Genomic DNA, 71203 nt, shown 5'->3' on the forward strand with positions numbered 1-71203 from the left:
GGGCTTAGCGGAGCACTTGCTCCACTAGCCTAGTCTAAGGGGAGGCCTCCGTCAGCGGGTTACCCGCTTTGAGGACACTGGGCTCGCCTGGTGGTTCTCATGCTCGCCAAAAGTTGGGCTAGGCTCCCTTAGCCCACTTTTTGGCAATTGTAAGAATCGCCTCATTTTCTTAGAAGTAGAGGGTTAATCACTGGAGGTTGTGTGTTAGGTTCCTACACACCAAAAAAGACTAATAATGGAGGGGGGGGCGTAAATAAGAGAAATAAAGTACTCTACCTTGCTCTCCAGGTCTCCTGCAATGCCCACCCAAACCCCCCATTTCCACACACAAAATGGCTCTGCCCTGTAAAATAGTGGCCGGAAATGCCATCGGAAGCAATTTCTGGGTCATTTCTGGCCCCTCAAAACAACAAATTGGTGAATTTTAGTCTATTTTTGTCCTGCGGTTAAAGAAACCTTGTCTCTAAGACCCGTTCGCAGATATGTGGATACAGGGTTGTTGAAACCGCAGATAATGAGGACCATCTGGGAACTCTTTTGTTTCAGTCCTATGTGAAACTGTGCTGAGTTCTTAGGTCTTATCATTGTGAGGTATTCTGCAGCTGCAGTTCACAAAATGAGAGTTTAAAAGATTTTGAAGTTATTTGGGGGGTACTGAAACTAGTGGTTGACTTTCTTTTGCTATCCATGCCCCAAGTACTTCCTCAGTACTTCCTCAGCAGGGACACAAGCTACTTTGTGTTGGTGTTTGGGGTGAAAATCAGGGATTGGGTGGTTGAGCACCTTCCTTTAGGTTTAGGAGATCCCCAGCTTTATTCCTCACCTACAGTCAACCCCACAGAGGTCTGCAGACCTTATCTCAACCAATTTCTAGCTGGATTGTTCAGACTATGAAGTTAGGTTTGAGGATTTGTTCTGAGCCATTGCTTACAACGCAGAATTCTGCTAACCAGCAGAATTGACATTTTTAAATGGGAAGCTTGCATCATGGATGAAGATCGGACCTGGTGTTGCCACAGGTCTTTAGGTGTTAACATGAGCCAAGGTTGGTTTGCAAGTTTGATTGCAAGTTCAAACAATTATTGGGGTTAGAAGTTGCCTATTCTGGAAGGACGGGGAAAATTCCCCTTCAGATTCAAATGCCTGCCTCAGATTCAAATGATTGAAGTGAGCATTAGGAGCTCCCAGGGCCCATATTTCTGAAGGAAATATGAATTGCAGCAACACCTCTAGATGAAAAGCATCTTTTGTTTGTGACAACTCTGCTTTGACTGAACTCCCATATTTTGTTTGCATCTTGATGACAGTTTGAAGCAGCAGACAATCTGAATGGAATCTGTTAAATCTTTCAGACGCACAGATAATCCAGGTACTTGCTTAATTTTTATTCAATGCATAGCTTTTATTTTTATAGACAAAATCCACATACTTTTCTCCAGCAAACATTGATTGAGAAAATCTCTCTCTCTCTCTCTCTCTGGATAGGTATGTTGCTTTTAATTGTAATGGAATGTACAAACTAACAACATTTCTTAACTGACATTTTCTTCAACCTATAAAAGAATGGATTTATTGTATAAGTTGAAATTAGGTCATATGGTACATCACAAGTGCTGTTTTCCTGTTTTTCTTGCTTTTAAAATTTTATTGGCTTTTGCAATATCTTAACTATTGACTTCCCGCTCACCAGTCTGTGCGATTCATTCACTATACAAGTCAACCATTGCTATAATAATTCAAAACAGCATATATCCTACACATTACAAACTCGATTTTACTCTACCCGACCTGCTATTATTACTAAATTGCAAACCCTGCTGAAAAATCGATATTAGAGAAATAGTTCTTTAAGTATAGTAAGAATGGTTTCCAATCTTCTTTCAAACATGCCAGGTTTTCATCCCTTATCAGTACTGTAAGTTTTGCCATCTCAGCATATTCCAAAATTTTTATCAGCCAATCTTCTTTGGAGGGCATTTCATTGTTCTTCCATTTCTGCCCATATACTATTCTAGCTGCCATGGTTGCATACATAAAAATTGTTAAATTTCTTCTGGAAAACTCTCCTTGCATTATTCCCAGCAGGAAGGATTTTGGTTTCTTAGGAAATGTCATTTTAAAATTTTTCTTCAGCTCATTATATATCATATCCCAGAAAGCCTTTGCCTTCGCACAAGACCACCACATATGAAAAAAAGTTCCTTCACAGTGTCCACATTTCCAGCATTTGTTTGGAACATTTTTATACATTAATGCTAATTTTGGGGGTGTCAAATACCACCTGTACATCATCTTATAATCATTTTCTTTTAAAGTATAACATGTGGCAAACTTTAAATCCATTTCCCATCGTTTTCCCCAAGCTGCCATATCTATATTATGACCCACATCTTGAGCCCATTTTATCATAGTCGTTTTAACCACTTCATCTCTTGTCTCCTCCAGAAGCAGCAGCTTGTACATCTTAGAAACTAATTTTTCCGCATTTTCACACAGCTCCTTCTCAAATCTCGACATTTGATCCTCAAATCCAACTTTAAGATCCTTCTTATCGATTTCATTGAACTGATGGTACTGAAACCAGTTACTAACCAGATTTTGTACTTCAGTTAGGTTTTTTTGCTTACAGCCCTTTTCTTGGAAACATAACAAATCCCTATAGGTACCCCATTCAGGTTGCATATTGATCTCTTTACATGCTAAAGCTTCAATTGGAGATAGCCATCATGGAGTTTTAAATTCCAACCATTTTTTATATTTTACCCACACTCTCATTAGACTCCTTCTCACATAGTGATTAAGAAAATCTTTATGCACTTTACTTTTATCATACCACAGATATGAATGCCATCCAAACCTTCTATCAAATCCTTTGATTGAGAAAATCTCATTCATCTCATTCATATACCAGTCATTTGGAACACGGTCTTGAACACTGACATGGATAACATGGAATAAATAGTTAGTAGCTCAAGTTTCTCTTCTTTGGAGTAAAGACTTGGCAAACTTCTCCAAAAACATGCTAGTTATACTTTCGTTTATGCTCATGTTCCACGACATCTGTGCTTTGCTTCCTGTTTTTAAAAAGAGAAAAAACTCATTTTCTCAAAGAAAATGTTTAATTTTTCCTCCTTTATTTCTCATACTGATAGCCTGCTCTTCCTCTAAGGACTTCAGTGCAGAATACAGGGTTATTCCACTTTATCCTCACAACAATGCTGCAAGAAAAATTAGACTGAGAGGAAGAGAAATTGACCAGGGTGCTTTCCAGATGACACACTACAAGAGTGTCACTACTGTCTGTTAAGTGTGCTTCCGTACTGCCTGTGTTTCAACACTGCAAACCCTGTGCTGTCAGAAAGGTGCCATTCACATTTCCCATGACTTCTTTAGGATTTTATCCTTCTGTTTTAGTCCTACAACGTTGCATGTGCATCACAAATAAATAGCTGTATTTTCCCGTTGTAGGAGGGTTGCGCAAGCTATTTTCATTTTTAAAATGATCCTGAAGCCGAAGCATTTTACTGCTGAACAGAGTGTCATCTGGAAAGCTCCCAGGGCATTTTCCAGATCACCCGCTGAACAGCGGTAGTTGACTTTAGGGATGTGCACAAAACCGGTTCATCCAGTTCAGTTCGGATCCGAACCGGGTCCGAACCAGGAGGGGGTGGTTCGGTTTTGGTTTTGTCCGAACCACCCTCTGGTTCGGTTCGGATCCGAACCGGTTCGGATCTGAACCGAACTGGTTCAGATCTCACAAATTAGCTAGGATGGTAGCTGGCGCCCAGGGGTACCTGTCACCCAAACCCCAAAGCAATCGGACACTCGTACGATTTTTTATGAATTTTTGAATTTTATTTTTATTTTTTTCTCATAGGATATAATGGGACTCGAACCAGGCCATTATTCCTTATTGTGTAGCACCCATGGGTTCCAACAACCTTGCAAACACTGAAGCAATCAGATACCCCTATGATTTTTTATGAATATTTTAAATATTTTTAATTATTTTTCTCATAGACTATAATGGGACACGAACCAGTCCATATCCCCTATTGTGGAGCACCTAGTGGCACAAAAGCAGGGTGGGTGGTAGACAGATAGGGGTGCCTACCACCCAAAAAATCCCAAGGCAATTGGACACTCCTCTGATTATTGGTGAATTGTTAAATTATTTTTGAATTCCTCATAGAGAATAATTAGGATTGCAGCAAATGTATAGATTCACATCAGGGGGAAAGGGGTGTCGTAGAGTGGAGTGTGGTGGGTGGTAGTTCCTAGGGTGGGCAAGGAAGATACCTGAATTATTTGAAAGGAATTGGGGAGAAGGGTGATTTTTTGGTAAATTGTTGAAGTTTACGCGTCTTTAAGGTTTTTCCTCATAATGCTGCTTTCAGCAGCCCCATAAGTGCACTTGGGGGGTGCTGGGGTGGCCCAGAGCGAGTGGTGGTGTAGTGCACATAGGGTGCCAACCACCCCTATGGGTTTCTAACCCATGGGGTACGGGGTTCTCTTGTTTCTGAGGTATTGAGTGTGGATTCTATGATAACATATTAGAGTGGATTCATGGTGTCTCATTTAAAATCTCATTTGCTATCATAGAATCCACACGCAACAGCGGTAGTTGACTTCAGCTTGGCAATATTGTTTTGAACTCGTAAATAGCGGTTGTTGCACAAAACCAACACCAGGGGAGCAGTCTTTTCTAGCTTGCATGAAACTTTTGCATTGGGAAAATACAGCTTTCTATTTACAAGGTGGTAGCGCTGTATTGCAAAGAGAACACCTGAAAGAAGGCTTTGGAAATGTGGACGGCACCTTGCTGACAGTGCAGTGACTGCGATGCAGAAACCCAGGCAGTGCGGAAGGACAATTAATGGACATGGAGTGACCCTGTTGTAGCGTCCAGTCTGGAAAGCATCCGGGAGGCTTTTTAGACAGCAGGCCTTACCACGAGGCTTTACTGCAAGTTGGGGGCATAACGGATATGCCGATGTAAGAAGAGGAGTTTTTAACCCTGGACATAAACCGGGCTAGGTTCCAATATGGAGGAAAACCCCTGAATGGTGTGTGAAGTGCTCTCTGAAATTGTTCAGGCACTTTGGGTTAATTGGGCCGATATGTGGCCGCACACTAACCCTCCCAAAGTGAAGATGCTCCCTGAAAAAGCTCTTGCTGAAGGTGACTCAGCAAGCAACTTGATAGAGCAGCAACTTAAACCAGGTCGATTTGATCCAGGTTAACCACTCTTTCCACTATACCTGACACCAACCCGATGGCATACATTCCATTAATATATATTTTAGGGGCATAATTGGATTGTCTGTGGATCATTGCTTCATTTTCTGAATCTAGCTAACTCCGTTTGTGCTGTTTGTAAATATAGGGCAATGCCAGGAGTATTTCCTGCATTCCCAAGAGTAGAATGCAGTCGTTCAGGAATGTCAGCCCAGTAATGCAATGAAATGAAGATGCAGAGACAGTCACAAGCTTTGCAGGCTCCCATGCATAGCTGGCTCAAAATTCACCAAATACTTTAAAATTGCTTCCCTTGTAAACACAAAACAATCTTATGTAGATTTAACTAAGTCTTTATTCAGAAACAACTCCATTTTCTCCTTCTCCTTTCCCTCCTTTTTGTTCCTGCCCCCCCCCCCCGCCCAACACTCCCGCAGGATCGCCACATGGACAAACGTCTAATTAACAAAACATAACCATGACTAGATAGAATCCAAAAGATAGTGAGCGTTCTTATTCCACTAGATTCTAAACATCAAGTATTGGGCCATTAGGATTAACTGGGAAGAAAACAAGAGGTACAGATTAGTTTTCTTTTGTTTGTGACAGCTAGGAGTTTAGGAGCTCAATGCTGGAAACAAAAAGCAACTCCAATTATTAAATAATGGGAAAAATAATAGCTAGGGTATTATTAACTTCTTGAAATTTACCTCTTATGTAGAAGGGTGGATAAGAAGGAATAACAATAATCTCAATGTGTTGAATAGATTTCTGAATTATAGATAAAAAGAAAGGATGACATATTAAGTGGGGTAGTCATATATTTCTGGTAGTAGAATATTGAGACCTATATTGTTTCAATTGTGTAATGTTTTCTATTCTTTTCTATTTCACAATAATGTAACACATGAAATTAATCAAGCTGACATACGCAGCAAGGAATCACCAGTGCTGTTGGGAATTCCCTCTGGAAGGAGAAACCCTTATTCATGAGAGCAGAGTGCACAGAGGCACAACACAGCGGAATTTGCTTAGGCATGCGTGTATGCTGAGAGTAAAATAACTTGGAGCCAGTTCATAGTTTCAAACCAATATCAGGAGTATTGATTAGAGAACTCCATTCTAGATAGGAAAGTGAAGAGATAGGATCTCTATCTCTCTAGCTGGATGCAGATGGATTCTGCATCTCTGCACACATGGTGCAGGGAGAGAGGAGTTTGCATGTTGCAAGGGAGAAGGAAGGGAGAGAGGAAGTGACAAGGCAGGCAGGTAGGAAGTGTCCCTGAGAGTAGCAATCTCAGTTTCAAAGAGATAGAGCAGTAGAGAACGGATGACCAATGTCTTGACCCTCTAGTCCTCTGACTCACTAGTCTGTCCTCCACTGTCTTTGAGGCAAGAGACAGCGCAAAGCCCTTCACTTCCAACAAGTGCAGCGAGAGGTAACAGCACTTCTCAGCTAACTATCAGTGCAGTTGGGAAGTGGTAGTTGGATCAGGGGCAGAGCCACCATTGAGCGAACGGATATGAAGAACCCGGACCACCACCAATCAGGGGCCACACCTAGTGTCCCAGCCACACACCCTGAGTGACATCAGACGTGGCCCTGTTTGCGAGCTAGGGAAGGGGAGGGTGTCAAAAGAGCCAAGTGCCTTCTTTTCTCCCTCCAAGTAGGAGGTCACGGCTCACAAAGGGTTAACTTCCACTCCTTGCTCCTGATAGACAGGAAATCTCAGGTGATTTTCAAGTAGCTCAAGTCCGTCCCCCTTCTCCCAGCATGCTCAGGTGTGATTTCCCAGTTCCAACTGTTGCATCTCATGATTGGGCTGCAGAACTCCACAGTGTTGTGGAACTAGAGATTAGCACTCAAAGGGAGTAGGATAGAGGACGGAAGCCCTGAGATATTCTAAAACATAGGTATCATTAGGATTTCCCCCCAATTTAAAAAAAACAACAACCAGTTTTAATCTCTTTTAAGAGACTGGTATAATCAAGTGTATATCAATCAACATGGCTGGTGTACATTCAGCGGTCAAATGGATGAAATCGATATTTGTCAAGTTTTGAAGGGGAAAGCAAACATTGTGATGCTACAAGTAGCACACATCAAAAATATGTAGAAAGACTTCCGAGAAAACAAAAAGCTAGAACAAATATCGATGGGTTTTCTGCCATTTCCACGGATATACACTATCCTAGTCTGTATTCCAGGCAAACAGATATATTATTTTGAGAAGCAGAATAATTCAATCAAAGGTAGCCTGAAACATTAGGTATGCTTAAGATTGTTTTCAATCAAAGTCCCCCCCCCAATTATTTATAAATATTTTCATATTTTCATATTATTTTAAATATTGTATTTTACAGTCTGCAGACAGATATGTATTTCTGAAATAAATATCTGAGTCAGGGAAAATTATGGTGGGAGCACTTTATGCCTAAACACGGAACTAACAATCCAGTTAAAAGACAGAACTGGTTCAGATGAACCTCAGTCCAGCAGCACCCCTTCTACATGTGATAAGACTGGAGCCTTGTCACGAAGCCTTGTCACGAAAGTACCCATCTCTAGGTCATTCAAGGATATGCAGACATGTCAGGTGTAAATGGTGATCATCTGAATGTTTAAACAGGGTTTTGCAGCGTGTGTGGAGGGGTGATATGGAAGAGTACGTGCTTTAGAATCCAAGGGAAAGTGTGGTATGCAAGGACAAGGCAGTCAAGTGGAATCAGGAATATTGAATGAACGAGAGATGATTAGCTTATCCCACGCACAGCATTTGCACCCTAGGATTTTATTGTCCCAGAGTGCAGAGGGGTAGTTAGGATGAGGGATGCGCACGGAACCGTGGCGGGGCAGTTCAAAGGCGGCAGGGGTGCCGCTTTAAGAGTGGGGGAGGGTGCCCTTACCCTTCCTGCCACTTCCCTCCGCCGGCGTCCTTTGTTTAGAAAGCTAATCGAGGTGGCCGCATACTTCCCTGCCACCCCGTTGGCCGGATATGGCTGGAAGTCCCTGACCCTCCTGCACACGTGGGCGTGTGTGCATGCTGGTGCGCGCAGGCACATCAGGGACGTCCGGCCAATGGGGGCAATGGGGTGGCAGGGAGATGCGCTGCTGCCCCAATGAGCTTTCTAAGCAAACTACCCCGGCAGGAGGAAGTGGTGGGAGGGGTAAGTGTACCCTTCCCCACTCTTAAAGCGGCACCCCTGCAGCCTTTGAACCTGTGAATCTAAGCATTTCATATTGATCTCTATGTATTGATCCTAGGGTATGTCGTTAATGGAGAACTGAGCTCTTGCTACACCATTTGGATGGTAGCTGAAGAGAGTCCCCTCCATCTTGTATTCCTGAACGTATGTCAGTGGGAAAGAACCTGCTTAGTATGCTTTGGTTCTCATACTAAGCAGACCTTGCAACCTGCAACATAATATGCATTCTCTATGCCTTGCTTTGTTCTGGCCTGCTGGTCAGGAGAGGTGATGATGCTGGTATCTGAACTGCCTCCTAGAGGCTGCATAAGCACTCCTTTAACAATGGTAGTATTGTAAGCCTGATGGCCTAATATGGAGTTGTACTGCCGGACTACCTGGCTGGCTTGTTGTGAATGATGATGTATTCAGATGGATCAAGCTTTGGACAGACACCATCTTGGGTCCGTCTTGTCTTTGGGAGCTATCCCCTAGATAATCAGTTTCCTTCAAGACTGCCTGGAGCTGGCCGGCCACCACCTTCTCAATCACCTTGCCCAATCAAGGGAGATTGGCCTGTAACTATCTATCACTAAGGGGTTCAGGGAAGGCTTCTTAAGTGGTCTAACCATTGCCTCCTTCAGACAAGGAGGCACCCTACCCTCCTTCAGTGATGCATTTATATTAACTAGGTCACCTCCAACAATCTCCCTGCTAGATAGAAGCAGCCAAGTTGGGCAAGGATCCAGAGAACAGGTGGTAGGCCACCCCACCCCAAGCAGCTTGTCCATATCCTCAGGAGTCCGATTGAAACTGATCCAATCTAATACTGCAAGAGGGATCACTGGACACCTCCTCCATAGACCCTGAAGAAATAGTGGAGTCCAAGTCGGCCCAAATACAGGAGATCTTGTTCACAAAGAACCCATTAAAAGCATCACAGCAGAACGACCCCGGGGATGGATTTGAGGTAGAAGGAGCAGAAACCAAACTCCTCACAATCCGGGATAGCTCCGCTGAGCGCGAACCTGCAGTCGTGATGCACGCAGACCAAAATCTTTTTCACTCCCTGCACCGCCACCGCATAAGTCTTCAAATGGGTCACATGCTGCATCCTGTGTGATACAAACCGAGTTCTCCACCACTTGTGCTCTTCTCGCCTACCCAACTGCTTCAGCCCCCACAACTCCTCAGTGTACTCAGGGGCCATTTTTGAAGCAGTTGGGAAGGGATGCTTAGGAGCAATCGTGTCTACTCCCCTGATGAGTTCTCTGTTCCAGGTTCCCACCAGGGCATCAACAGAATCACTGATCGCACCAACATCAAAATCCTCCAAGGCCTTTGGAAATCCTACTGGGTCCAGCAGCCTTTTTGGACGGACCATCCGAATAGGTCCACCACCCCTGCACGGTGGATTGTGGCTGTGAGACCAACCTTTACCAGAAAGTGGACCATCCATGACAATGGGGAAGCCACAGGATATCCCACCCACGGAACACCCCCCTGATCCGAACAAAAGACCAAATCGAGTGCGTGGCTGGCAACATGAGCTGGTTCTGAAACTAATTGGGATAGGCCCATAGTTGTCATGGCTGCTGACAACTATGACAAGCCAGCCTCAATGAGGATATTGGCCTCCCCGAGGCCTGAGAGTTGACAAAGCAGTTGGAAGTGGAAACAGTTACTCAATTACTGATTTCTCTTCCCCTGTAATGGCCAGCTGCTCTGCCAGTGCCAGTTCTTCTACCCCCCCCACCACAGTAATAGCTGCTCTAGAACCGCTGGGTGCACCCCCAGCACCATCCCACTCAAGAGAGCCCAAACACATACCTGCAAAAGGCCTGGCACAGCCCAACCCTCCAGCCCTCAGTCCCACCCTCAAAGGCCCAGCCCCAAAGGCTGACCCCCATTGGCGGCCGCCTATAAGCGGCCCGATGGCTACACCTTTGGCGGGCCTCCTTGCTTTTAAACCAACAATCCCCAACAGCCACTCCTCCCACAAGCAGCTCCCAGGGCAGGCGACAGGTGGTAATATTCAGCAATCTGGGGGCTGGCAACCAGCCAGCTAGAACTTGGCAGCAAACAAGCAGGCTGCTCCTCATCTAGGCTGGAAGCTCCACAGGAGGCAGAGGGGCCAGTTGGTGAGCCCTGGCAAGGCAGATGGAATGGCCTTGGACTTCCTGTTACCTCCCATGACCCTAGTTTGGTTACCCTGGTGTGGGTTTGCCTCTTAACTGGCTTGAGACTGGGGCAGGCTGGAGTGCCGGCTTGACCTGCTGTCAAGGCCTTCCGGCTTCTGTCTGGCAGAGCTGTACACCCACCCCACCCATCTGCCAGAGTGGCTACTTAATATGTAAAAGTCTCCAACTTGATGTGCCCAGCTTGCATCTGATCAAGAGATTGGCTTCCAGGAGAGGCTTTGGGCCCCACTATTGGCATCCTGCTCAACATTCCTGACCCACTGACTAGATAGGTCAATTAGATTTCAACTATCTTCTGTTTTGTTAGTCCACTTAACTGAGTTTCAAAATTGTCCCATATGTTATCATGTGTGTCTCAGACTTTGTCTTTAGAGAATGAACTTCATCTGCCAAGAGGTTTAGCCTACTTGACTCTTGGTCCCCTACAGTCACATACATATACATAGACATGTATGTACAGTGAAATTCCATAGATCTGAGGAGTCCCATGAATTATGAAATGGAACACACACCCCTCCTGCTGTCATATGCTGGGCAGTGTACGGGTGACATTGTGTGCTCTTGACCCTTGTCCTTCATGGCTAATAAAGCTGCCAGGGAGGGGGCAGGTAGATGGTTGGAGGTGATTATCAATGCCTCATTAAGGGAGGGCAAGATGCCATCATGCCTCAAGGAGACAATGGTGAGACCATTATTAAAAAAGCCCTCCCTTGATTCCTCCAACCTGAACAACTATAGACTGGTCTCTAATCTGCCCTTTTTGGGCAAGGTGATAGAGCGTGTGGTGGTGTCCCAGCTGCAGAGGGTCTTGGATGATACGGATTATCTGGACCCTTTTCAATCTGGCTTTCGCTCCGGATATGGGACTGAGACTGCCTTGGTTGCTCTAGTGGATGACCTATGCCGGGAACTAGACAGGGGGAGTGTGTCCCTGTTGGTTCTGCTGGACCTCTCGGCGGCGTTCGATACCATCTACCATGGTATCCTTCTGGGCCGCCTCTCGAGTATGGGAATCGGAGGTACTGTGTTGCAGTGGTTCTGGTCCTTTCTTGGAGGGAGGGTCCAGAAGGTGGTACTGGGGGACTACTGCTCGGCTCCGTGGCCATTGGCCTGTGGGGTCCCGCTGGGTTCAGTCTTATCCCCCATGCTGTTTAACATCTACATGAAACCGCTGGGAGAGGTTATCCGGGGACTTGGACGGAGTTGTCAGCAATATGCGGATGACATTCAGCTCTATCTCTCCTTGTCACCTGATCCTAGGGAGGCAGTGGATGTCCTGAATCAGGGTCTGGAGGCCGTGATGGGTTGGATGTGGGCTAATAAACTGAAATTGAATCCAGACAAGACGGAGGTAATGTTGGTCAGTAGGAGAGCCAATCGGGATGAGGAGATTTTACCGGTTCTGGATGGAGTTGTCCTCCCCTTGAATGGAACGAGTACGCAGCTTGGGGGTATTACTGGACCTGGCTCTGCTTTTGGAAGCTCAGGTGGAGGCGGTGGACAGGGGTGCCTTTGCACGGCTTCGGCTGGTGCACCAGCTGCGTCCCTTTCTCAAGAAGGCAGATCTGGCCACAGTTACCCATGCCTTAGTCACGTCAAGGCTGGATTACTGTAACATGCTCTACGTGGGGCTGCCTTGAAGAACATCTGGAAACTGCAGCTAGTGCAAAATGCGGCAGCTAGGATTTTATCCGGAGCTGCCCGGTGGGAGCACATCACACCCATTTTGAAAGAGCTGCCCTGGCTACCAGTTTGTTTCCGGGTCCAATTCAAGGTGCTGGTTTTGACCTTTAAAGCCCTAAATGGTTTGGGCCCGGGATACCTGAGGGACCGCCTGCTCCCAAGGGTTGCTGCCCGCTTGACGAGATCATCTGAGGGGGCTCTGCTCCGGGTGGCGACAATGAGGGAGACACTGTTGTCATGCACGCTGGACAGGGCCTTTTCTGTTGCTGCCCCCAGACTCTGGAATGCTCTCCCGGTGGCTTTTCGCTCCTCAGTTTCGATCACAGCTTTTAGAAAAAAACGTCAAATCTTGCCTTTTTGCCCAGGCATTTATTTGATTCTCTGCTGCTGCTCCTTAAGAGAGACAGCAGCAACAGTCACTGGAAGTACTGTGCTGGAGGGTGGATAGGGCCAGTTACTCTCCCCCTGCTAAATAAAGAGAATCACCATGTTAAAAGGTGCTTCTTTGCCAAGTAAGCAGGGGTAACAAGTGGGGCAAGTGGTTTCTGTAGAGATCTGTGTGGGCTTTTTAGCCAGGCTGAAATAATCCCCTTCCACAAGGTTTTTCCTACAAGGAAAATGACATTGCTCAGAGGCTCCCCAGAATGCTCAGGAGCCCCAGTCATCACCCTTGTAATAACACAGGATCAAAAAATGTTACATTCCCTTACAACAACGTAGGAATAATACTAATACTACTACTACTAATAATAATAATAATAATAATTCTTCAATTTCTATAGTGCCCTTCCAAAAATGGCTCAGGGCGGTTTACAAAGAGAAATAGGGATATGCAGAATGGATCATTCTGACTGGGAACCAGCCATTTCAAGTGTTCCGAGCTCAGAGCAGAGTGCCTTCAAATGAGCTCAGAACAGAATAACTCGAGCTCAAAACATTCAAGCAAAATGGCACTCTTCTGGCCTCTGCACACACATGGCAGCCATTTTTGTGGTCAGCACCACCATTTTGGAGTCGAAAATGGTGCTCGGAGCGTTCTGACTCAAAACAGGGTCATTCCGTCGGAACAACTGACACGACTGGTTGTTCGGACAGAACTTTCCAGGAATTTTGCATTCCATTCCGAGCTTGGAATGCAAAATCCATTTCATGCAAATCTCTACAACAAAGCTTTCCTGTTGTATACAGATCTTAAAGCCTGTTCTGTCAGAGCAGAACTGCTCAAGCCTCTAACTACTATGCTCAGTGGCTGACATGGTGCGCAGCTTACCACCTCCATAAGGAGGATCCACTGTGGGGCTCTGCAGCCCTGAGAGGAAGTGCCAACTGGGGAAACCTGGGGAAACATAGCTTCCGCAGATGCTGCCTCAGGGCAACCTTGGAGCTTCCTTTGAAGTCTGCGACTGCAAGAGCCCCACAACGCATCCTTACAGAGGCTGGTGGGCTGCACATCATGTCAGCCAATGTCTTCTGTATTGGTAGGTAGCAACACGGTAGGGATGACCAATTTTTCTATGCTCTACTGAAACCTTTTCCAGCCTCTCCCTTCACAGCAATATTTTGTCTGAACTCACTTGCTCTTCCTGTTAGGGAATTCTGGGGAACTGGGACTGGAGGAACCATCTGACTTGAGGTCAAAGAAGGGTCCTGGACTCTCCAGTACCTTCTGTATTCTTTCAGCAACGTCTTTGCTAAGGAGAAATGAGAAACAGTTTACTACATAGAGCCAGGAGTCCTTCCAAAAGAGCTAGCAATTTCTATAAGGCTCATCAGCAGACGCTCCTCCAGCCCAGGCTGTGTAGGGACCATTTAGATTCTCCAGAAGCTCAAGGCCAGAGAAATGACTCCCCCTTTCACTAGTTTGACTAGTGATCTCAAGGATTCTTGACCCTTTTCTGTAGCAAACAGCACAATTTTCTATAATTATTCCTTGCACTACAAACATCACAGCAATTTCCAGTTCTCTGCTTGTGAGACACCACAGTATTGATACGGGCTAATCTGTCAGAAGAGCCACATAGTCACATTTCCTCTCTGCAATTATGTGTTTAGTGGTACCATAGAGAGAGGAAACCTGACTGGTAGGGAAGAGGGTTGTTGTTGTTGTTTTGTTTAAAGGTCATTTAAATCTCTCTTGGCTTTGTCCATTTGTTCTTTCCAACTAAGCTGAAGAAGGGCAAATGCACCCTAGTCGTTAGGAGTACGCCAGAAATTGTTACATGTAGCCAGAAATTTGGCTTTGTACTGCTCCCCATCCATTCTCATGGACAGTCAGACAAGACACAAGTTTGACATAATAGAAGGTGGATCCGATTTAGATATTCCAGCCCTCATGACTCTAAGGAGAAGGGATGCACACACACACACACACACACACACACACACACACACACACACACGTACTTTCTTTGCAACTAAAACTGAGCTTTGCAACTAAAACTGAGCATTACTCTTGGAGAGCAAGGCAGGCCAGCTGCAACTTTGGTTTGTAGACTCCACTGTCACAGTGGAGGGTCAAATTAGAAGTGATGCAAGAGAAATCTCTCTTACTTTAATGCTGCCAAGGGGGGAAGCTGGTCTTGTGGTAGCAAGCAAAACTTGTCCCCTTAGCCAAGCAGGGTCTGCCCTGGTTGCATCTGAATGGGAGACTTGATGTGTGAGCACTGTAAGATATTCCCCTCCGGGTATGGAGCCGCTCTGGGAAGAGGAGAAGGTTCCAAGTTCCCTCCCTGGCAGCATCTCCAAGATAGGGCTGAGAGAGATTCCTGCCTGCAACCTTGGAGAAGCCACTGCCAGTCTGTGAAGACAATACTGAGTGAGCTAGATAGACCAATGGTCTGACTCAGTATATGGCAGCTTCCTATGTTCCTAATTTAAATTTGATCAGAGCAGTAGCATTGAGGGAGGGGGTGATTAACGCCTTCCCTATAGGCCCTTTGCTTGATCAAAAACATTCTATCCAGTTGCTTTTCTTCTGACTGGGAAAGATACAGTGGCCGACATCCCCACTAATGAAGTATGCACACTTCAAGAGACTGTGGGGCCATGATGGGAGCCCAATGTTTTGTCCTTAGCCATTCTTGGGTGCTTTTAGCTGTGTGTTTTGGGTCATTATCCTGTTGGAGGATCTATGACCTGCGACTGAGACAGAGCTTTCTGATACTGGGCAATACGTTTCGCTCCAGAATGTCTTGATAGTCTGAAGATTTCATTGTTCCCTGCACAGACTCAAGGCACCCCGTGCCAGACACATCAAAGCAGCACCAAAACATAACTGAGCCTCCTCCATGTTTCACAGTAGGTAGGGTGTTCTTTTCTTTGAAAGCTTCATTTTTTCATCTGTGGACATAGAACTGATGTGACTTGCCAAAAAGCTCCAGTTTTGTCTCATCTGTCCAAAGGACATTCTCCCAGAAGCATTGTAGCTTGTCAATATGCATTTTAGCAAATTCCAGTCTGGCTTTTTATGCTTTTCTTTCAACAGTGGAGTCCTCCTGGCTCTTCTTCCATTGGCCCCACTGTCACACAAAAAGTGATGGATGGTGCGATCAGACACTGATGGACCTTGACCTTGGAGTTCAGCTTGTATCTCTTTGGAAGTTGTCCTTGGCTTTTTGTCTACCATTCTCACTATCCTTCTGCCCATTCTGGGGTCGATTTTCCTTTTGTGGCCGCGTCCAGGGAGCTTGGCTACAATCCCATGGACCTTGAACTTCTTAATAATATTTGCAACTGTTGTCACAGGAACATCAAACTGCTTGGAGATGGTCTTATAGCCTTTGTCTTTAACATGCTTGTCTATAATTTTCTTTCTGATCTCCTCAGACAACTCTCTCCTTTGCTCTCTCTGGTCCATGTTCATTGTGGGACACACAATGATAGCAAACAGCAGAGTGGCTGCTTTTCTCCATTTCAATAGGCGGAATGACTGGAGGCACAATTGGAGACATGTGTGATACTAATTAAAGAAATCAGCTGATTTGAAAAATCACTCTAATTCAATTATTTATGATCTTTTCTATGGGTACCAACAAATGTGTCCAGGCAACTTTAGAATATCTTTGTAGAATAAGCAATACTTTATCTCTTTTCACACTTGCTTTGCTTTGCTCGATGACATACCAAAGGCAGGCAGGTATACATGGGGCAATGTCATGGCCCAGCCCTCTGAGTCAGAAGAGTCAGAGGAGGAGCGGGAGAACCCGGTTGGGAGTACAGGCTCAGAGGCACAGCAGCAGGATTTGGCTGTGAGAACAGACTCTGGAGCTGAGCTGGGGCGGCAGCAGACAGAGCAATCTGAACAGCTGGCAGAGATGAGGGCTGAGGAGACTGATCAGGAGGAAGCTGGAATCTCACCTGTGTTAAGAAGACATCTCAAGAGAAAGGCTCAGTGGGAGACACGCAACCGCAAGATCTCACAGAAGAGGCAATAGAAATGCTGAGTCAGGAAAGCCTGATTGGCTGCTGGTTATCTCGAGCCCTATATCAAGCCGACGCGGTTCCTAAGTTAACACTGTCAGCAACATTGCCTATCGCAGACAGTGTCCGTACTTAAGACTTATTCAACCTTTCATGTTTCAGCCTGTCCTTGTTCTGTTCATTCTTTGTTCCCGTGTTTTCAGTTATTGCTCAGTTATCGTAGAGGGGGGTACCTAGTTTAGTTCAAGGGGCTTTATTTTGTTTATGCTACTTTTCTTTGTGAGTCATTTTTCGCTTTTGTTCGTGCTGATGTGGCAAAATTATGCCACTTTAAACTGCAGGTGGAGGATTGCATTTCTGAATGCGGCCCACCCTGCAGCAAACAAAACAAAACCCAACCATGCATCCACAATATTAGGATATAAGGCAGTCAAGTTCAGCACAACCCTTGCCCTGTGACTCTAGTATACTAGATAGAGGGAGGTGGTTCTGTTTTGTTAAGTGAAAAGTCATTCAAATGTTCACCTGCCACAGAAGTCATGCAGTCCAGAATCTTACCAGCTCTAGAGCCCATTCCTGCTTGTACCCCAGTTCTAAGCACATTTGTGGTTCAGTCTCCTTGCTTTGAATGGAATCTGCTTTCAAGTGAAAATGCCCTTAGGACTGAAACTTTAGCCATGGACTAGTATCATGTACAGCACAAGCAGTAAGCAGAGTCAGTTATTATACATAAGGGCCATCAATAAGCACCAGACCTGAGTGGGACAGATCTTCTACAAAGGAGAGAAGAATTTGGGATGTGTCTATATTGCAAAAAGCCCCAAGACGTAGAGCACTAAGCAGCGGCAGGTTACAGGATGTGCTGTGGACTGCAGCACCTATATCACAAGAGCAGATGTCACAAAGAGCTTGTGGCCAGCCTCCTTGGTTTTTGTCAGCCCTGAGTTTCACTAAACAGGGTGGCCAGCTTGGGAACTAATTTGGTGCCATTGGGAAGAGGTGCCTCTTTCCTCAGATAGACATTTCACATGTTACAGGATCAATAATCTCATGCACTGGAGAGGTTCCATTCTCACTCCAGGGGGGAATCAATTACATTTCTAAGGGTTCCCTGGGAAAATGAATCTAAAACCCATTTAAGTCGGTGGACTTGATATGGTCTGCCACTAGATTCAGTGCCCCCACATTCCCCACACTCCACAGTGGTGCATCCCAACAAATGATACCCTGAATGAGGGTATTGATTATGCTTTTTTTCTCTCCAGATCAGAGGCAGGGAAAGAGTCCATCACAGAAAGAGACCCTTTGCCCTGCTGCTTCCCATCCTCATTTTCTTAGTGAAAAGCCAGTAATGCAGATTGCCTCATTGATTCTTGCCTGATCCCTTTCCCTAGCTAGAGCTAAGCAGAAATATCAGCATCTCCTGCAGAAGTACCACAGGGTCTGATGGAGCTTGTTGAGGGGTTTAAAATGCACTCTCTAGATTAGGGCTGCAGCCTTCCAGCTGTTGGAGTACAACTCTCATGATCATCCCTGACTACTGGCCACTGTGGCTAGGGATGATGGGAATTGTAGTCCAACAGCAGCTGGAGGGCAGGAAGTTGTCTGGCCCTGGTCTAGATATGTGCTATGGAGACGCCTGCAGTAGGAGCGCCACAGTTCTGTGCAAATCCAGACAAGCTGCTGGTATTGGCAGGAATTCAGCATCCTGATCATCTCTGTGAACAGAAAAGCAGGTTTCAGAGCTGGCCAGATCAGTCAAGCAGGCAACGCCTACTCATGAGATACCCAAAGCCAGGCTAGCTAGAGGGAACGGGGGCAGAGGTACAAGTAGAATGCTCGTGGGCTAGGAAAGGGGGCTCCAATGCCTTGCATGGCTCAGTGCTTCTAGCAAAATCAGAACAAAATTGTGCAGAATACGGGAATACATACTGCACTTTTGTAATGTACACATATTGCATAATATGGGTTTCCTTAGGATCGGACATTTTTTGGCTTTTCTATTGCAACGTATCTGCATTCCTTCCTACATCACTGTTTTTGGGATGATTGTAACATTGTGGGAAACATCGCCATTGGGTGACTGGGCTACAAGTCTTGCTGTACGTTTGGTCATCTTGATTACTGTGTATGTGTCTATCCTCATAAGAACAGAAGAACAGCCCTGCTGGATCAAGCCCAAGGCCCCTATCTAGTCCAGCATCCTATTTCACAGAGTGGCCCACCAAATGCCTCTGAGAGGTCCACAGACAAGAGATGAAGGCATGCCCTTTCTCCTTCTGTTGCTCCCCTGCAACTGGTATTTAGGTATTTATTTTGCCTCTTAGGCTAGAGGTGGCTTATAGCCCTCAGATCAGTAGCCGTTGATAGCCCTCTCCTCCCTGGATTTATCTAAGCTAGTGGCCATCACCACATCCCATGGCAGAGGATTCCATAGATTAATTATGTGCTGTGTAAAAAAAAGTACCTCATCTTGTTGGTCCTAAATTGATCAGCATTCAGTTTCATGGATGACCCCTCATTCTAGTGCAGTGAGAGAGGGATAATTATTATTGTGTCTAACCAAGGAGTCAGGGATCTAAACAGCAGAAGGATGTTTAATGTTCCATCTGTAAGTCCCTCTCCAGTCCATGGAATGCAATAGCCATCAGAATTGGAAAGGCAATACCTTCTAACTGTTGGCAGGGCACAGGGAAAACAATTTGGAACCAGTTTATAGTTTGAATCCAGGGCACTTTCCAGATTAGACCCTGCAAAGGGGTCACGGCGTATCTCTGAAGTGTGCTTCCACACTTCCTGCGTCGTGACACCGCAGTCCCTATGCGGACAGCAGGGTGCCTGCCATTCACATTTCCAGTGCCTTGTTTTGAATTTAATCACTGCGATATAGTGCTATGACGTTGTATATCCAGTTTAAGAAAGTTGCTGTTTTTTCAGGTTGTTAGTTTCTGCAAGACTGCTCTCCCTGCTGTTTACGTTCCGAATACAACTTGCTGAACAGAGGCATTTTGCTGCTGTTGAGCAGCTAGTTTGGAAAGCGCCCAGGAGAAACAGAACGATAAATTGGCTGAAGCATCTTTGGGACACACAGGCTCTCTCTGAGGTTCTGACTGAGGGTTACTGGATCTGCTGTTGCTATAAGAACATTCGTTTGCTTTCATAATACACTGCTTGCATATTTGTAAATGAAGCAATTACTACCAAGACAAGAGAAGTCTCCTGTGTTCTTTTCCATCCAAAGGAAATTAAACCCTTTAGTGCTGCCCCTGAAACTCTGCACCTTTTGGAGGAGTGCTAAATGATTGCCAACCATCATGAAAAAGCAGGAGTTGCATGCTTCAGGGCATTACATCATTTCCTGTCCAATATTCTCATTTCTTTCAAGCTCCTGCCTTTTACACTCCAGAAATCATCAAGAATAACAGATATGTGATCCCATCCCCGAGGCAAGGCACTCGGACAGTAGTGGCATCTGACCTCATCATGACTAGCAGGTAGGCTGCTTCCTGCCAAAACAAATGAGCCGAATTCTTCTTCCCCCATGCTGCTATTTAGAAGACTTGGCTGCTATCTCCTCTTAAAGTAAAGTTGTGCCATCGAGTCAGTGTCGACTCCTGGCAACCACAGAGCCCTGCGGTTTTCTTTGGTAGAATACAGGAGGGGTTTACCATTGCCTTCTCCCACACAGTATGAGATGATCCCTTTCAGCATCTTCCTATATCGCTGCTGCCCAGTATAGGTGCTTCCCTAGTCTGGGAAATATACCAGCAGGGATTCAACCCAACAACCTCTTGCTCCCTAGGCATGTTAGTTCCCCACTGGACCATTAGGTTACTCCCTACTTGATTCTTTTCTGGGCTCAATTAGCTCCCTCAGCTCCATCACCCTTGCATTGCAGTCTGGCTCACAGCACTCTCAAGTCCAGGTGGAGCAGAGCTAGCAGGAGATGTAGCGAGAGAAGGAGGAGCAGACCAGAACACGCTCAGAAGAACAGCATCCCTCCTCCCACTGATGCACCCCCCTCCCTCCCTTCAATCTAGATCCGTGCTTCCCAGCCTGGGTTCTTCCCGATGTTGGTGAACTACAACTCCCATCATTCCCGGCTACATTTATTATGGCTGGGGATGCTGGGAGTTTAGTTCAACAACATCTGGAGGAACCCAGGTTGGGAACCACTGACCTAGTTCCTAATTTTGTGTGTTGGTCTTGCAAAACCATTGTGTCCCTTCCTGTGCCAGGGGCAGCTGGGCCCTCCAAAAGGTGGGGGTGCTACAAGCCACTCCCACACCTCCATCCACTTCTCTCTCCCCACTCAAAGCTCCTCCTGCCTGTTCCACCAGCAGTACTGACCACTAGATCAAGCCTCCATGGGCAGAGGCAGTATGCTGCTGAATACCAAATGCTGGGGACAAACAAGAAGGGAGGGCTGTTTCCCCACCTGCCTGTCTGTGTGCAATTGGCTGGTCACTGCCGGTAACAGATGGAGGCTCAGAGTCTTTTTAAAAAAAATCCTAAGGCCAGAGAGAATGAATATTAGGTCCCCCCCACACCCCTTTAAGGTGATGGTTCTGCGGTATTTGGTAGTCAGCAGTTGGTCTTCCGAAGAATACTGTCTCTGCCCATGGAGGCTTGATTTAGCTGCCATTGCTGATGGGTGGAACAGGAGCTTTCTGCAGGAGACGCTGCAACTGCCATGAGGGGCTTGTAAGTATGAAAAAAGCATCTCTCTTCTTCAAGGTTGCTTTTGACTTCCTCTTACCAGGCTTCTCTTTTCGGATGAAAAAGAAGCTTGGAATATAGAGGAATATCTACAACTACCGGGAGGGACTAGAAACCTCTCTTTCTTGCTGAAGTAAAGATTATTCGCAGAGTCTGCCCAGAAGCATCTGGAGAGAAGGAACTCTGTCCCCACAGACCTTTGTCCTCATATCTTCGGCCAGTGGAAGGAAGCCCCACAGGCATTTCTCCAGTCCTGGGCAGGGGCAGCTCCATCAAAGCCTGGGAAAGCAAGATAGGAACTGCTCAGGGGATGTCAAGGAAAGTCAGGTGGTGCCGTCGAGTCAGTGTCGACTCCAGGAGAGCACAGAGCCCTGTGGTTGTCTTGGGTAGACTACAGGAGGGGTTTAGCATTGCCATCTCCCGCACAGTGTGAGATGATGCCTTTCAGCACCTTCCTATTTCTCTGCTGCCCAATACAGGTGTTTCCCATACTAGTCTTGGAAACATACCAGTGGGGATTCGAAACAGCAACCTCGTGCTCCCTAGGCACGTTACTTCCCTGCTGCGCCATTAGGTGGCTGCAAGGTGATGTGACAAGTTACAAACTTGGATGTGCCCAAAGGCTGTGGATGTGCCCAGCTCCAGGACACAACACTTTAGTTGACAACTGCGGCTGATGCAAAGGTTCTTCTTGTGGACTCCCCCAGCATTGTACAAAACAGGGTATGAAATCCTCCAGCCTTGATCCTATTCACACTTGCAACAAGTTCCATGCAAATCCTCCCGCTCACAATGAGGCACTTTGCCTGGGGTTATCATGGCATTTCTGTGTCATGATAGGCAAGGGCTGGGGTCCTGCTTCCCAGACCATGCACCCCAAAAACCTGTTCTGCCTGCTCCTGGACTGTAGTGGGAGACAGCTACCAATGAAACCAGACTAAGTTGCTTACATCATGGCATGTCAGACCTCCCTCACTCTTCATTTCTAATATTATTCGACAGAATAGGCATCCCCTCCATTCATTGTAAATTTTTTATAGTAAGACAGGGAGAGTGCAAGTTGTACAAGTTAGGAGGACTGTAAAGTGTGCAGGCATTGGGGAGCACAACAAAGAGTGAGCTGGAAGGGAAAGGAAGAGACCTCTTGGAGAACTTGCACTGCGACCCCAGAACTTGGTGCAATAGCTTCCCCAGTCTTAACAACTTGCCCGCAAAAAGCAGCTAGACATGTGGAAGTATTTTCTATGGGTAGCCTTCCAAGAGCAGATGTTTGGAAATCAGGTACTGCAAAAGTGTAGCAGAGTGGTGGCTGGAAAGCCTGAACTCTGAGCCAGGGAAATCCTTTGCCTTGGGTAAGCCCCGTCTCTTGGCCTTGGCCTCAACCCTCCTCCCCCTTACACCGACAACTTGGAGGAAGTGTTACAAACCTACCTTGCAGAGGAAATAACCAAGAGGACTTCTGTGAAGTGCTTTCAGTACTCCCAGGTCTGCCGTTGTTACTGTATATATTCTCCAGAACAACAAGAAATGGAGAAACACACCATTACACTAAAAGGAACAAAGTGTCTGTTCTCTCACCTTGAAATTCTCAAAGAAGCCACCACCCCCATTCTCTATCTTGTCATCATCTCCAGAGGCCAAGCCCATCATGCTGCGGCTCCGGATCTGCAGCTCCTCATAAAGACTCTCGAGAAGAGCACTGCGGGTCCGCTCCTGCTCCAGAAAGAGAAGGCCCCCATGTCAGAGAACAAAGAGGACACAAGCACAGACAGACTGACGAGTCAGAAGGACAGAAAACAAGGCAAGTGTGTGTGTGTGTGTATATATATATATATATATATATATATATATATATATATATATATGAGGGCTAGTTTACACAGTCAGTCAATTCACAGAGGAACCTTTTCCCTGGGCTGCAGGTTAGAGGCTACATGCATGTCTGAATGCTCCCCCCACACAAAAACAGCCTCTGCACACAGAAAACGAGGTCCTGCCATGCTAGCAAACTCTGACTCTAAGACTGAGAAGCAAGGTGAAAGCGGAGACAAGGGGCTTTTCCAGAGAGCAGTAAAATGAAGGCTTTTCAAAGCTTCCACACAACTTCCTAATGCCATCTCGCCCACTGTCCAGATGCAAGCATCGGCTTGTGTGGGCTCCATTGACTCTCTGGCTACATGCTGAGCACAGACCTTGCCCCATTTTCACAGCACCACCTCCCAGCCAGCACTTGGCATAGCGTATGTCCCTTCAGCAGAAATGAAAAAGGGACAGATTCTTCTCAGAACCCAAGAGCTGGGTGGCAGGGAGCACTATGAAAAATCACGCAAAGTCAGGGGCGTAACTATAATAGGGCAAGGAGAGACAGTTGTCTGGGGGCCCACTGCCTTGGGGGCCCCCCAGAGGCAAGTCACATGACTGACTCCCCCAGCCCCACACCCACCTGGGCTTCATTCAGTTGTATTCATCCTCCAAAATTGATGTGAATGTTAAGACCTGGAGCTAGCAGAACAGCATGTCTTTCTCTAGGACCATTTAAATGACTTGCATCATCCACAATTTACAAAGCCCTTTAAAAATAGGGTGTGTGTGTGGGTGTGTGTGTGTGTGTGTGTGTATGTGTAGACTTTTACTATGCTTTTTGTTATCACTATTCAGCCTCATTTAAGATTTCTTTACTTCATGAGCTGAGCTTCGCGGGGGGGTGCATTTTAAAATCTTGTCTCTGGGCCCACTCCAACCTTGCTACGCCCGTGCGCAAAGTCCATGCTCAACATGTGGCCAGAGACTCAAACCATGATAGGAAGGAGCATGGGTGCCCACGCAAGGATCTGGACAGTGGGTAAAATGGTGGCTTAGGAAGTTATGCAGAAGCTTAAAAAAATAAAATAAATCACACCTCTGCCATCTAGAAAAGTCCAAGGATGTCCACCTTCAACTGCAAACTCCTACCAAGTTCTATTATAAATACTTCTCTTCTTTGGTCTTTGACCAGTTAGAAACTGTGTGGAGGAGACCCAGAAGTGTGAGGAGATGCAGCTCCTGATGGCATCGGCTCTTAGCCCAGTAACCCTATTGACCCTTAGGGGCACGAGGGGTAGAGATCATGAGCAAGGGAGCCCCATATCTGACTACACTTTTTCTACTCTACTTTCCCTTTCTTAGGCTGATAGTCTCAGGTTTCATTCTCTCACCTGAGAGACAGACTTCCTCTTCCTCCTTTTCCTTCCTAATGTAGCAAGAAGCTAGGAAAGGCCTTGGCATGCAGGCCTTTCCTAGCTCTCTGAGGCATTTCCTAAATAAACTACTTCACTTAGCCCGCTTAAGTTCCCCCCACGTTAGCACTCTGCTAACCCTGTTTTACTGGGCGCAGCAACACATGAGTAGACCCCTGACCGGGAGGCTACATACAAACAGCCTCCCGGCCTCGGGGGTCTCCCCAGAATGCCCCGTGCACTTGTACGGGGCATCCTGGGACTTCCAGGAGCCGGGCAGCCTCCGATCCCCACCGCCCCTCCTGGCTTCGTGACAGAGCCCAGAGTTGTGTGGGCAGCCAATCTGGCCGCCCAGGGTCGGCTCCTGGCTCCTTGCTCAGCCCACTCTCCCCCACAGAGCCCGGTAAGGCTCTCCACACTGCTTGTGTGGAAAGGCTCTTTGTGTAGGGCAGGGTCTGGAGCCTCAGAGCAGCAGGAAATGGATCCATTTTGCATGCAGAGTGACTTTGATGACTCTCTCCATTCCCCTCCAAAATGGCAACTCTCATGCCAAAAAACACCCTGTGCTATTCAGCACTGTGCTATTCAAGAACAACACTGTTGGCTATTTAATTCCAACTTGAAAGTTTTCCTTTGCACATAATCCTTGCCTTTACCAATTCTTTCTCCCACCTCACTGTAATATCTTTGCATTGATTCCCAGCTAACCGGCAAATTTACTACCACCACAACAAATACTTATATACCACTTTTCAACAAAAGTTTCCAAAGCGGTTTACACAGAGAAATAATAAAAATATATAATGGCTTATTTGTGGTTTACTAGGCAGTGCTCTAAAAATGCCTTGATAACTCTAAAGAGATCAGATCAGCTGCATTTCTCTTCACCAGGGAACTCCTTCAGGTCATTCTCACAACCTGTGAGCAGGGCAGGGAGGGTGCGGTCGGGGGGAGGCAGGATCGATCTGACCTTTTCCCCAGATGATCTTTACTGTTTCCGGGACTGCACAACTCACAGGCCCACACATGCCGTGCTGCTCATGGCAGCACAGGCATCTGGAGGAACAGCCTGGGGAACACAGCCTGGCCTCCAGAAACCCCTCAATGCATTGCGCAAGGAGCCAGGCGCATTGGGGGCATTTCCACCCCAGGCAGCCCCAGCAGACACATGACCAGGGTACCAGTCTACCCCGAGAATAGCCCCAGGACAGAAATTCGGCTACCCGGCAGGGCAGCGCCAAGATCGGCTCTGACCGCCGGTGCTCCACACAAGCAGCTCTATCCAGGCTGCTCGTGTGAACAGCCTCCTTAGCTTTTCTGAAGAGATCGCAGACCAGAGTGGCAAAACACCTCGGCAACCTTTCCTCCCACTCTTGTTCCTTCCAGGATTTGTGCTGGGTGCTTCTGCAGCACTAAGAAACTAACCGGCCTGCCATTATCCAGGTTCTTGTCCCCAAACAAGAATGGGTCACATTATCACCAATCAGAGTCAGCGTTACCAGTGTGATCACAGAATTCAATTCGGTACTTATTTAAGGATAGCAGAGGACAACAAGCAGCACACTGTGCATTGGTGGAGAATGGCACACACATGATACACTGGCCATTCTCAACAAAATACACAGAACCAGTGAGCACGAAAGGCTTCACTTCCACATCTTTTAAGAAAGGACAAAGCAATCTGATCCCTGCCTCTTGAGGGACAAAGTGCAACTTAGATTAAGACCCTATTATACAGGCACGTGACTGCCGCTCCCTGCTGCTAATACAGCAGAAGAGCCCCACCGTGGCCAGTAGGTGCCCTGGTGAGCTGCAGCAATGTCTGGGAAGTGGAATCCTTCCCGTGCTTTCCCATGGACTCCTCACTTTCCAGTGCTCCCTGCGTGCCTTCCCAGATGCCACTGGAGTTTGCCAGAGCATCCAGCGGCATCTTTAAGGGTCTCCACCACTGCGGGGAACAGCTCAACATTGTCAGCAGGTGGGCAATGGGGATAGTCACTTCGGAAGGGTGATTTGACTTTGGCCCGGAGGATTATCTGACTTTGGCTACTTGGAGCCAAATATTTACACAGGCCTAATGGCCAGGAGCAAGGAGCTTAGGCAACGGAAAAAGTTCAGAGATGCAGCAGGTGCTACTTTTGAAGTGTTTATGGCTCCCAGGTGTGCATTTTACCTTGTAGAGAGTCTCCCCAAGGGCATGGTGATGAAGCTGCACTACCACATAGGCATGCAGGAAATTGGAGGCAATCGTGTCAGAGACAAAGGGAGTATTTTCATCCTGGAAGACAATGGCCACAATATCGTTCCCAATGTGGCGCTTCCGCTGAAGCTGGAAGGAAGCACACAAGAGAGGGAGTTATCCTTCCAAACAGCAAATAGCCCAACATGGCCTACTTAACCCCACCGGCCTCCCATCTCAGTTGAAAACCTGAATCCATTCTAAACCCCACTCCCAGCTTGCTCCATCAACACTAAAATATCTATATGTCTCTACCAGTCTAGATGCTCATACATCACTCTCTCTTCCACCCCGTCCACAGTTTGCAGCTCCCTAAGTGCCACGAAGCACCAGGTACCTGCTGGGCATCTCCCTCTGTGAAGGGTAGCTTTGTAGAGACATGGAACATGATCTCCTTGCCCCGGAAATTGGTGTAGACAGACTCTGTTCCTGTCTGACCTATCGTAACATCCAAGCCACCTCGGAATCTGAGCAGATCAGTCCCACATATTTCAGGAAAGGTGGGGGGTGGGGCGAGGCAGAGCGGGGGAAGAGGAGAAAAAGAAGAGAAGAGTAAAAAGAAACACTTTATTCAGAGATGGAAATACAAGTCAAGTGAGGGCACATTTTGTAAAATGCACGTCTACCAATTCTTCATAATGCTTCTGCAAGATTAAAGTTCTTGTTGGAAGTGAAGGACTTTGCGCTGTCTCATGTCTCAATGACATAGGAGGACAGACTAGTGGGTCAGAGGGCTAGAGAGGTCAAGACATTGGTCATCCTTTCTCTACTGCTCTGACATTATCCCTTTGGTATGTAGATTGCTACTCTCAGGGATTGACTTCCTGCCTGCCTGCCTGGCCACTTCCTCTTCCTTCTCTTTCCTTTCTTTTTCCTTGCAACATGCAATGCAAGCTCCTCTCTCCCTGCATTATGTATGCAGAGATGTAGAATCCATCTGCATCCAGCTATCTAGATAGAGTAGAGATACTATTTCTCCACTTTACTATCTAGAATGGAGGTCACTAATAAATGCTCCATATATTGATCTGAAACGATGAACTGGCTCCAGGTTATTTTACTCTTAGCATACACGCATGCCTAGGCAGACTCCGCTGTGTTGTGCCTCTGTGCACTCTGCTATATTAGGAGAGTATCTCTTACCAGAGAGAATGCCCAACAGTTCTTTCATTCTGAGGTATAACTGGGAATGCATTTGAGCACCCAGGTAAGTTGTGGGAGAGCATAATTCAGAATAACATGCCCTCATAATGGCAAATAAAAGGGATGGCTCTCTAAATCCAGAGTTGGGAAATAAAATGTGATCCAAGTTGCCATTTAAGATATAGATGAAAACTTGATAGTCCACTGTGCTGCAGAGGGCAATGGACTATGGTTTTCATCTATATGTTAGATTCCAGAGCATTTAGCCAAGAAAGCGATAGCAATACAAAATGGAGCCCCTAAAGAAATATGGTTCTAAACAGCATAAGGAGAAGCAAGGATGGTATGTCTAGACTCCCATTCAGACACGTCTTGGGAAGACAGAATTGCACATGCAGTCTGTAGTGCTCTGGCAGGGCAGGGATACTGACCAAAAAAACCCAAAAATGGGTTTTTCTCACAGCAGGGATTTCCCTGCCATTGTCCAGGAGGGGAGGTTCCATTTGGGTCAGCAGCATGTCTACATCTTCTCCCTTTTCATTTGGAAATCAATCTGGCTAAGGCACAAGAGGGCAGGCGTGTGTGCATCCACCTAGACCAGGCCTGCACAACATAAGGCCCGGTGGCCGGATTCGGCCTGCAGGGACTATTTTACTGGCCCCCAGGTATCCTGCAGCAACATAGGAGCTGAAAACTGCCTTATAGCACCATCCTATGCATGGTTTCTCAGAAATATGTTCCATGGTGTACCCAGTGAGTCTTACTCCCATGTAAGCATGCCTAGCATTGCAGCCTGAAAGCAATGACAATTTAGGGAGAGGAGAGGACTTGGCATTTATTTGGGGCTGGTTTGCACTCCAGGGGCCCCACTGACTGAGCAGGGACAGGACCTATTTTCTGGCCACTATTTCTTGGTTAAAACGATGGGTCTGTTGATAGGGGGAATAGGTCCACAAGTAACTAACGATATTTTTAATTTTAATGTAATGTGCTAAAAATTGACAGCGGCCCTTTCACGCCTAGTTGTGTATGGTTCTGGCCCACTAGGGCATTTGAGTTGTGCAGCCCTGACCTAGACTCTTACGACTTGCAGCATCTTCCAACTTCTTCCTTCCCCCCTAGTTCATCCACATACACGCTCCTGCACGCAGAGTGTTGCATATTTGTTTTTGGAAATATTTACAAGCTAACTACTCAGTACTCTGAGCAGGGCTGGCCCTATCATACACAGCACCTTTGAGGAGTGAGGAGTGCTTTTGGTATGCACACGCACACACATATACACACACACACACACAACCCAGGTTGGTCTTTCAGTGTTGCCAAGTTGTGTGGCTTGTGCAAACTCAGCTCTTTGCACTTGCTTAAAGTTGACACTCTGGGCAACCAGTTGCCTTGCCCACCCCTAAGGCCGGTCCTGGTTCCAGTTCAGAAAGGTCTGGACCAGGCCTTCTAGTGCCTACACATGGTAGCACTAAGCCCATCACATTTAGCAGCTGCTGAGAGCTGGAGGTTCTCCAAGCTGATGATTAATAAATCAATTGAGAATGAATGGCCATTTAGTTTTGTGTCACTTGTTACATAGGAACATAGGAAGCTGCTATATACTGAGTCAGACCATTGACCTATCTAGCTTCAGTATTGTCTTCACAGACTGGCAGCAGCTTCTCCAAGGTTGCAGGCAGGAATCTCTCTTTCAGCCCTATCTTGAAGAATCCAGGGAGGGAACTTGGAAGTTGGAACCTTGTGCTCTTCCCAGAGTACCTCCATCCCCTGAGGGGAATATCTCACAGTGCTCACACTTCTAGTCTGCCATTCATATGCAACCAGGGCAGACCCTGCTTAGCTAACGGGATAAGTCATGCTTGCTACCACAAGACCAGCTCTCCTCTCCTCTCACCTTGTTCTTTCACACTTCTCTGCTTCACGATTTAAGATTTAAGCAATCTTACTGAAAAAAACAAGCAGAGTTCTGAGAATGATGATCTGTCGTAGATCATGGTTTTGTTTGCTCCACTTGAGACTACAAGTATGCTTGTGACAATAAAAGATCTTCCTGTGCTCCCTTTCTTCTTTTATTTTGCCTGATGGATTTTGGGACGTTATTTCACTTTAACGAGTATTGTTATAACACTTTGACCAGTTTTAAAGAACTTCTCCCAGTGACGCTACAACAACCACCCTCCGTCAGATTCCTGTTATTAAAGCAGAACTTTAAAAGAACCGCTTTTTGTCCAGTTTCTGTGTCAAACTGCGGGTGGCATTTGCAAGCAGAGGAAGTGTGTGATATTCGGCCCTGAGCAGTCTCTGAAATCCAAAGCACAGTTTGGATTATAATCAGCGTTATTATTTAATACCCTTGATATTGCAGATGGAGACTGGAAGCTAACTGAATCTAAACTACTATCTTAGGAGGCCAACCAGTAAGTTCAAATCTCAACTTATCTATGACTGAGAATTTCTGAGTTCACAGCCTATGCTTTTAGGGCCATGTTTGTGTGCGCGTCAATGTAATGCGCCGTATGGCCCCACAATTGTTGTTGTTGTTTTAAAAGTTAAAACAGTATCTGACAGGGTGCCCAGAATCAGGACAGTGACGTCCAGCAAGGGGATACGTAACCATTTCCCTTCATGCTACAGTCCCAGTGAAGATCATCCACCTGAAGCCAATGGGAACTTCTTTCCCAGGGCGAAGAGCAGCCTTAGGGAGGGCCTGATCTGGATGGGAACTGTGGCAGCGGCAAAGAGTTCAGCCCTGTCCCACACACCATGGCCCCAGGCCAGACTGCCCTTCCCTGCTGTACAGCTGGCACACAAGGGCTAATCGCATGCTTGTTCTCACATTTATTTATTTACCATACTTATATACCACCCCAAACTCACGCCGCTACACGTAGTTCGGCCCTTAGTTCACTGCCTGCTATGCCCCCTTCCCTCAGCCTCCTTGCCTGCGGGCTGCCTGTCCTTTAGCTTCCTTATCTCCTCAGACCTGCCCCCTGTTTTTAGCCATCCCCCAGGTGAGGCTTTAATTTTTCTGGGCTGGGCTGAAAATTGCTCAGACAGACAGTGCCGGAGGAATCAATGCAAAAGTACTTACCCGCGGAAGTCCTGCAGCTGGATTCTGTCCCCAAGGAGATCTAAGAACTATAAGATGCCTAGAGACCAACAGATTGGAAGAGGTCAGTCTACATACCCCTACTAAAGAAAAGAGACTTAACAGATTGCGAAGACCATCGCGCAATATCCTTAATAGCACATGCTAACAAAATAATGCTCAGGATCATCCAATGCAGAATAGAGCCCTACGTAGAAAGGGAAATGCCGGATGTTCAAGCTGGTTTCAGAAAAGGCTGAGGAACAAGAGACATCATTGCTGAAGCACCCTGGATAACTGAGAAAGCCAAAGAATACCAGAAAGAACTCAATATGTGCTTTATTGACTACAGAAAAGCCTTTGATTGCATCGACTGAGAGAAGCTGGATTGGAAGAAGATGAGTGTGGTTATTGATTGATTGATTGATTGATTGATTTGATTTATATACCACCCTTCCAAAATGGCTCAGGGCAGTTCACAACATGATAAAAACAATTAAAACAAATTAACAATTAAAATCAAACTATTAAAACACAATAAAACCAATAAAACAGCTAAAAGCCCTGAAAATCAGGGCAACAGTTTAAAACAGTTTAAAACAGTTAATCATTTAAAACTCTGGAAGGCCAAGCCAAACAGGTAGGTTTTAAGGGCTCTCTTGAAGGACAGCAAAGATCTCAAATTACAAATTTCTGCTGGGAGTGCATTCCATAGCCCAGGAGCGGCTACAGAGAAGGCCCGCCTCTGCGTCGCCACCAGACAACTGGAGACGGCAACTGGAGACGGACCTCCTCAGATGACCTTAATGTGCGGTGGGGATCATGTAGAAGAAGGCGCTCTCTTAGATAACTCGGACCTAAGCCATTCAGGGCTTTAAAGGTAATAACCAGCACTTTGTATTTTGCCCGGAAACATATCGGCAGCCAGTGTAGCTGTTTCAAAACAGGCATCATATGGTCTCTCCGGGTTGCCCCAGAGACCAATCTGTTTTAAAGTTGGAGGAAGAAACATCAATAACCTGCACTACGCTGATGACACCACCCTGATAGCTGAGAATGATCTGCAAGCTCTAGTAATGGAAGTCAAGGAGCACAGTGAAAAAAATGGGACTGCAACTAAATGTAAAGAAGACTAAACTAATGACAACAGGTACAGCAACCAACCTCAGAATTGACAATGAAGACATTGAAGTGGTAGATAGCTTCTGCCTTTTAGGATCGACCGTCAACAGTAAAGGATCCAGCAGTCAAGAAATATGCCGCAGACTAGCACTTGGTAGGGTTGCAATGAAGCCCTTGGAAAGGATATTTAGATGCCATGACGTGTCTACACCTACAAAGATTAGAATTGTTCGGACCGTGGTTTTTCCCGTGACACTCTATGGATGTGAAAGCTGGACTTTGAAGAAGCAAGACAGAAAAAGCATTGACGCTTTTGAACTTTGGTGCTGGAGAAGACTTTTGAGGATACCATGGACAGCCAGGAAAACAAACAAATGGATCATAGAATCAATCAATCCAGAATTTCCACTCGAGGCACAAATGACCAGGCTCAAACTATCATACTTCGGACACATTGTGCAAAGACCCAGCTCCCTGGAGAAGTACATAATGCTGGGGAAAGTTGAAGGAAAGAGAAGAGGACAACTAGCAGCAAGGCGGATGGACTCGATTACAACAGCAATGAATGTGTTGGAAATTCTCTGTGGTGAGAGAATCCCTTTCTCATTATAGCAGAGTGCACAGAGGCACAGCACAGCGGAATTTAGTTAGGCATGCGTGTATGCTGAGAGTAAAGTAACTTGGAGCCAATTCATAGTTTCAAATCAATATATAAGGCATTTATTAAGGAACTCTATTCTAGATAGGAAAGTGAGGAGTTAGGATCTCTAATCTATCTATCTAGCTGGATGCAGATGGATTCTGCATCTTCTCTGCACACATGGTGCAGGGAGAGAGGCTTGCCATGTTGCAAGGTAGAAGGGCTGTTAGGGGAGAGAGAGAGAGAGAGGAAGCTAGTCCCTGAGATTAGCAATCTACATATCCAAAGGAATAGTGTCAGAGCAGTAGAGAAGGGATGACCAATGTCTTGACCCTCTAGTCCTCTGACTCACTAGTCTATCCTCCACTGTCTGAGACAAGAGACAGCGCAAAGTCCTTAACTTCCAACAGAATGCACCACTGAGAGACCTTAAAGGCCAAGTTGAAGACAGATCATCCTGGAGAGAACTATCTATGTCATCACTAAGAGTCGACACTGACTTGATGGCACTTAATCAATCAATCACCATATATTAATCAGAGGAATCGAAGCTAAGTTTCCAAAACTTACAGATGCAATAAGGAGAAGTGAAATTGCAAAACTTGCTGTGTTCCCTACAATCTTTGCACCCAGGGCTTCAATGTTAGCAATGCAGCATCTCCATCTCTATATAAACATATCAGCTGAAAAGAAGCAATGAATGTTAGCCACTGGCTAACATCAGGGGCTCAAGGAACACTTGGGCGGCCAGAAGATGTAGTCCTGCCAGTGGCTCCTCAGCCCCTGTGAGGCAGGGAAAGGAGCTCATTGTCAGGAAATCAAGGAAACTAGCCAACCCGCACAGAGCATCTGTGTGCTCTTTGGGGCTGGCTGTTCCTCCCTCCCTCCTGCCCCACTCTCCCTCCCCCTCCCCCCTTATGTCCCACACTCTTGCCCCCTCCCCTCCCTCCTGCCCCACTCTCTTGCCCCTCCCTCGCACACCACTCTCTTGCCCCCTCCCTCCCCCTCCCACCCCTCTCACTCACCCTCCTGCCCTCCCTCCCTCCCTCCCACTCTCTCTTGTCCTCCATCCCCCTCCCACCCATCTCCCCTGCCCTCCCACCCCTCTCTCCTCCTTCTGCCCCAGTCTCTCCTGCCCTCCCTCCCCTCCCACCCCTCTCTCCCCCTCCTGCCCCAGTCTCTCCTGCCAAAGTCTCTCCTGCCCTCCCTCCCCTCCCCCTGCTCTTCTCTCCTGCCCCACTCTCCTCCCTGCTCCAACCTCTCCTGCCCTCCCTTCTGCTTCCTCCCTCCCCATCCTACCCTCCCGCCTGCCCTTCCCCTCTCCCCCCTGCCCTCCATCCCTCTCCCCCCTGCTCCCCTCTCCTGCCCTCCCCCTCTCCCCCTCCCCCTGCTCCACCCTCACCTGCCCTCCCCCTCTCCCCCTGCCCCTCTCCCCCTGCCCCTCTCCCCCTGCCCCACCCTCTCCTGCCCTCCCCCTTCTTTCTGGATTGCCTGTAGGAGTTGGCGATAGAGGGCACTGCTTTGCAGTGGTTTTGCTCCTGCCATTCCAGATGGTGGAGCTTGGTGATGGTTGCTCTTTGAAATGGGAAGTATTATATGGAGCCCCTCAGGGCTTCATTCTGTCACCTATGCTTTCTAACATCTACATGAAACTGCTGGGTGAGGTCTTCAGGAGATTTGGTGCAGGGTGTTATCAGTATGCTGATGACACCCAAATCTATTTCTCCTTATCAGTCGTCGTCATCATCATCATCATCATCATCATCAGGAAATGGCATTAACTCCCTAAATGGCTACCTATGGGCAGTAATGGGGTGGGTGAGAGATAACAAATTGAAGCTGAATGCAAGCAAGATGGAGGTGCTCATTGTGGGGGATTGGAATCTGAGAGATGAGTTAGATCTTCCTGTGCTGGATGGGGTTACCCTCCCCTAGAAAGGACAGGTATGCAGCTTGGGAGTGCTCTTGGATCCAGGCCTCATCCTGGTATCTCAGGCGGAGGCTATGGCCAGGAGTGCTGTCCATCAACTTGGGCTGATTCGACAGCTGTGTCCATTCCTTGAAGAGAATGATCTCAAAACAGTGATGTACCTAGTGTAAGGCCCAATCCAGTCAATTTTATATTGAATTAGCGCATAGATAGGTTAGCCATATTGTATTAGATAGATGCTTGACTTGAGTCTGTTTGCTCGACACAGTTTAGGCCTTGATCTTGGCATGAACCCATGAGTGAACGCCAAGTTCCCCTGTTCCAGCAAATTTTCCATGCTGTCAAGAGCAGCCCCCATCTAGAGCTTCTGTCTAAAACTGGAGAAAATCGGCCTGTCGGCTCGGGCACACTTCCTCATTTTTCAGTACCTCAGATCGAAAGTACGCCAAGGCTCGGTGTTCCATTTGAAGGGGGGTCACTTGGCCCACGCCTTGTTCCTTTTTCACATCTCCCCTAGACAATGATATTGAATGTCAAATGGAACAGGTTAGCCAAGGGTCATGAATGGTCAAGACCCCTTCTTCGTCCAATCACTATTAGATGTGTAGGTGGGAAAGGAGAGGATACTTAAAACCCTAATTTGAGGATAGAAAAAAGGGACTCTCTCCCTCAGGGAGGGTGGCTCAGGCACGGCACACAGGAGGAGGAAAGGAGGAAGTTGATCCGATCAATCAATTTGACGGCACCTAGCATCTAGCAAAAAGAGGAACAAGTCGAGGTTCCCTTGGGGTATAGTATATTGTGACCGCAAGGGTCTGGCGGATCTGTCAGTGTCTCTAGGCTGTTAGTTTTGTGACTGCTTTGTGTGAGAGAAGTAATTTTACTGCATGCTGTATGCTGTGATTCATCTGAATATTGGTAAGAAAATAAATCTGTTTGGATTAAATATAATCTCTTCACTTCTCCTCGTGTCTTCTTGGGTCTTGGGATTCTTGACAGCCAGTACCATCAGAAAGGACCCACGTCTATGAATGTGGGGATTTTTGGAGCCCTCATTTATTCCTGGTTGCAGGAGTTTTGGGGGAGTCAAAAATCTCTTACACTAGTACGAAAAATTCAATTAGTTCAAAATGCGGCAGCCAGACTGGTCTCTGGGGTAACCTGGAGAGACCAGATTATGCCTGTTTTTAAACAGTTGCACTGGTTGCTGATATGTTTCCGGGCAAAATACAAAGTGCCAGTTATTACCTTTAAAGCCCTGAAGGGCTTGGGTCTGGGTTACATTAGAGAGTGCTTTCTTCTGTATGATCCCTATCTCACGATGAGGTCATCTGGAAAGTTCCATCTCCTGTTGCCACCGGTACGTCTGGTGGCGACTCAGAACCGGGCCTTCTCTGCAGCTGCTCCTGGCCTATGGAATGCACTCCCAGCAGATAGCCACAATTTAGGCTCGCTGTTGGCCTTTAAGAGGGCCCTGAAAACTTGTTTGGCCTAGTCTTCCAAGGTTTTTAAATTGTTTGGGGGTGTTTTAATTGATTTTAAATGCTTTTGAATTGTTTTTATATTGTTTTAAGTACTGTGTTTTAGATGGTGTTTTATGTCTTTTTAAATTTGTTGTGCACCACCCAGAGCCTTTGGATGGGGTGGTCTATAAATGTAGTGTATAATACAAAATTAAAAAAGCATTGATCCAGTTTTCTCCATGTGCAGATTCTTTGCTGTTTAAGAAGATATGATTGATCAGAAAAGCTCTTTCCACATTCCAGACATTTATATGGCTTTTCTGTGTGTACACATTGATTGATAATTAAAATAATTAAAATTTTCACATTCCATGCATTTATACTGCCTCTTGTGTGCATTCTCCAATGGGCATTAAAGTCTGGTGTGCGATTCAAGCTTTTCTCACACACTGGGTAGACACTCCTTTTCATTCCTATTTGTTTTGCTTGCTGAACTGGAATTTCATGAAAGTTGTCCCCCTGGCAAGCCATGGATTTCCCCCTTCACATCTCTGGTTTCCTTCTGGCTTTTGGAGTTTCTCTTGATTGCTGAATTGCCTTCCACCTTTTGAAGCTGGTTTCTGTCTGACGATATTCCGGGCAACCTGTTATCATTCTTGCTGTCCCACCCACTGGTAGCCAGAGAAGCTACATTCCCCCAGTTCTCCTCTCTGTGCAGGACTTCTTGGCCGGCTCTGAGCAAAGCTGGGTCCTCCTCAGTGAAATGCAAAACCATCTACTTCAAGGGTATTGGATCCTGAGCTGGCTGCACAGCAGCTGTTTTTGTGCACCTCCAAAGAAGAGATGTCATTCCATTACCCAGTGAGGTCTGGTCTGCTGAGAATGAAGAGACCCCAGATTTTGATTCCAATTTTAAAAGGCCTGCTGCACAGGAGCAATGGTATCCTTTTAAACATTATTCTAATGACTTCCATCTGCTGGACTTTGAAAAAATGGAACAGGAGTCATTCCATGAAACTGATTGGCATACGATTTAGGACAGACAAAAGGACTTACAGGTGAACCCCATTATCCACAGATAGCGGCGTATTGCGGCAATGGGAATCCGGGGCTTAGGTTCCTGGAGGCTGGGGAAAGGGCAAAAATGGCAGGAAATGAGGGGAAATAGCAAAAGTAAGTGCCCTATCAAAGTCTCCAGCCTTCCAGGAAAACTGCCACCCCCACCCTCCGCTAGTCCCAAATTGGCCATTTGTCTTCTTTTTTAAAAAGAGCCACAAAATGGCTCCTACTCCCAAAATGGCAGCCGGAAATGACTTTGGGGATCGTTTCCAGCCACCCTGGACATGCAAAATAAACCCGTTCTTCACCTTTTTCCCCTGCGTAAGCCGAGGTCGGCTGTCAATTACTTGACAGCAGAGACACAAAAGCATGGGTGTTGGATCTGCAGATAGAGAGGTTTCCCTGTATTCATGCACACAGCAGCACTTAATCAGTCTTTGGAATTTGCTGCCACAAGGTGTATTGATGGTCTCTAGTTTAGATGGCTTTAAAACAGGATTAGACAAATTCATGGAGGACACATCTATCCGTGGATATTGGTCTTGAAGGCATACCTCCCTTCTTCCACTGTTTCTCCCCACAACTGGCATTCAGCACCCTACTGAGCCTAGAGATAGCATATAGCCTCTCCCTCCTGCTTGTAGACTTCTGGTTGGTCATGGTGGGCAACAGGATGCTGGGCTAGATAGCAGGGCCAAATAAATCAGCACTGATTCGATTTGGGGATCACCTTGGTGCTTCAGATGTGTTCTCAATTCAGTTTGATGCTTCAGGGGAGCAATCCAATTTACTTTGGCCCTGTTTGATGGAATCACTTCAACTCGAGCCTAAGCTTTGGCCTGCCTCCCTTCGCCCTCACTACTCCCCAAAGCCCTGCACATTCCACAGGACTTCTTTCATCCTATGCTTGCTACGTGGCGTCTTCTTTCAGTCTTGAATGAATACCAAAACAGACCACCTCTTCAGAGCTTGGAGCAACATGCATGGGCTTCTCAGATGATCCAGGTACTAATCAGGCCCCAAGCAGAAGAACTGGTGCAGCGTCGTGGTTCCAACCACAAGCTAAAAACCCTTGGCTGCAGTGTTCCCTCTAAGAGAGATTTCCAGATGTTGACAACTCCCAGAATCCCCAGCTGCAATGGCTTTTGCTTGGGGATTCTGGGAGTTGTAGTCAACAACATCTGGGAATCCCTCTTAGAGGGAACACTGCTTGGTTCCAATCTCCACTCAGTCATGAAGCAGACCTTTGGCAGCCCATTGTCCACTAGCCCTGGCTCCCCCAACTGGCAATATACTAAACTATCTTACAGGGCTGTTGTAGGTATACAACATTAGATGGATAAGATGGGCAAATGTTTTTACTTTTATTCCCCCACCCCCACCTCCGGCTTTCCTCCAAGGATCCCAGAGCAGAGTACATGTTATGTCTGTCCTCACAACGAGCCTGGAAGGTACACCCACTGAATTTCACAGCTGCACAGGAATTTAAACTTTGTCTCCCCAGTCCTAGTCTAGCACCCTAACCACTACACCACACTGGCTCTCAACACTGAAAAATATGCACAATATCACATCTGAAGGTGCCTCCGTACTTTTATGGGCCTGGAGAGAGTGCAGAATTGGAGACACTGAAGTCTGAAGCTACCTCGCACATGAAAATGTGTGCTCTACCACCCAACTAACTTTCAAGAGCTTCTTCACTAATTGTGGTATTAAATTTAGGCTTACAGGTACGAATGTCATTATGTGCACTTGCTCTGGAGTAAGTTATTAGTCAGTAGTAATTGCCATAGAGACAAAACCATCTCCACTAATGGTGGAATGAAATGAGTGAGTGGATGTGTTTTTCCTTTCCACCTATTGAAGGCACTCTCCAGACTAGAGCCATAAATGCTCCCTGATGGCAGACACACACCATCTATGGAAACCATGTGCTATTTTATACCAATAGACCTCGCCCATTCTGGTCTTCCGTTCTTGAAAGAGAGAATTGTTACAGAAAGCGGCAAGTAATTCTCAGGGAGGCTTTAGAGGGGATTTTGCTGCACTCTGATTTATCCAGAGAATCCAGTATAATTGTAGAAGCAGCAGCAGGCAAAGGCTAGTTAGGTTAAATAGATCAGATTATGAGAGAGATTGTCACGGTCTGGTCTCAACCAGCCCCATGATTTGACCAGCTTTACTGCTGCTGACCCCAAGTGGAATTCCTTATGTTTCCTGGCTGTCTCCACTTAGCAGCCCATCAACCTTCCGTCTCTCACTCAATCTAGGCAGGGTGGTGTGGCATTTAAGCCTGGGGTGGAGAACACAGACAGAGACTACACCAGAATTTAATCAAGAGGTGAAATCTTTACTTGAGAGGGAAAAATACCAATTTGAACGTAGCTTTTGCAATGTTTAACAACCATAAGAGCAAAAAAGAAGAAGAAGAAGAAGAAGAAGAAGAAGAAAATGAGATAAGCCCATCCAGCAATTATCGGACACTCCACACTAGCCCTAACAGGCACCTCACCAGCAGCTCTTAGTCAGCCCACTTGGCTTCCCTGCAAGCCTGTCTCTCTCCCTCTCTGCTCAGCGCTGCCTTGTCTGGTCCTGCTGCTGCTGTCTGTTCCTCCAGCTGCTCCAAGAGGGATCCGGCTCCTCTGTGTGATCTTCAGCTCTCTTCTTTGCGATTCAGCTCCTCCAACTGCTCTCCTGCTCCCTAAACTGTTCCAACCTCCCCTTTTAATCCCTGGAACTCTGCCCACCTCCTGAGGGCGCTTTCCAGATTAAACCCTACAACAATGTCTGATCTGCTCAGTGTGCTTCCATACTTCCTGTGTTGTGACACCGCAATCCCTGCATAATTTCAGAGTGTAATCTGGAAAGCGCCCTGCATTAGCCAATCAGGGCAAACACAAACCAGAACTTAGGGGTGGGGGGTGGGGCAGGGATGAACACCAGCCAGAAAAACAACCCTGGGGTAGGGAAAAGGTCAAGGTTTCATCTACTCCAGCAACGCAAGTGGGGAATGGACAGCCATTTTAAATATAAATCAAAATAAAGACCAAGCAAACAACATGGAGTTTTTGGCCCCATTCTCCACAGAGGTCAAGGAGGATATTGTGGGGACTGTGTCAAATGCTTTGCAGAAATCAAGGCACACTTTGTCCACAGCATCCCTGTCCTCTACTAAACTAGTAACTCTGTTAAAAGAGGAGGGGAGATTACTCCAGTCTGACAAATTCATGCTGGCACCTACTAAACACCAGATTCTCTCTTTTTGCTGTGCTCACAGACAGACTGCTGACAATACTTGAAACATTCAGCAAATCAATGAGTAACCTTTTCCTGGATTGTATCACTTCAAGCTGCAGATGTGTGATTTGTGCATCCCTCCCCACAGAAGATCTCTGCACATCGAAAAATAGCTCTGAAGGGAAAGGGTTAGACTGAACCAAGAGTGCACATCGCCCTTAACCAATTGAGCAGTTTCCCCTGCATTTTATCACACCACCTGCCAACTCCTGGCGACCACAGAGCCATGTGGTTGTCTTTGGTAGAATTGGGAAGGGGTTGACCATTGCCATCTCCCGGCAGTATGAGATGATGCCTTTCAGCATCTTCCTATATCGCTGCTGCCCGATATCTGTGTTTCCCATAGTCTGGGAAATATACCAGCGGGGATTTGAACCAGCAGCCTCTTGATCCCTAGGCAAGTTACTTCCCCACTGTGCCTCTAATAGCCCATACCTATCCACAAAATAAAATTAATGAGGTGCTCCTTAAGCTTTTTCTCTGTTTGCACCCCTGAGTTGAACACTTGTTCCCAACATGCTATTTTTTTAAAAAACTATTATGAGGGAGAGCATTTTAAAACCCTACCTTCCACTTGCAGCCTGAAGTGATATAGTCTATGCAGAGCTTTGCCACTTGATTGTGTGAGTATGAACCAGACCGCCAGTTGTGGGGTTGGAGGAGCAGAAGACCTGGCTAGAGCAGAAGGAGCAACTCATGCTTCTCCTGAATTTCAGATTCTGCCTCTTTGTAAAGCTTGCCTTTGTGGATCTATAGCTCACACTCAATGCTACTTGAGACTGTCTTGCAAGCGTCCTGCCATGAAGTCCCTTTGCACCCACACCCAGAAATAAACGACAGCACACAGGAAATGGGTTGAAACTAGGGCCATCACTTTATTGAATCATTTTAGCAGAGAACTAGAGTGTAGCTGGGGGAAATCGCACCTGCCACCAATGGGGTGGGGTACTACATCCCCTCCTCGGACCTGCCATGGTGACCAAGGGGCTACACTATTTAGCGGCACCACTCCTAACATCCGCCAGATCAAAAATCCCTTCCAGTGCAACAGTGCAGAGTAGGCAAAAAACCAGCCACCTCCAGGCCAATCTGGGTGGATGGGGAAAATTCCTACTTGGCCCCAAATGGCGACCGGCTAATCCCACACTGTCACCTGAGGGGGGTGAGTGGATGCCGAGGTGTCCCTGCAGAAGGCCAAGAGAGGGCGGGGATCGCTTTTACTAGCGTACCCTCTGCCCCCCTGCTTGGCCCTACAGACTGGTTCACTGTGGGGTCCAGCCTTGTTTCTTGCACCCTGCCAGGACTGGACGTGACATTTGCACCCCGCACTGGATGCGGAGCCAGGGGAAGGGGGGGTTGGGGACCCAGACTCGGAATCAAGAGATAGGACAGAGCGAACGGGTGCAAACCTGGGCTGCAACTTCAGTAACTAGTTTGAAGGGAGCTCTGTAAACTAAGGTGTGGGATTCCACCCCTGGGGTGAAGTTGTTTCCTGGGAAACTATGCCCCCTCTTTGCAAAAGCCTCATGACCTTGAGTGTACACGAGGCTTTTGCAAACCTAGTCAAAAAGGGAATGGGCATCTGTTGTGGGGTTGCTCTCCTCAGCATCTTCTTGCCTTCTCTAGGGCCCACCATTCCGCTCAGCCACCGGAGAGATTTGTCATTGTGTCAATGCATATTTACCCAGCCGAGGCAACCCTCAGCACTCGCGTTGATAACAGTGCATCAGAAGCAGGACGGGATCCTTTGTTAGATGTTGAAAGGGAAGCTCTTTTTTGCTGGTATAGCGGAGAGAGAAGAAAAAGGAAACAAGTGTGAGCTACTTAAGTGGTGTTTTCTTCACGACCCTCTGTTTCAACTGCCTGGTTTTCATGTTGATTCATTTATCCGCCCCCCCAACAAGCCATTGCTCAAAACGTGATGGTTCTCTTCATAAGAAGATCTGGATTTACATCAGGGGACTGTATTTGTTATTGCAGGTGCGGCCAGCCTGAGGTTTTCTAGCTGTTGTTGAACTCCCATCAACTCATGCCACAATACAAGGTGGCTGGGGGTGATTGGAGGACAGCTTCTATCATCCCCAGCCAAGCTTTATGGCAGGGGGTGATGGGAGCTGTAGTCCTGAACAAGAGAAGCTGGGGATGATGGGAGTTGTAATCCAACAAGAGCTGGGGAGCGTCGGGCAATCTCTAGCCTCTCGGCTTCCTCTGTGCCATTTCTCTTGCTTTTGGATGTCTGCTCTGTAGAGAATCAGTTTGCTGCCCTGCCCCCTCTTAACACCACAACTCCACCCGGCCAGGGCCTAAATGCTGTGAATAGATAGCCCCACCCGCTGCCCCACAAAACCACACATTTATTTTATTAGGCATATTTAGCATGAGGGCTCAAGTGGCAGCTACAGCAAACAAGCAGCAGAAACATGAAACATGTGGAAAGACACTACTATGGAAACATCTGTCGAGCTGGTCCAAGAGAAATCAAAGGGCTGCAGAGGGATCCAATAGGCTGTACAAAAATTTAAAGATACCATTTAAGAGAGAGGCAATTTAAAAGTACAAAAATTTCACATACAAAACTTCTGGGGGACATTGCCCAAATAAAGTGGAAGGGCCCCAAATATAGTTCCAGGGGAAACAAGAAAAGGGAACCGAGGACTGACACAAGAATTGAAATAAAATAAGACAAAATGAGAAAGGAACGCCAAGCCTTGTGGGGTCCGGCAGGAGGGAGGAACGAACGCCAAGCCTTGTGGGGTCCGGCAGGAGGGAGGAACGAACGCCAAGCCTTGTGGGGTCCGGCAGGAGGGAGGAACGAACGCCAAGCCTTGTGGGGTCCGGCAGGAGGGAGGAACGAACGCCAAGCCTTGTGGGGTCCGGCAGGAGGGAGGAACGAACGCCAAGCCTTGTGGGGTCCGGCAGGAGGGAGGAACGAACGCCAAGCCTTGTGGGGTCCGGCAGGAGGGAGGAACGAACGCCAAGCCTTGTGGGGTCCGGCAGGAGGGAGGAACGAACGCCAAGCCTTGTGGGGTCCGGCAGGAGGGAGGAACGAACGCCAAGCCTTGTGGGGTCCGGCAGGAGGGAGGAACGAACGCCAAGCCTTGTGGGGTCCGGCAGGAGGGAGGAACGAACGCCAAGCCTTGTGGGGTCCGGCAGGAGGGAGGAACGAACGCCAAGCCTTGTGGGGTCCGGCAGGAGGGAGGAACGAACGCCAAGCCTTGTGGGGTCCGGCAGGAGGGAGGAACGAACGCCAAGCCTTGTGGGGTCCGGCAGGAGGGAGGAACGAACGCCAAGCCTTGTGGGGTCCGGCAGGAGGGAGGAACGAACGCCAAGCCTTGTGGGGTCCGGCAGGAGGGAGGAACGAACGCCAAGCCTTGTGGGGTCCGGCAGGAGGGAGGAACGAACGCCAAGCCTTGTGGGGTCCGGCAGGAGGGAGGAACGAACGCCAAGCCTTGTGGGGTCCGGCAGGAGGGAGGAACGAACGCCAAGCCTTGTGGGGTCCGGCAGGAGGGAGGAACGAACGCCAAGCCTTGTGGGGTCCGGCAGGAGGGAGGAACGAACGCCAAGCCTTGTGGGGTCCGGCAGGAGGGAGGAACGAACGCCAAGCCTTGTGGGGTCCGGCAGGAGGGAGGAACGAACGCCAAGCCTTGTGGGGTCCGGCAGGAGGGAGGAACGAACGCCAAGCCTTGTGGGGTCCGGCAGGAGGGAGGAACGAACGCCAAGCCTTGTGGGGTCCGGCAGGAGGGAGGAACGAACGCCAAGCCTTGTGGGGTCCGGCAGGAGGGAGGAACGAACGCCAAGCCTTGTGGGGTCCGGCAGGAGGGAGGAACGAACGCCAAGCCTTGTGGGGTCCGGCAGGAGGGAGGAACGAACGCCAAGCCTTGTGGGGTCCGGCAGGAGGGAGGAACGAACGCCAAGCCTTGTGGGGTCCGGCAGGAGGGAGGAACGAACGCCAAGCCTTGTGGGGTCCGGCAGGAGGGAGGAACGAACGCCAAGCCTTGTGGGGTCCGGCAGGAGGGAGGAACGAACGCCAAGCCTTGTGGGGTCCGGCAGGAGGGAGGAACGAACGCCAAGCCTTGTGGGGTCCGGCAGGAGGGAGGAACGAACGCCAAGCCTTGTGGGGTCCGGCAGGAGGGAGGAAGGAACGCCAAGCCTTGTGGGGTCCGGCAGGAGGGAGGAAGGAACGCCAAGCCTTGTGGGGTCCGGCAGGAGGGAGGAAGGAACGCCAAGCCTTGTGGGGTCCGGCAGGAGGGAGGAACGAACGCCAAGCCTTGTGGGGTCCGGCAGGAGGGAGGAACGAACGCCAAGCCTTGTGGGGTCCGGCAGGAGGGAGGAACGAACGCCAAGCCTTGTGGGGTCCGGCAGGAGGGAGGAACGAACGCCAAGCCTTGTGGGGTCCGGCAGGAGGGAGGAAGGAACGCCAAGCCTTGTGGGGTCCGGCAGGAGGGAGGAAGGAACGCCAAGCCTTGTGGGGTCCGGCAGGAGGGAGGAAGGAACGCCAAGCCTTGTGGGGTCCGGCAGGAGGGAGGAAGGAACGCCAAGCCTTGTGGGGTCCGGCAGGAGGGAGGAAGGAACGCCAAGCCTTGTGGGGTCCGGCAGGAGGGAGGAAGGAACGCCAAGCCTTGTGGGGTCCGGCAGGAGGGAGGAAGGAACGCCAAGCCTTGTGGGGTCCGGCAGGAGGGAGGAAGGAACGCCAAGCCTTGTGGGGTCCGGCAGGAGGGAGGAAGGAACGCCAAGCCTTGTGGGGTCCGGCAGGAGGGAGGAAGGAACGCCAAGCCTTGTGGGGTCCGGCAGGAGGGAGGAAGGAACGCCAAGCCTTGTGGGGTCCGGCAGGAGGGAGGAAGGAACGCCAAGCCTTGTGGGGTCCGGCAGGAGGGAGGAAGGAACGCCAAGCCTTGTGGGGTCCGGCAGGAGGGAGGAAGGAACGCCAAGCCTTGTGGGGTCCGGCAGGAGGGAGGAAGGAACGCCAAGCCTTGTGGGGTCCGGCAGGAGGGAGGAAGGAACGCCAAGCCTTGTGGGGTCCGGCAGGAGGGAGGAAGGAACGCCAAGCCTTGTGGGGTCCGGCAGGAGGGAGGAAGGAACGCCAAGCCTTGTGGGGTCCGGCAGGAGGGAGGAAGGAACGCCAAGCCTTGTGGGGTCCGGCAGGAGGGAGGAAGGAACGCCAAGCCTTGTGGGGTCCGGCAGGAGGGAGGAAGGAACGCCAAGCCTTGTGGGGTCCGGCAGGAGGGAGGAAGGAACGCCAAGCCTTGTGGGGTCCGGCAGGAGGGAGGAAGGAACGCCAAGCCTTGTGGGGTCCGGCAGGAGGGAGGAAGGAACGCCAAGCCTTGTGGGGTCCGGCAGGAGGGAGGAAGGAACGCCAAGCCTTGTGGGGTCCGGCAGGAGGGAGGAAGGAACGCCAAGCCTTGTGGGGTCCGGCAGGAGGGAGGAAGGAACGCCAAGCCTTGTGGGGTCCGGCAGGAGGGAGGAAGGAACGCCAAGCCTTGTGGGGTCCGGCAGGAGGGAGGAAGGAACGCCAAGCCTTGTGGGGTCCGGCAGGAGGGAGGAAGGAACGCCAAGCCTTGTGGGGTCCGGCAGGAGGGAGGAAGGAACGCCAAGCCTTGTGGGGTCCGGCAGGAGGGAGGAAGGAACGCCAAGCCTTGTGGGGTCCGGCAGGAGGGAGGAAGGAACGCCAAGCCTTGTGGGGTCCGGCAGGAGGGAGGAAGGAACGCCAAGCCTTGTGGGGTCCGGCAGGAGGGAGGAAGGAACGCCAAGCCTTGTGGGGTCCGGCAGGAGGGAGGAAGGAACGCCAAGCCTTGTGGGGTCCGGCAGGAGGGAGGAAGGAACGCCAAGCCTTGTGGGGTCCGGCAGGAGGGAGGAAGGAACGCCAAGCCTTGTGGGGTCCGGCAGGAGGGAGGAAGGAACGCCAAGCCTTGTGGGGTCCGGCAGGAGGGAGGAAGGAACGCCAAGCCTTGTGGGGTCCGGCAGGAGGGAGGAAGGAACGCCAAGCCTTGTGGGGTCCGGCAGGAGGGAGGAAGGAACGCCAAGCCTTGTGGGGTCCGGCAGGAGGGAGGAAGGAACGCCAAGCCTTGTGGGGTCCGGCAGGAGGGAGGAAGGAACGCCAAGCCTTGTGGGGTCCGGCAGGAGGGAGGAAGGAACGCCAAGCCTTGTGGGGTCCGGCAGGAGGGAGGAAGGAACGCCAAGCCTTGTGGGGTCCGGCAGGAGGGAGGAAGGAACGCCAAGCCTTGTGGGGTCCGGCAGGAGGGAGGAAGGAACGCCAAGCCTTGTGGGGTCCGGCAGGAGGGAGGAAGGAACGCCAAGCCTTGTGGGGTCCGGCAGGAGGGAGGAAGGAACGCCAAGCCTTGTGGGGGTCCGGCAGGAGGGAGGAAGGAACGCCAAGCCTTGTGGGGTCCGGCAGGAGGGAGGAAGGAACGCCAAGCCTTGTGGGGTCCGGCAGGAGGGAGGAAGGAACGCCAAGCCTTGTGGGGTCCGGCAGGAGGGAGGAAGGAACGCCAAGCCTTGTGGGGTCCGGCAGGAGGGAGGAAGGAACGCCAAGCCTTGTGGGGTCCGGCAGGAGGGAGGAAGGAACGCCAAGCCTTGTGGGGTCCGGCAGGAGGGAGGAAGGAACGCCAAGCCTTGTGGGGTCCGGCAGGAGGGAGGAAGGAACGCCAAGCCTTGTGGGGTCCGGCAGGAGGGAGGAAGGAACGCCAAGCCTTGTGGGGTCCGGCAGGAGGGAGGAAGGAACGCCAAGCCTTGTGGGGTCCGGCAGGAGGGAGGAAGGAACGCCAAGCCTTGTGGGGTCCGGCAGGAGGGAGGAAGGAACGCCAAGCCTTGTGGGGTCCGGCAGGAGGGAGGAAGGAACGCCAAGCCTTGTGGGGTCCGGCAGGAGGGAGGAAGGAACGCCAAGCCTTGTGGGGTCCGGCAGGAGGGAGGAAGGAACGCCAAGCCTTGTGGGGTCCGGCAGGAGGGAGGAAGGAACGCCAAGCCTTGTGGGGTCCGGCAGGAGGGAGGAAGGAACGCCAAGCCTTGTGGGGTCCGGCAGGAGGGAGGAAGGAACGCCAAGCCTTGTGGGGTCCGGCAGGAGGGAGGAAGGAACGCCAAGCCTTGTGGGGTCCGGCAGGAGGGAGGAAGGAACGCCAAGCCTTGTGGGGTCCGGCAGGAGGGAGGAAGGAACGCCAAGCCTTGTGGGGTCCGGCAGGAGGGAGGAAGGAACGCCAAGCCTTGTGGGGTCCGGCAGGAGGGAGGAAGGAACGCCAAGCCTTGTGGGGTCCGGCAGGAGGGAGGAAGGAACGCCAAGCCTTGTGGGGTCCGGCAGGAGGGAGGAAGGAACGCCAAGCCTTGTGGGGTCCGGCAGGAGGGAGGAAGGAACGCCAAGCCTTGTGGGGTCCGGCAGGAGGGAGGAAGGAACGCCAAGCCTTGTGGGGTCCGGCAGGAGGGAGGAAGGAACGCCAAGCCTTGTGGGGTCCGGCAGGAGGGAGGAAGGAACGCCAAGCCTTGTGGGGTCCGGCAGGAGGGAGGAAGGAACGCCAAGCCTTGTGGGGTCCGGCAGGAGGGAGGAAGGAACGCCAAGCCTTGTGGGGTCCGGCAGGAGGGAGGAAGGAACGCCAAGCCTTGTGGGGTCCGGCAGGAGGGAGGAAGGAACGCCAAGCCTTGTGGGGTCCGGCAGGAGGAAGGAACGCCAAGCCTTGTGGGGTCCGGCAGGAGGGAGGAAGGAACGCCAAGCCTTGTGGGGTCCGGCAGGAGGAAGGAAGCAATGGGCGGCCGGCCCTCCAGAAATTGGTGGCAGTTTAATATATGTTAAACATTTACTTACATAAAACAGCAGGATTCTGAATTTACGTCGTGACCCTGAGTTTTAACATCAAATCATTTGGGGTAATAGCATCTTAAATTCAGATCAATGTGTTACTTTAATGGCCTTCCCTTATTGGCCCTTAGTTTCAACCTTCCTATTTTCATGTTGATTTCTTTATCCAGCCCCCTTATACAAGCTGTTGCCCAAACCCTGATGCTTTCTTTCACGATGCTTTTCACCATGGATTTGCATCAGGGGACTATATTTGTTATCACAGTTTTGGATTATAACTCCCACCATACTACAACTTCTACCATCCCCAGCCACCAGTTTTGATGGGGGTGATCATCTGTAGTCTCAACACAGCAGCTGGGGATGATGCGAGTTCTAGTCCAACAGCAGCTGCTGAGCTACTGGTGGGTCATCCCTAGCTTCTTGGTTAATTGCTGTGAATAGCTATCCCTCCCCACCCCTCTAGTGCTTCAAGTGGCAGCTATTGCAAGGAAGCAGAAGCAAGATGAAAGTGTAATGTCTGTGGAAGCAGATCTCTATGGAAATCTCTCTTGAGCACGTCTTGGGAGAAACCAAGAGGTAGTAGAGGGATCTGATGGGCTGTACACAACCCTGCGTTGTTTTAACCAAGAATCTTTTCAATATGAAATATATAAATATTTTTAAAATAAAGCATAAGCATCAACTTTAAAATATTTGTAACTTCTAATATAACTTCTGTGTAATCTAACTTCTGACTTTTCAGGGCTCTTACAAGGACCCTTCCATTCCAAACATGCATGATTCCCTTTTGATCAACAAGACATGCAATACTCCTGCAAGGTTTTGTAGCTGAGGATGATGGGAATTCTAGTCCCAAAACATCTGGGGACCCAATTTTAAGAACCCTTGGCTTCTGGAATTTATATCTGCCCTTACTGCCGGGACCTCCAAATATGCAATTCTTCTATCCTCACAGTAGTCCTGTAAAGTAGGTCAGGCTGAAGAGAATGACTGGAAATAGAAGTTGGACTACAACTCCCATCATACCTGACGGTTAAGAACCTAACAGCACTGCTGGATCAGACCCAAGGCCTATCTAATCCAGCATGCTGTTTCCCCATAGGGGCTCACTGGATGCCTCTGGGAAGCCAACAGACAAGAGATTCTCAAACTTGGTCCCAGATGTTGTTGGGCTGCAACTCCCATCAAGGGAAGGGATTCAATCAGAAAAATAAATCCATGCATCACTGGTCCCTCTTTACCAATTATTGACATTAAAAAAGTGTTCACAAGTATATGTGCGAGTGTACCTCTATACTATCTATATCTGTACTTGGGATGGTTGTGTGTACCTCTGCAGACATCTCTCCCGTGGGAAATTATTCTCAAGGCTTAGCTTAAATCTGCTTCCTCATAACTGCAGTCAACTTGTGGGGGCAAATAGAATCAGTCTGGGTGTCGGGGGGGGGGGGACGGGACTTGCAGATCCCTTGCAGACTCAATGTGACGATCACAGCAGAATCATGGCATTTTAGAGTGGGAAGGCTCCTTGGAGATCATCGTTATCTGGCTTCTGTCTGAAAACCATCAGCAAAGAAGAGCCCAGGACTCCATGAGGTGACCTTGGCAACCCTTCTCCCATTTGGGAAAGCATTCCTACTGCCTAGCCTAAACCTGCATTCTCGTATTGGCAGCGTTCAGTGCTGCGCTCAATAGCAACAGAGAGGAAGTACGCTCCTTTTTCAACACCTTTGATATCTGTGGACTGCTGTCTTTTCCTATGTAGCTCTCTGACAGTCTGGCCTCTGGAGGTGGTAGGAGTCAGACTTACCTCTCCATCTTCTGGGAAGACAAATTCAAGAGGTTCTTCAACACTGTGAAATAGAGAAAGATTTCTTATGCTTTGCTAATCTCTTAGGAGCTACTCAATGGCACAGCAGGGAAATGACATGACTGCCAGAGGTTGCCGGTTCAAATCCCTGGTGGTATGTTTCCCAGACTATGGGGAACACCTATATGGGGCAGCAGCAGCGGGAAGGTGCTGAAAGGCCTCATCTCGTACTGCATGGGAGATGGTAATGGTAAACCACTCCTGGTCACTAGGAGTCGATACCGACTCGACGGCACAGTCTACCTTTACCTTTGATCTCTTAGGATTTGCTACAATCTCCATATACACAGAGGAGTGCTAGACAAGGCAGGGGAGTTTTATGAAAGCAAGTAGTTTTAAGAAAATAAAGTTTAGCAATTAGCTACTTAACTTGACTCAATTAGCAGCTACCCCAGCTAACTGAGCAAAGAGACACCTTTTAAAGTGCTGATGCTCTGATATTTATATACCGATGGCATTTGTAAGGTAAAGTGTGCCGTCAAGTCAGTTTTGACTCCTGGCGCCCACAGAGCCCTGTGATTTTCTTTGGGTTTACCATTGCAGGGGGCAAGCAACAGGCCCCATCCAACCCCAGCACAGCATCCCTCCAGTGGCTGTTGCTGGCGTCTGTCTTAGGGTTCTTTTTCGATTGTGAGCCCTTTGGGACAGGGATCCATCTTTATTTTTATTTCTCTGTGTAAATCGCTTGGGGAACTTCTGTTGAAAAGCAGTATATGAATATCCATCGTCATTTTGTGAGGCTTGATGTTTAGCAAATTTGAGACGGCTTTTGTATGTTTTCTTTATCTGAAAATAGATTGGTGGGAGTGTTCTGAGCCCGATCTATACTGTCTGTAAATACTCTTCAATTGTTTACATAGTGTCCTACAGCATGAGTCAAACCAATGATTAGTTGCTCTCTTACAATGAGCATATGAAGACTGTAACTTGCTCAGACATGAGAACTTTTGTATAAGAGCATCTTCTAATACTCTGGATATAAATCAGGCTGCACTCTAACGAGCAGTGGAAAAACCTGAATTGCGTGTGAACTGCTCCCCAATAACTTGTAGGGACTTCAGGATAAATCTGGCCAACATGTGAATGCAGCACCTCCATTCCAGAGGAGGTGTGTGTTAAAGGGCTTTAAAAGCCTCATGTGAAAAACCTCCTGGAATCAAACTTTACTGAATTTGTTCAAGAATTCTGAGAAAACAAACATAGGCTCACCCTGCATGGTTGAAAGTCTCCTTTGCTAATCTGCAGCGAGGAGGCCATTTTAATAATTAGTGTTTCTGGTGTGTTCTAGGCATTAAAAGTGGCACAAATATATAGTACTCAATGTATATCACTATATACTGTGAAGTGTGCGTGTGTGTATTCAGTGAAATGTATTTCCAGGCAGCATACTTATTTTGAAATATCAGACTTAAACCCTTGGGGGCCTGGGATGCGTGGAGGCCCTGGACTTTGAGGGGCTGGGGGCCCATTTTAAAATCTCATCTCTGGGCCCATTCCAACCTTGCTATGCCCCTGGTGGTCACTACACAAAACTTTCTGCACAACACCTGCACAGAAGAAACTTCCATGTAGAAAATGTGTCTCTTGTAAATTGACCCTGAATTTTCCATCCATGACTGGGATATCTGAGAGTTAGAGTCAATAATAAAAGAACAGCACACTGCTTGTGACAGGAAGGAGCAAATTACAATGATTTCTTAGTCTGGCAGGGGCTGGTTTTGGCCCTGGCAGAACTTGGCTGTCTGCTCCTGTTGCAAATGCAAATTCCTCTGTCTCGTGTGGCAAACTAATGTATCCTCCTCCCTCCTGGTGGCAAAGTAAGCACTAGTGTGGTGAATGCACATATACCCCATCATGAGCCAACAGTCATCACAAGACAAAGGCTGGCAGGAATCATTCACTGGTTTATAGACACACCACCACCACCACCACCTTCTTCTTCCCCTATTTTGCTAGTGGCTATTTGGGCAGGTGATCCTCTAGGACAAAGTCGCAGTTTTGTTTTGTTTTTAAAGCATGAGATGAGACAGAAAATGAAACTTGGAATCCTCACATAACTCCTGACTGTTGTTCTAAGTCTTTTACAGAGATGGCTCATGTTTTCAGGTTTTGATCAACAACCATGTCTAGATGGTACAGTGTTCCTTTTAACAGGCATTTCCAGATATTGTTGACTACAAGTCCCATCATCCCTGTTTGGACAGGAGTGCAATTTCAGTGCTTGCGCTAGGCACTATTTCCCCTAGATATGCCCCTAGTTCTAGGCCCCTGATTGTCTTGGTTGCCCTCTTCTGCACCTTTTCCAGTTCGATAATGTCCTTCTTAAAATACGGTGACCAGAACTGTGCGCAGTACTCCAAATCTGGCCACACCATAGATTTGTATAAGGGCATTATAATACTAACATTTTTATGTCCCCTTCCTTATGGTCCCTAGCACAGAATTGGCCTTTTTTCACAGCTGTCGCACACTGAGGACACTTTCAATGAGCTGTCCACCATGACCTCAAGCTCTCTCTCCTGGTCAGCCACTGACAGCTCAGACCCCATCAGTGTATATGTCAAGTTGGGGTTTTTAAAATACCAATATGCATCACTTTACACTTGCTTACATTGAACCACATTTGACATTTTGTCGCCCACTCACCCAGTTTGGAGAGATCCTTTTGGAGCTCTTCACAATCTGTTTTGCATTTCACTACACTAAATCGTTGAGTGTCATCTGAAAATTTGGCCACTTAGCTGCTTACCCCAATTTCTAGATCATTTATGAACAAGTTGAACAACACTGGTCCCAGTACAGATCTCTGGGGGACCCCACTTCACACTTCCCTCCATGGTGAAAACTGCCCATTTATTCCTGCCTTCTGTTACCAGACCACATATGAACCTGTTCTCATTCAGCAAGGCCTATTCTTCTATTTGTTTAACAATTTTGTCCTTAAGTATGCTTTCCATCAATTTACCTGGCACAGAAGTTAAGCTAAGCAGCCTGTAGTTTCAGAGCCTGATTGTAGGGAGAAATTACGTATTTTTGCTAGGACCAAAGACTCTCTTTATACCTTGAATCTCAAGACAGGATAAATACTCAATGGGTGGGGTGTATTTGAACATAGAAGGACTGTATTTCAGGATCTCTATGGAACTCCTAATGCCCTCTCCTCCCTCCAATAAAGCAAGCCACAAAGGGAGGGGCTGATTTGGATGACGTTTGTAGTGTGCAGGAGGGGTATAATGCTTCCCCCCAAATCCATAGCCCTAATGCTAATTGCTACCAGAATTTGTTAGCTGTTGAAGGGGAAATGCCCATAAGCTTTCCTTTCCGTGATGAATACGGAGATCTAAGCTGGTAATTGGCACAAGAGCAGAAGACTGGATCCCCATCCCTCTGCACCCTGGCCCCTATCCAAATCCACACATCCTGCAGCTACAGAGAGGTGGGCTGGTCATGTGGTAGCAAGCATGACTTGTCCCCTTAGCTAAGCAGGGTCCGCCCTGGTTGCATATGAACGGGAGACTTGATGTGTGAGCACTGCAAGATATTCCCCTCAGGGGATGAAGCTGCTCTGGGAAGAGCAGAAGGTTTCAAGTTCCCTCCCTGGCTTCTCCAAGATAGGGCTGAGAGAGAGTCCTGCCTGCAACCTTGGAGAAGCCACTGCCAGTCTGTGTAGACCATAGTGAGAGAGATGGATCTATGGTCTGACTCAGTATATGGCAGCTTCTTATGTTCCTACATTAAAAAAAGAAAAGAAAATGATGCTGGGAGTTCTAGTCACTATTGCACTGTTTTGCTAAAATGGAAATAAAAGTGGGGAAATAATGAAGACACTGGCTAAATAAGAGACAATCGAGCACTAATCATCCACCATGATGACTAGACGAGCAACAAAATTGGCTGAACTACCAGAAGTCCACAGCAACAACTACAATGTCAAATATTTCTATATCACTTTTCAACAAGAGCAACAAGGGTTTTAAAGGAACCCTTGCTAACTTGGCAAGGAGGCACCTTTTACCGTGGTGATTCTCTTTATTTAGCAGGGGGAGAGTAACAGGCCCTATTCACCCCCCGCACAGTACTTCCAGTGACTGTTGCTGGTGTGTGTCTTATGTTTCTTTTTAGAATGTGAGCCCTTTGGGGACAGGGAGCCATCTTATTTGTTTGTTATTTCTCTTTGTAAACCACCCTGAGCCATTTTTGGAAGGGCAGTATAGAAATTGAATTATTATTGTTATTATTATTATTATTATTACATAGAAAAAAGGAAAAAGATGGTTGCCTTTCCCCAAAGGGCTCAAAATCTTTAAAAAATCTTAACACAACAACAACATATGGCTTGTTCACAGAATAGTCTGAATCTAGGTTTAATGTGGGTTACCAGCATTCGTGTGATTGCATGAACCCATGTCAAGGTGGGAATCTCAGGTTGACACCTTGGTTCACACAATCACTTCAATGCTGGTAACCCACATTAAACCTAGCTTCAAATGACTGTGTAAACCAGGCCATAGTGGTTTACTACTATGGAGGGGTGTTATGCTGGAATTGGATAGGAAGAATTGCTCCACCCACTGCTCAATATGACCAAGTCACCTCTTGAAAAGGTGGTGCCTCTTTCCTCAGTTAGCAGGGGCAGCAACATACTAGGGATGTGCACAAACCAAGATGTGCAGAGGCCATGTGTGTGCTGCTGCTGCTGCTCCACTGCGCCAGGGCTACTGGGGGTAGCGCTATCGCAGTAGGAAGCAGCATGGAGAGGTGGAGGAATAGGCAGGCACCTGCTCTCTCCTCCCTTTTAAAGGTGCCAAAACGGTGCTGTGAATCTGTGCACAGATCTTGATTCATCCACATCCCTACAAGTAGGGATGGGCCCGGAACGGTCCGGACCTTGGTGTTCCGGTTCAGGTGGGGGGGTAGCTTTAAGAGCGGCGGGAGGGCTTACTTACCCCTCCCGACTCTTTCCCGCTCTGGCGCCGTAATGTTACGAGTAATTGGGGCAGCAGGATACCTCCCTGCCACCCCTTCCCCGCTGTTGCTGTAAAACTCCCAGGAGTCCTTTGCGCGCGTGCACGTCACAGAGACGTGAAGCGCGCCCACGATGTGCGCGTGTGCACGCAAAGGACTCCTGGGAGTTTTACAGCAACAGCGGGGAAGGGGCGGCAGGGAGGTATCCTGCCACCCCAATTACTACTAAACTTACGGCGCCAGAGCGGGAAAGAGGTGGGAGGAGTAAGTAAGCCCTCCCGCCGCTCTTAAAGCTACCCCCATCCCAGTTCCAGACCGCAGTTTGGCGGTTCCGTGCACATCCCTCCCTACAAGATACCTCCATTTTAAAAGATTAAACCTCAAAGGGAGGAGCAGGTGAGCAACCCCAACCCAAGAAGCTCCCTACACCTTGCCCTGGTGTGGACAGAACATAGTGGGATAAACCAGTGCAAGGACTGCTAGGTATAGGGCCCTAGTTTTGTCTCCCCGTGTCATTCCTTGCATAAGCTAACGCAAACTCGCATGAAAAAAACCTCCCAGCTAGAGATAGCCCTAATCAGAAAAGCCCTTGTTTCCGAGGAGAAAATCGGCCTCGCTTCTCCCTCAGAAAAGCTGTGCAGGCTGACAGGAGAGCCCCCAAATAAGCTGTGGGAGATTCCTGTTTGGTTCCTAGTGTCCAGTCATGGCCTAGAGAAGTACCACATTTCTGACATGTAAATGAAGTTTCACTTCAGTCCCTTTACATTGTACCCTAACTACTGTGGATGTATGCAGATAAAGCATTGAGCTAAGGCATTCTTCTTATCCCCCCTCCCATCTCTCTGTTGCTATTGTTTTACAAATGCAACTGTCAGGATTTCTAGGCAAGAACATATCTTTGGATGGGTCTAAGAGCAGTGTCCAGAGCATCCTTAGGGATGTAGCAATGTGCAGGAAGTAGTGCAGAGCCCACCATATCCATGGGGATATCCTAATTTTCAACACAATCAAAGATGCATGGATTCTCCACATTCCATTGTGATCTGGGTAAGTGCCAGTTTCTGCATCATAGGTACTGTATTCACTAGCCCTGTACAGGTCTTATATAAGCATGGATGCTGTACCCAGCTACAGCATTCTCCAGTAGCACACCTCATCCTCACACTGACGTGTTCTTTAGCCCACACAATCTGTGACTATCGTATTTGAATGTTGTACTCATGGATAGTGTGGGGATGGAGTGTGGACGTGAGGGACAGAGCATATTCTAGAGCAGGGATTCTCAACGTTGGGTCTCCATATGTTATTGGACTTCAACTCCCATAATCCCCAGGCCCAGTGGCCTTTGGCTGGGGATTATGGGAATTGAAGTCCAATAACATCTGGGGACCCAATGTTGAGAATCTCTGCTCTAGAGGATGCTGTACTTGGTTTCAGTACATCTAGCACTGAAACCAGTACTAGTATTGAAACCAGTACATCCTGGTTTCAGCATCTACGGTTGATGTAACACCTGAACAGGACTACTGCACAGGGCTTATCTGAGCCAGGCCGTGCAATCCCTGTCTGGGACCAAAATGAGCAGGTGTGGGGAAGAGATGCTCTGGAGGCCCATGGGAGTTGCAGGGAGGGAAGGAGAATCGTGTGGAGTGTCTCTTGTTTCAATCTGCAAATCAACCCTATAGGGTAGGTAAGTCCCTCTGGAAGATGGGAAGCCTGAGGCCCTGGGGTTTTCCCGATAGAGGCAGCATCCAGTGGGGGCTGTCAGACTGCTAGTGCAGCCTCTTGGCCCTGTGCTACTCCAGTCTCCACGTTATGAAGAGGGCCTTGGTAAAAAGGAACGGGATGTTTTCTAGCCTCTCTTAATCTTAATACAGAGAGAGAGAGAGAGAGAGAGAGAGAGAGAGATTGACCTCTTTTCTTGGAACAATGGGTAAGTGTCTGCTGCCTATTCTTCTCTTTATGAAGATCTTTGTCTGAAGTTTAGAATTTGTGTGCACACTTCTTTCAGTTTGGGATTGGTCAAGATTAAGATTATGGAGTATGGAGAAGGCAAAGAGGACAGTGCAATATAGACAGTGCCATATATTTCTATGGCAGGGTAAAGTGTGCCGTCAAGTCAATTTTGACTCCTGGCGCCCACAGAGCCCTGTGGTTTTCTTTGGGTTTACCATTGCAGGGGGCAAGCAACAGGCCCCATCCAACCCAGGCACAGCATCCCTCCAGTGGCTGTTGCTTGTGTCTGCCTTAGGTTTCTTTTTCGATTGTGAGCCCTTTGGGGACAGGGATCCATCTTTATTTTTATTTCTCTTTGTAAATCGCTTTGGGAACTGCTGTTGAAAAGCAATATATGAATATCCATCGTCGTATTTTTACATGATTATTATTATCCTCACAACCATCAGAGATGTAGTTTGGGCTGAGAGACAAGCATGTGGGCCCACAGTCACACACAGTGGCTTTCATGGCTGAGTGGGGGATTCAAACTCACGCCTCCCTGAGTCATACTCCAGTTGTCTTGTGGTAAATAGACACAACACAATCAGCACACCAAATGTGGGGTTTTACATTTCACAATTTTGTGTTTAATTCTGCTTTTCCAAGGTCAGTTTGCAGAAAAGAGGACATAAACGTGTGTCTTGATGGGCTGCTCCTGTTCCTCAATGCTAACATTCATGCTATGATGATTCTGAACAGGCTGAGATTAATTTTAAAAATCAAAGTAACAAAAAAGGGAAATTCTTACTGAATCAGGAGTGAGTTTTACAGTGAATCTGTAAATTAAGTATGGGAGAGGAGGAGGTGTCACAGCAATAATGGGCTATAACTGCTGGGTAATTAACTGTATCTGCATTTCTAAGCAGATTAAAAGTTCAGCTCCCATTTGCCAATGAGGCTGCTGGGAGAATTATTTGGAGAATGTTTTCCAAATATTTTAATGCTCAGTAGGAATTACTCACAATTTCCTATTCCCACCCCCAGCCCCCGTGAGAATATACTGAGAAAACAGAATATTTAGGGCATATTCACCTCAAGCCTACCTTGGCACACTAATTGAGAGGCAGGCACAGGGAACCAAGGAGACACACAGGAATTCAAAAATGAACACACAAAGCCAGGCAGTAAGTGATACTGAGTCCTTCTAGCCTGGTACATCAGTTAGGCAAGTCCTTCCTTTTCTGCTCCTGGGACACTGACTGGAGATGCTCCCCTCTGCCCCTGTCCTCCTGGGATTCTGGGGGGTGAGGGGGAACAGCCCCCCTGCCCTTACTGACCAGCCCCCCCCCCTGCTCACGGGGTCCATTCACTGCTACTGAGCATTGCGATCTGGCCCTTGTCTTCCACACAGCTGCAGTGACCAGGCCTTCCTGCAACCCCCTCCACACACTTGACTTCTGTAGCACTTTCCACAAATCCAGGCCCAGGACCGCCTGCTAGCTGCCACCTCCTTCCAGTCTGCTGCATTTCAGTCAACTTTGTGCAATATTTTTTAAATGTATTTTACTTAGATGGCAGAGAGACATTAAGAGAGGCTAAAAAAAACCCCAATTTCTTCTCACCAAGGCCCTCTTCATAACTTGGAGACTGGAGTAGCACAGGGCCAAGAGGCTGCACTAGCAGTCTGACAGCCCCCACTGGATCCTGCCTCTATCAGGAAAACCCCAGGGCCTCAGGCTTCCCATCTGCCAGAGGAGACTTGCCTACCCTATAGGGCTGATTTGCAGATTGAGACAAGCCACACGATTCTCCTTCCCTCCCTGCAACTCCCCACGGGCCTCAGGGGCATCTCTTCCCCACACCTGCTCATTTTGCTCCCAGACTGGGATTGCACGGCCTGGCTCAGATGAGCCCCACACCACCTATCCCAGTGACAGCTGGTTTAACTTTGGGGCCTACCTCTCGTGGGCCTCAGGGGCCATCTTGGAGCACTTGCTGGGGGAAAGAGCCCCAAATGCTCTCAGCATAGAACAGAGCCATGGGGAGAAGGCAAGCCTCCTTTCCCCAATCTTTGGCGAGATTCCTTGGAAGAGATCAGGAACGCAGCATCACAGCCCAGCAGTGCTTGCCCCACAACCCAAACACAGCAGAGTTTTCCATGTTTCCCCCACAGAATTCAGAGACACAAATAGCACCTACTTTCTATAAGACGGACCCAGCTTCTTCCCAAAGCCCTCTCTGTAACTAGGAGAGCTACTAGGACCGGCTGACCAGGAGTCTGGATGACTCATCTGGAAGTCCCTGCTTTGGAACTGGCCTCAGAAGACTTCAGGCAAACCCCAATGCCTCAGTTATTCCATCTGTGATATGGAACCAACAAGACTCGCCTACCTTACAGGACTGTAGTATGGATCAGGAGACACAGCTATCAGGATCCTCCATTGCTTGCTTTGCCTTCATTCTTTTCCGATTCCCACTCCTTCTCCTGGGCACTTTTACTTTGGCACAGGCCCAACTCAGGGAAGGCTGCTAGGCCAAGTGGAGATCAGGCCTAAAAAGAGGACAGGAAGACAGTTTGGACAAGGACCAGAGAACTCCTGCAGAAAGGAATAACAGGAAAAGACCAAGGCCCCAGGAGATAAGCCAGCAGAGCCTGGATGCTGGACAGACAGAGACTCAGACATTAGAAAACACAGCTAAACATGCTCTTGTAGCAAGGGCTATCTAGACTCAGCAGGGCTTAAATAGGGGCCTGCAGGTCTCCACGCTGTAGCTGGTCTCTTCAGCCCTTATTGGGTGCAGCTGGTTCAGGCTCTACTGTTGCTCTTGAGAAGACCCCTTCCTCACCAGTCGGTCTCTCCTGAGGGAGATGCTATGCTCCCAGTTGGGTGCTTCTTTTCCATTACTGCAGATCGGCCTGGGCCCAGTAGCATTGTCACTCTTGGGGATCTGACAGGGATGGTGGTGCCTCTCTGCTGGCCATATGTTGTCCTTGCCCCCCAAGTGAATCCTTCTGTGGGGGGACAGGTCTCTCAGAGGGAGCAGAGATGTGGGGAGATCCCCGAAGGTTGATGGCTTGGGTTCCTCCATGATGTGACCCAAGGGTGTCTTATCCAAAGCCCTTTTGGGGATTGCATCAGGTTTCTCCTCATCGGCAAAGCCCTCAGAGTCTATGCCAAGGTTCCCCTTTAAGACGTCTAGTTTTGGAATCCTATCTGGTGCTCCTCTGAGTTTATTCAAGTCAGCTTGCCTGAAATCCAAGGTGCACGTCTGGTTTCCTTGAAATGTCTCCTCCCCTTGATTTTGTGGATTCAAAGATGGCACAGCCACTTTCTCCCAGGGTTACCCCCCCTTCTGCTGCATCAACCAGTGCTCTTGCCCAGCACATTTTCCACAGTCTTCATAAAGTGCACCCCCTCCAGGAGTCCTCCATGCAGGTCGCCTGGACATTGGTTCAAGAATCCAGACCTTTCATCTTGATTATGCCCTCATCACAGTCAGCTGTTTCCTTGCAGGATCCTGCATTCTCTTTGTGCAGCTTGACCTTCTTCCAGATAGACAGAGGAAAAGACATAGGAACATAGAACACAGGAAACTGCCATATACTGAGTCAGACCATTGTTCTATCTAGCTCAGTAATGTCTTCACAGACTGGCAGTGGCTTCTGCAAGGTTGCAGGCAGGAAGCTCTCTCAGCCCTCTCTTGGAGAAGCCAGGGAGGGAACGTGAAACCTTCTGCTCTTCCCAGAGCAGCTTCATCCCCTGAGGGGAATATCTTGCAGTGCTCACCCTTCTAGTCTCTCATTCAGATGCAACCAGGGCAGACCCTGCTTAGCTATGGGGACAAGTCATGCTTGCCTCCACAAGACCAGCTCTCCTCTTGTGCCCCCAAATCTTTCACGGTCCTGCTTTGGTATCTCTTTTTCTCTTGACATAAAGAAAAATCAGATACATCCAGATGTGTAAGCACTTAACCCACAGTTCCCGGGTCTGAATGACATGCAGAGGTGTGTCTGAACAAGACCAGACTCCTCCCTCTCATGCAGGGAGGAGGGACCATGTGATCTCGTCACTCTTTCCAGTCACACTCACGATCCACAATTAGTACAAAGGTTGAGATGCCGTTTTTAACTAAAAAGAGTTAACATTGCAAAAGGAATGAGAAGAGAGTTCCCTGTCCCAGAGGGGCTCACTGTCCAAGCAGCAGCTCAAGAGAGACGCCAGCAGTAGCCTCAGAAGGATGCTATGCTGAGTTGATTTGGGGACAGTTGCTCCCTGCCCCCCACCCCGAAATATAAGCGAGACACCACTTTAAAAAATGTTTTGCTCAGTTAGCAGGGAGGGAAGCCAAGCTGTGTGTCACAAGAAGGCCCGAAGATGTTTCCGTGTCCCAAAAGGAACTGCGACTTCGTCCAAAGGTCCCTCATGGCCCAGGGAGCAGGGCCGTTTCCCAAACTGTGTGGCACAAGAGGAGGACCCCCCCCCATTTGCTCCCTGTTCCAAAGGGCCGCATGATTAGAAAAAAGACACAAGGGAGGCCCTGGAAAGGGCGCTGTGCAGTGCTGAAGAGGGACAACTGCTCTCCCCCTGCTCAAAAGAAGAGTCTCTACTTTAAAAAGTGCCTCTCTTGGCCCAGTGGACCAAGGTCTAGCTAACAGCCGGATAAAGGAAATTCTACAGAAACCCCCTACGTCTCCTCCAAAGGGAACAGAGGAAAGCCAGGGCTGCCCTTGAAACTCCCCGCCACTTGATGAAACTCTTCCCAGCACAGAAGAGAAGCCCCTTACCCTCCATCATGATCTCTATCCTGCACCTGGCACGATGCTGAAGGCGCCCAGGAGGGAAAGGCCTGCTGGTGTCCTTGAAGCCCTTAACTGCAGCATCTGGAGATCAACCTTTCTGCTAACCCCGACAGAGGAAAGCAGAGGCGAGAAGGATGCAGCTCCTCTCCCAGCTCCTCTCTCTCACTCAGTGATGGGAACGGCTCCAGCAATGGCAGAAATCAACCCCTTTTGCTGCCACCAGAAACTTCTGAGCAGCTGACAGTTGAGAGAAGGCAGTTGGTAATATCACAGAGAGTGATGTCACAAAGAGCAAACAGGGTTAAAAAAAAAATCAGTGAGGCACAGTTATAGACCGCTTCTCAAAAGAACTGACCACCCACAGGTTTAAAATAGAAATAAAAATATGTGTTATTGAATTCAAAAGAGAGGCTTGACTTGTATCTAAAGAAACACACATGACATTTCCACATGACACAGATCACGCAAGATGTTTCACGTGTCTGGCCACTAATACAGCATTACTGTCTAAAGTCCGATTCAGACATTATGTGGTACGAGTGTACAGATGTCTGTACACCTGTACACTTGTTTGTGTGAATGGCTGTGCCTGTGTTTATTTTAAAAGTGAACCTGGATATAGGCCAGGATATAGGCCAGAGAACAATTTGTTAAGGGGCAGCTAACAAATAAAGATTATTATTATTATTAGTAGTAGTAGTAATAGTAGTAGTATTTCCTTCAAATCTGTTCTCTATTATGGTACAGATAGGAAGTGTGCTTCTGTACTGCACTCAGCATAACATGTGAATGACTGTCCTGTGTACAGATCTTTACCTGTGTACATTGTACACTCATCGTATGAGTGTTGAACATAACATGTGAATGGGCCTTAAGTGTATGTGCTTAACTGACTAGATGCTTATTATTAGAGGAGATGGGGAAAGAAAGCAAGGGATGTTTGGGTTAAGTGGGGGGACATTAAAGTAAGAAGAGCTGGTGAGGACCACTCAGTGGGAAAGGAAGGTGCATAGGAAGGATCACGTCAATAGCTCACGTCCTTTCCATGTCTCATATGGATGAAGGTGGGGGGACAAAGGAGATGGGGGTCTCCTTCCTTCAGGGGAAGGGAGCAAATATTCACCCAAAGCGCTTATGTAACACCAAGGCGGAATTGGGCTGAATGTCAGTATCCACCCTAACTTACACCCGGAAGCATCCTTGGATAAGCACACCGACATTGCCACTGAGGGGCCCTCAGATGTGGAGAACCCCTACACAATCCCCAACAGGGCTTCAGATGAGACATCCTTGCGTCATGTCATGCAGGAATCCAAACCATCAGCCTTCCGGGATCTCCCCACATTCTTTGAATCCCCTGACAGACCCCACCCCCATCCCACCCCTTCTCAGGGGGCAAGGGCACATCCTGGCATGGCCAACAGAGAGCTGCCACCATCCCTACTGCAGCCCCAAGAGCAACCAGCAGCCCCGCCACCACTGAAAAGGGCCGTGAGCAGGGCTGGTGAGCATGGTGGCCGGTGAGCATCATGGCAGCACAGTGTGAGATCACTTGGAGCTCTGCCTTAGTGACTCTTCCCACTGCAGGGCATGGGTCAGCAGGGCAAAGGACCCAGAGCGACTTGGGCGATGGTGATGCAGGAGCTCTGTGGGCCAGTTGCAGTGGGCTGCACACTGCCTTCCAGTCCCTCACTGTGCACTGGTGGGGGCAGGAGAGATGGGGAGCCTCTGGCGCTGGTGGCGTGGACACCTCTTCCCGTGCAGCATGACCCTGGGGGGCTGTGCTGCATGTGGAGGCAATGGACACAGACCACACGTCAGATGAGCTGCCAGCAGCCACGGCCCAGTAGGTGGATTCTAGGGTTCCTGGGGAGCCAGCCCTCCAGCAAGGCTTCCTGGTCACTGACAATGCAGCCAACACAGCCAGGGCTGCTACGCATGGTCAACTGGTGCACTTCTGTGGTGTTGTGCACACTTTCCACCGGGCCGTGCAGGATGCGCTTGGCCTCCAGGAGGGAAAGGCCAGGTGCAATGGGGGCTCCCACCACACAGGCCCTGCTGGGGCTCATAGCCAGCCTCAATGTACACCCTGGGACACCCCCTGGTTCCGGACCTTTGCTGCTCTCTTGGAAGTGTCACAAGGCTGAGGACTGCAGTGGCTCTTGGGTGCATCGGCATGGCAAACCTCTTGGTTGCATTGGCATGGCATGTCCCATCCGGTCTATTTGAAGGGGAAAACTGTCACCCTTGACCAGCTGCCCAGGTGGAGACACTACCTGGTGCAATGTGTTAGGCAAGCCAAGGGGAAGAGGCTGGGTTGCAACCAGGAGGAGGGGGCTGGAGCCCCTAGAGGAGGCGGCTGGGTCGCAACCAGGAGCAAATTCCAACCATAATTGGGGTTGGAAGTTGCCTATTCTGGAAGGACGGGGGAAATTCCCCTTCAGATACAAATGCCTGCCTCCAATTCAAACACTTGAAGTGAGCATTAGGAGCTCCCAGGGCCCATATTTCTGAAGGAAATATGAACTGCAGCAACACCTCTAGATGAAAATCATCTTTTGGTTGTGACAACCCTGCTTTGACTGAACTCCCATATTTTGTTTGCATCTTGATGACAGTTTGAAGCAGCAGACAATCTGAATGGAATCTTTTAAATCTTTCAGACACACAGATAATCCAGGTACTTGCTTAATCTTTGTTCAATGCACAGTTTTTATTTTTATAGACAAAATCCACGTACTTTTCTCCAGCAAACATTGATTGAGAAAATCTCATTCATCTCATTCATATACCAGTCATTTGGAACACGGTCTTTAACATGGATAACATGTAATAAATAGTTAGTAGCTCAAGTTTCTCTTCTTTGGAGTAAAGACCTGGTAAACTTCTCCAAAAACATGCTAGTGATACTTTCTTTTATGCTCATGTTCCACTACATTTGTGCTGGCTTCCTGTTTTTAAAAAGAGAAAAAACTCATTTTCTCAAAGAAAATGTTTAATTTTTCCTTCTTTATTTCTCATACTGATAGCCTGCTCTTCCTCTAAGGACTTCAGTGCAGAATACAGGGTTATTCCACTTTATCCTCACAACAATGCTGCAAGAGAAATTAGACTGAGAGGAAGAGAAATTGACCAGGGCGCTTTCCAGAGTACACACTACAAAAGTGGCATTACTGTCTGTTAAGTGTGCTTCTGTACTGCCTGTGTTTCGACATTGCAAACCCTGTGCTGTCACAAAGGTGTCATCTGGAAAGCTCCCAGGACATTTTCCAGATTACCCGCTGAACAGCGGTAGTTGACTTCAGCTTGGCAATATTGTTTTGAACTCGTAAATAGCGGTTGTTGCACAAAACCAACACCAGGGGAGCAGTCTTTTCTAGCTTGCATGAAACTTTTGCATTGGGAAAATACAGCTTTCTATTTACAAGGTGGTAGCGCTGAATTGCAAAGAGCACACCTGAAAGAAGGCTTTGGAAATGTGGACGGCACCTTGCTGACAGCTCAGGGACTGCGATGTAGAAACCCAGGCAGTGCGGAAGGACAATTAATGGACATGGAGTGACCCTGTTGTAGTGTCCAGTCTGGAAAGCATCCGGGAGGCTTTTTAGACAGCAGGCCTTACCACGAGGCTTTCCTGCAAGTTTGGGGCATAACGGATATGCCGATGGAAGAAGAGGAGTTTTAACCCTAGACATAAACCGGGCTAGGTTCCAATACGGAGGAAAACCCCTGAATGGTGTGTGAAGTGCTCTCTGAAATATTTCAGGCACTTTGGGTTAATCGGGCCGATATGTGGCCGCACACTAACCCTCCCAAAGTGAAGATGCTCCCGGAAAAAGCTCTTGCTGAAGGTGACTCAGCAAGCAACTTGATAGAGCAGCAACTTAAACCAGGTCGATTTGATCCAGGTTAATCTCACTCTTGCCACTATACTGCTGAGGATTCTTGTTCATCCATATCGGTTAACCTTTCATGTATATAATTTCAAACTGTCCTGTGAAGTATTACAGCTGATTCTTCAAAGATGGTTTTAAATTTAAATACAGAGTAAAAACCCTCACCATATGCAGTCAGGGTGCAGTGCACTAAGCTGCAGAAGCCTAGAGATGTCTGTACACTCGTACCACATGTGTTTGTGTGAATGGCTCTGTACCCACATTCATTTTAAAAGTGAACCTGGGTACAGGCCCCTCCAATGTATACTACAGATAGGAACATACTGCTGTACCTATGTGCAACATAACATTTGATAGCTGTCCCCGTACAGAGTTGTGACTGCCCTGTGCACCCTGTGCACTCATTGTGCAAGTGCTGAACATAACATGTGAATGGGTCTGATGTCAGAATATGAACGCAGAATGCAGGGTTTTAGTGGATCAGTCCATGAATTATTCACAATCAACAATACTAAATATAACATGGCAGTTATCAAAAAGATAAAACACAATTAAACCCTAGACATTTCACTAGAAATAAGATACCTTACTTTGAAATGTAACGTCATGAACAGTAATAAGAAAGTCTGTGGCTATATCTCTGCATGAATTTAAGAAGCTTTGACTCTAATTTGAACTCTCTTTGGATACGGTGGACTGTGTTTTAGATACGCTTTGTCCTTTCCACACTGAAGAACTATTTCCTTGTGGATGTTGGTGGGATTGGACTTGGAATATACTTTGTTAATAAAGTATGGGATTCAATCTTATTTTTATGTTTTTTGTCAATTTATTTCTAGTGTTTAATTGTGTATGTTTTATGTTTTAAATAACTGTTTTTTATGAAGTATAATTTGTCATAAAAGTGCCAATTTATATGTATTTAATCCCCACTGGTATGTTTCCCAGGCTATGGGAAACATCTGTATCAGGCAGCAGTGATATAGGAAGATGCTGAAAGGCATAATCTCATAGCGAGCGAGAGGTGGCAATCGTAAACCCCTCCTGTATTCTACCAAAGACCACCTCAGGGCTCTGTGGTCGCCAGGAGCTGGCATCGACCCGATGGCATACATTACATTTATGTATGTTTTAGGGGCGTAATTGGCTTCTCTGTGGATCGTTGCTTCATTTTCTGAATCTAGCTAACTCCGTTTGTGCTGTTTGTAAATATATGGCAGTGCCAGGAGTATTTCCTGCATGCCCAATAGTAGAATGCAGTAGTTCAGGAATTTCGGCCCAGTAATGCAATGAAATGAAGATGCAGAGACAGTCACAAGCTTTGCAGGCTCGCACGCATAGCTGGCTCAAAATTCACCAAATACTTTAAAATTGCTTCCCTTGTAAACACAAAATAATCTCAGTGTGTTGAATAGATTTCTCTTGGACTGGAATGAAAGCAGAAATATGATGAATTATAGATAGAAAGAAAGGATGACATATTAAGTGGGGTAGTCATATATTTCTGGTAGTAGAATATTGAGACCTATATTGTTTCAATTGTGTAATGCTTTCTATTGTTTTCTATTTCACAATAATGTAACACATGAAATTAATCAAGCTGACATACACAGCAAGAAATCACCAGTGCTGTTGGGAATTCCCTCTGGAAGGAGAAACCCTTATTCATGAGAGCAGAGTGCACAGAGGCACAACACAGCGGAATTTGGTTCGGCTGAGAGTAAAATAACTTGGAGCCAGTTCATAGTCTAAATGGCTCAAGACTAAAATTGTCCTCACTGTTATTCCGTGGCAGCAGCCACTTAATGGAGGGGTTTTTTCCCTACCCCTCAAGTTTACGCTCAGGGGAAAGAGGGCTGCTTCCCCCCCCCCCCGTCCTTTCCAACAGGCCGCAGCCCCTGGTGGGGCCCCTTATCTTGATCCCTGCCTCAACCCCTGTGGCTATGCTGATCCTCTAGGTCTCAGCTTCACCTTTGACCATGACTCAGTGCTAGACCCATCTAGCAACCGCCCTTCTATTAAAGAGGAGGAAGTACTGCACCTATTTGGGTTGCTTAGCTTACTATGCTAATTCTTAGGAGGCAACCAATAGGATTTACCAGATGAATTCTAAGCATGGCTAGCACTTGAATGAGGAGGAAGTACCCTCAGCTAATAGCTGGGGAGAGGAGGCTGTCTCTTGACAGCAAAGGCGAATATCTCCCCTTTGCCTAGCAGAGTTTGCCCTGGTTTGCCTTAGCCAACTCTCTTCCCTCCCCTAAAGGGGAGGTAGATTACTGTCAATGGGAGGACTGCAACATGCAGAAGGTCCCAGGCTCAGCCACTGACAGCATCCCCCAGTCAATTCTGGAGAATTATTTGGCTCAGTATAAGGCTGCTTCCTATTTATCCCCGCTTCTGAAACGTGGGTGAGCTGCCCAGCTGGTGTGATGCAGACATGAATATCTGCCAGCAAGGTGGACTTTGGGCATGACACCAACATGGGAGGACCTGAATGACCTCGACCTGGGGTTGGCGACCCTCTCCCCAAACAAGGGTTGCTGGCGTTTGGGTGAAGCCTCTGCTCCATCACCCACACCACAGGTGACCTGGCGCATAACAGATGCTGTGAGGAGAACCTAGTTGGCATCGATCTGGGGTTGGCAGCCCCCTCCCCAAACATTGGGAGCTGGCGTTTGGGCAAAGCCTCCGGCCTCTCACCCACGCCACAGGTGACCTTGGCGCATGACAGATCCTGGTTGCAGAACCTTGGTTGGCCTCGACCTGGGGTTGGCAACCCCCTCCCCAAGCACGGGGAGCTGGCATTTGGGTGAAGCCTCTGGCCCCTCACCCATGCCACAAGTGACCTGGCGCATAACATATCCCGCGAGGACCAGAGGCGTCTGCTCAATGAGCATCTTGATGCGCTACTGTGCTCAGCGGTCAATGAGCAGGCAGCCAGGCTGCACCTACAACGTGGACCCATGTGCCAGACGGGCCACAGAGGCTACCAGACAGGGACAACAGCATGAGGCGGTAAGTCCGGATCCTCGACAGGTGAGTGGTATGTGTGGAGATCAATCTACTCCAGCAGCCTCCCATCCCTCCACCAGCCACACTGTGGAGATTATCATGATTTCATCTCCCATAATGCAGCCCTCTAATGCTGAGCTGCCTGTTCCTGTGCTGCAACCTCTGTGGGAGAAGAGCATTGTATTTATTTGGTGGTCCCCCCTCCCATCTCCTAGACGCCTGCCCTCCTGGTTAGTCCCTCTATGACTAAGCGAGATAATTTAGATACAGGCCGATTGCAGTGATTCGCTGCAACAGCCGGGAGGCCTGAGGATGCACGTGGCTGGTGGGTCAGCAGTGGGGCGTGGGGCTCGACTCTCTCTGGCTCCTGAGTCCACCCACTCTGGACCACAAAGAAAGGAGAGGTCTAAGTGGTTCCTCCCTAGGACTCCCCCGACCTTGCGGGTCCCTTGACGCCGAAATTGATGATGATAAAATTAATAAAGCAGCTTTTCCACTTCTTCACGAGGTGTTACCACCACCTCGCGGAGGACATGGACGCACTCGACTCTCTTTAGCCGCAGGGTATCCTGGACGGCCTCACCCCGGTAGGTCGTCGTCCAAGGCTGATGGCACAACTCCGACAGAAAAGGGCACAGGTAATATAGGGGCCCCGCTCTAAGGCGACCATGGTTCGCCGGACTGGTACCCCTCTCTGTCACGGCCTCAATGCCTCTGCTGCAACGGCCGGACCTTCTGACCCAAGGGCTGTTGCTTCAGCCAGACTGGGCATGGCTCTACTACATGCCTGGAGTTAACCGCACGCAGTTAGTGAAGAGAGGGCTATTCCAGGACGGTGCAAGACACAATCTGGGCCACTAGGCGCCAAAGCACCAATAGGAATTACCAGATGATTTGGGCCGTCTTCCTCAGAAAGGCCACTTTAGATGGGCTAGGCATAAAAAGTTGAGATATGCTTGGCCAAAGTCCCCCCAAGACACGGCTTTCCCTTCCTGCAGGCAGGCCTGGGCCAGGCTCTGGGACCCATTACTCTGAAATAACAGGTCTCAGTCTTAGCTTCGGTCCTGAGCCTGAGGAGAACAGGGAGTATTCAACTCCACCTCCACCTCTCTTGTTTTTTCGAGGAGCTACCAATATTGCTCTTCCACTGATTCATCTCCTTCCTTCATGGAGCCTCAAAGAGGTACTGAATGCCCTCACATGGGCCCCTTTGAACCAATTTCATCTATCCCGCTAAAGTATCTATCCGACAAGGTCCTCTCCTAGTGATGATCACTCTGGCACATAGAGTATCGGAATCAGGGGGCGCTCTCGGTTCAAAGGGAGCTCTGCGTCTTCCAGCCAGATGTGCTGGTCCCTAAGATGTAGGGTCCTTTGACCCTACCTTGGTCAAAATAAATAATTAAATAGATTAACAAACTCAGTCTTCCAAGCCCATACATTCGCTTGTACGCAGTTGGCATTCCCTGGAGGGTTGCAGGGCCTGACACACCTACATTCAAAGGACCTAAGGCGGTCCGAGGCCCTCTGCGTGCCCCTCCACGTGACTTCACAGGGCTCTATGGCGCCTAAGATGACCTTAGCTCATTGGACGAGGGCATGCGTCAACACAGCCTAACAAGCCCCGTCAACCCAGCTTCCATGGGGCATCATAGCACACTCTACCACAGGGCAGCCACCTCGGCGGCTTTCACAGCACAGGCGCTGCTAGGGGAAATATGCCGGGCATCCACATGGCCCGCCATTTCTCCCTTTCTCAAGCACTACAAAATTGGGGGACGGGTGCTCCAGCAAGTGGTACAGAACTGATCCACTTCCCCACTCCCCATGGTAACTTATAACTGCTCTGGTAAGTCCCTTTGTGAGCCGTGACCTCCTACTTCGAGGGAGAAAGAAACATTGGACCTACCGTGAAGGGTTCTTTCTCCTCTGAAGTAGGAGGTCACACGGCCCACCCGTGGATCAGGGAGTAGTGTGGTGTCAGGCCATGTCTCTCTGCGCCAACCTTTGGGACTAATTGTTCCGATGCTAACCTTGGAACAACCTCCGTTTCTACCTTGATTAATATCTCAGGGCATCCGTCCTCTATCCTACTCCCTTTGAGTACTAACCTCTAGTTCCACAACACTGTGGAGTTCTGCAGCCCAATCATGAAACGCAACAGTCGGAACTAGGGAATCACACCTGAGCATGCTGGGAGAAGGGGGACAGACTTCAGCTACTTGAAAAACACCTGAGATTTCCTGTCTATTGGGAGCAAGGAGTGGAAGTCAACCCTTTGTGAGCCGTG

At 48.5% G+C, this 71203-nt stretch overlaps 1 protein-coding gene and 1 long non-coding RNA gene across 4 annotated transcripts; both read right to left on the reverse strand.

Moving 5' to 3' along the window:
• Positions 1 to 1388: 1388 nt before the first annotated feature.
• Positions 1389 to 31150, reverse strand: LOC128332038 (rap1 GTPase-activating protein 1-like). The gene is made up of 6 exons (XM_053266257.1): positions 31141 to 31150; positions 27238 to 27367; positions 26835 to 26990; positions 23025 to 23159; positions 13883 to 13999; positions 1389 to 1553 (listed from the first exon to the last, which is right to left on the reverse strand). Exons 2-5 carry the CDS (start codon positions 27286 to 27288, stop codon positions 13985 to 13987), a joined length of 357 nt encoding a protein of 118 aa, XP_053122232.1. The 5' UTR covers positions 27289 to 27367; positions 31141 to 31150; the 3' UTR covers positions 1389 to 1553; positions 13883 to 13984.
• Positions 31151 to 41499: 10349 nt separating this feature from the next.
• Positions 41500 to 62261, reverse strand: LOC128332040 (uncharacterized). Of its 3 annotated transcripts, none has more exons than XR_008310525.1 (4): positions 61991 to 62261; positions 59596 to 59755; positions 50160 to 50284; positions 41500 to 42427 (listed from the first exon to the last, which is right to left on the reverse strand). It is a non-coding gene; the product is annotated as an uncharacterized LOC128332040 (long non-coding RNA). The 3 variants fall into 3 exon arrangements; XR_008310524.1 differs by lacking the exon at positions 61991 to 62261 and adding an exon at positions 60052 to 60765; XR_008310526.1 differs by lacking the exons at positions 41500 to 42427; positions 61991 to 62261 and adding exons at positions 48287 to 48305; positions 60052 to 60767.
• Between the last annotated feature and the right edge of the window lie 8942 nt (positions 62262 to 71203).

Source organism: Hemicordylus capensis, chromosome 6 (assembly GCF_027244095.1).
Source record: "Hemicordylus capensis ecotype Gifberg chromosome 6, rHemCap1.1.pri, whole genome shotgun sequence".
In the NCBI taxonomy this organism is placed as follows: Eukaryota; Metazoa; Chordata; class Lepidosauria; order Squamata; family Cordylidae; genus Hemicordylus; species Hemicordylus capensis.

Bases quoted from the DNA above. Each gene is read 5' to 3' on its own strand.
- LOC128332038 (XM_053266257.1), bottom strand. From the start codon at position 27,288: ATGTTCCATGTCTCTACAAAGCTACCCTTCACAGAGGGAGATGCCCAG. The intron at 26,991-27,237 runs GTACCTGGTGCT...GCTTCCTTCCAG, and splicing joins CAGAGGGAGATGCCCAGCAG to CTTCAGCGGAAGCGCCACAT. The intron at 23,160-26,834 runs GTAAAATGCACA...TTTCTGGAGCAG, and splicing joins TTGGGGAGACTCTCTACAAG to GAGCGGACCCGCAGTGCTCT.